At 37.1% G+C, this 72,089-nt stretch overlaps 3 protein-coding genes and 1 pseudogene across 6 annotated transcripts in view; 3 read left to right on the top strand and 1 right to left on the bottom strand.

Annotated features, from left to right (window-relative positions):
• Window positions 1-24,302, top strand: part of LOC121244356 (eukaryotic peptide chain release factor GTP-binding subunit ERF3A) — a 26,004-nt gene extending 1,702 nt beyond the window's left edge. For all 4 annotated transcript variants that reach the window (XM_041142398.1, XM_041142400.1, XM_041142399.1 and 1 more), the window contains 16 exons: window positions 7,417-7,464; window positions 7,599-7,697; window positions 8,698-8,809; window positions 13,312-13,357; window positions 14,037-14,108; window positions 16,413-16,475; window positions 16,619-16,773; window positions 16,866-16,930; window positions 19,640-19,790; window positions 21,097-21,202; window positions 21,318-21,453; window positions 22,065-22,129; window positions 22,273-22,437; window positions 23,301-23,373; window positions 23,454-23,524; window positions 23,885-24,302. In XM_041142398.1, coding sequence (XP_040998332.1) covers window positions 7,417-7,464; window positions 7,599-7,697; window positions 8,698-8,809; window positions 13,312-13,357; window positions 14,037-14,108; window positions 16,413-16,475; window positions 16,619-16,773; window positions 16,866-16,930; window positions 19,640-19,790; window positions 21,097-21,202; window positions 21,318-21,453; window positions 22,065-22,129; window positions 22,273-22,437; window positions 23,301-23,373; window positions 23,454-23,506 — 1,409 coding nt within the window. In that variant the 3' untranslated portion in view covers window positions 23,507-23,524; window positions 23,885-24,302. The remainder of the gene's footprint in view (window positions 1-7,416; window positions 7,465-7,598; window positions 7,698-8,697; window positions 8,810-13,311; window positions 13,358-14,036; window positions 14,109-16,412; window positions 16,476-16,618; window positions 16,774-16,865; window positions 16,931-19,639; window positions 19,791-21,096; window positions 21,203-21,317; window positions 21,454-22,064; window positions 22,130-22,272; window positions 22,438-23,300; window positions 23,374-23,453; window positions 23,525-23,884) is intronic.
• Window positions 24,303-46,305: 22,003 nt separating this feature from the next.
• LOC121244028 (loganic acid O-methyltransferase-like) lies at window positions 46,306-48,293 on the top strand. Its single transcript, XM_041142075.1, has 3 exons — window positions 46,306-46,453; window positions 47,035-47,694; window positions 47,782-48,293. Exons 1-3 carry the CDS (start codon window positions 46,361-46,363, stop codon window positions 48,121-48,123), a joined length of 1,095 nt encoding a protein of 364 aa, XP_040998009.1. The 5' UTR covers window positions 46,306-46,360; the 3' UTR covers window positions 48,124-48,293.
• A 1,723-nt stretch (window positions 48,294-50,016) lies between these two features.
• LOC121244253 lies at window positions 50,017-59,234 on the top strand (annotated as a pseudogene).
• Window positions 59,235-60,095: 861 nt separating this feature from the next.
• LOC121244970 (glutathione transferase GST 23-like) lies at window positions 60,096-61,723 on the bottom strand. The gene is made up of 2 exons (XM_041143228.1): window positions 61,279-61,723; window positions 60,096-60,638 (listed from the first exon to the last, which is right to left on the bottom strand). Exons 1-2 carry the CDS (start codon window positions 61,591-61,593, stop codon window positions 60,270-60,272), a joined length of 684 nt encoding a protein of 227 aa, XP_040999162.1. The 5' UTR covers window positions 61,594-61,723; the 3' UTR covers window positions 60,096-60,269.
• Between the last annotated feature and the right edge of the window lie 10,366 nt (window positions 61,724-72,089).

Raw genomic sequence — 72,089 nt, 5'->3', positions numbered from 1 at the left:
ATTGACTTTGCTCATATGCCAAGGCCTTTAAAGGAAAGGACCACGCCCGGCTCTTGACAATCTGGGTAGGGTTGAATGTGTTGTGCTGAGGGTTGCAAGTGTGTTAGGAGTAGAGCCATTCAAGGTACACAAGGTGACAAAATCTTGGGCAGAGGAATTCAAATATTCTATAGTATTTCTTGAGCCAACAATCATCGAGATTCTAGTGTAGGAGATGGAATTTCATAAACCTACAGGGCTTTGCTTGTGGAGTGGCTTTACGGGAGAAATACTTGGGCCCCAATTATAGGCCTCTTAAGTGATGATGGGTTTTGTCAATAAAATGTGGGTATGTTAATAAAAACTTGGGCTTTAATTGAGCCCTTATCATACCCCCTTTTTTTAAAGCATCAACCAAAAGCCCAATGGTTGGCCAAGTTGTGGATTAGGATGGGGCCTTTGAGCATGAGTAAATGCCTGAGCGGCACCGTGGGCCAGAACCAATACTTAATTAATAAGCAACCATGGCGAACATGTTAGAATTGGGGGCTACGATGATCAATGGTGATTGAGGGAGAATATGAGCTTGTTGTCTAGAAATTCAATATTGGTCCACGGGTTAGGATTCGAAGCAGGTCTAGAGAGTTCAGGACCTAAATGTGCCAATATGTCAAGTGGAGAACGATGACAATCAATGACACCCATGTTTGGTGACAAAAATGAATAGAATATTTCGGGGAGTCCAACGAGGTAGTTTCTAGTGGCTGGGGGTCTGTTGTCTGCAGAGATGGACATCACCTTAGTTTTGTTCTGTTATTGCCTACGATTCTTGAGACCATTACTATGGTGATTGGCAACAAAGCAAGCAATACTACCGATAATTAAAAAACAAATATTGTTTTGCCATTGAGTAGCCTGATTTCAATTTTGGTCAATCGGATGACTCTCAGTGCTATGAATGTTCCTTGATTGGCAAGTGAGGATAGAACCAAATGGGACAGGGGCAAGGAGTTGATTAATTTTGAAATGGTTGAGCTAGGTGGCATTGGTATGAAAAGGTGCGACAATGCATTATCTAGTTTGGCATTTGGAGTTGTATTTAAGGGCGGATGTGTTTCCATTGGATTGTTGTGCTTCAAAATCTAATGTGGTTTCATTCATTTTAATTGACACAAAGTTATTGGATTGGGTTATTCAAAAGGCCAAACGACGCCGTTTGTAAATGGTCCCACTGAAAACCCATTAAACGGTGCCATTTAGTGGGGTTTGGATAGAAATCTGCCAATAATTGATTAAAATGGTGTTGTTTTTAGGGGAGTAGACGGCACCGTTTTAATTAGTTGGGGCTTAGTGTTACCCCCTCCCCATGCAACCCTCTCTTAGTCTCTCATCTTTGCTTAGCCGACAGACCCTCTTCCATTCACTCTCACTCTCAACCCAACTCTCACGCACGCAGCCCTTCCTCATGCCGCCCTTCTCTCACGCTGGCAACAGCCCCTCGTCGTTTAACATAAATTGGTATGTGAATAGAATGGGACTTATGGGAGTTGTTTTGTTTAGGGGTTTTTTTTTATTGAATTTACAGATTTAGGAAAAGATCTCGAAATCTGATTTAGGGTTACTGATTTACATCTCAAAATTTGACTGGGAAGTGAACTTGATATGTGTGAAAAAAGGCTCCCCAGAATTTGGTTGGATCATTTTGATATTCTTCTCGAGTATGGAGATATTCAAGGAGGTAGGAGGTATTTCAAATTTCAGAATATGTGGCTAAAAGCAGAAGGTTTTGTTGATGAGGGTGGACATCCAATCTCAAGGAACTCCCAAGCTTTAGGTTGGCCCGGAAACTGAAGGCCCTGAAGAATGATCTGAGGTTATGGAATGATAGTCTTTTGTAATGTGAAATGTCGAAAGAAGTCTCTCTTCGAGGAGTGGTAGAGTTTGGATGGTATGGAAAAGGAGGGAGCATTATTCCAGGAATAGAAGTTAAAGAAAAACGAAGTGATCATTGATTTAGGAAGGGTTGCTTTAATGGAAAATGTGTCTTGGAGGCAAAAGTCAGGGGCATTAGGGTTAAAAGTGGGTGACAAGCATACAAAGATTTCCATTAGTGGCTAATTGAATAGGAGAAACAATGACATTGAGATGCTTTTGGTTGATGTCTTAGCCTCCTCTGATTAGATTGAGATTAGAAATCATCTTGGTCGATGTTATGAACTTTTATATTTTGAGCAGAGAAATCAATATACAGGTGATTGTGTAGTACCTATAGAAAAAAAAAACTTCTCTCCGTACATCTCCCATGTGATACTCGTAAACCCTAGTACACCCATCTAGTTGTCACCTATTACCCACCGTTGATCGAAGAGTAGTACCTCACCTCAGTCATAGACGTGGCCGACGGACCCTGGCGTCCTTGCCGAGGGCCGCCCGGCATCGGTCCTCTCCGGCGAACAGTCTCTTTTCGCGAGACTACTTCTCGGAGCTTATTTTTGTGAGATCCAACTGCACTTGCCAGCGAGGGCATCCTCACCACCTCCACAGACAAGGCCGACGGGCCCCGACGACCTTGTTGAGGGCCATCCGGCGACGGTCATCCCGCCGGCGACCTGATTTTTCCCTAGGTCTTTTTCTACCGCCTTCCAAAGTGTTCAGTGGCCGTGCTGCTGCCTCATAGGGCTACGGTGAGTCGGCAACCAACAGCCGCATCTTTCCTTGGTTTCTGAAAGATGACGTTTGGTTGCTGACCAGGTTTCTTTCTGGGTGTTGGGGCTGTTTGGGCTCATAATGGTTTCTTCTATGAGGTTGATCATAGAATCTAAATCTTTTACACTCGTGAAGGAGATGAGCATGTTGGGTATTACTGAAAGGTGTCGAAGGGTGATTTCGAAATTGGTTCTGGGTTCAACAACAGTACAATGGTTGGCTAAGGCCATGACTGCGTGTACAAAGGAGAAATAGGATTTTTACTCCACTGCCCGGGAAGACAGACGTACTTTCACAGTGCATCGCTGCTCAAATTCTCGAGGACGTTATATGGCAGTAGAGGAGTATGTTGGTGGTGGGAGGAGGAATTTTATATTCATCCCCGAGGAGGAGGGCAGTGGCTGGAGAAGGATGGGGGAGGTACTGCATGATTTTTCCCACGGCAAGACCAATCCTGTGGAAGGACAAAGAGGTGTTGGAGGAGGGCCAATCCCTCCAACTCAAATGCAGGGGGGATATAGAAAACATGTAGGTGGTGCGGAAGAGATCTTGGAAGGGAAAGACCCTAGTTCATTCTCGGTGTCGAGGTGATCCTATACGACCGCTTTAAAGACGGGTCATGCCTCAGGGTTTTAGAATGAGGGGGGTTTGCAAATCACCACTTAGGACCCGCTTGTAGAGATGCACAATTCTTTAAAGGAGATGGAAACCCAACTGGTCGAGTTGAATGCAGCAATAACTTGCTTGTCTACGAAAATAAACTTAATTTCAGCTGGAGACAACAAAGTTGTAAGAAACAAGACGGGCCCAAACCCTTTAAATTCTAAAGGAAAACGGAAAATCGAATTTGGCCCTGTCCCTATAACCAGATTGAGGAGAGTATGGCAGGTCAAAAGGAAATCTGGAATACTTGAAGCGAGGTCTACATCCAGTATCGGCGTTGAGACATCAGTAATGAAATGCCATTCGTCTCTTGTTACACCCTTGGTCCCTAAAAAAACTATGGCTCCCTCGTTGGAGTTGAATGAAAATTGTGTACTGCCGAGGTCTGAAAGAGATGTAGAATCCGTTACCACCCTAGAGGTGAAGGAACTTGCTGTCACCTCGGAATCTCCAATGGGCCTGAAACCATTGGGGAGAACCGATGGAGTTGCTGGAGAACCAATGAGCTTGGCATTGGTGCCTTGTATAGAGGAATGTCCAGAGGCGGGAGTGCAGTTGGATGCTGTGTCTGGGGATAATGTTGCTCCCTTGGTCTCTCTTCCTCCAATAGCAGATTGGTTTCTGCCTAAAGTTAGCGAGATTCAGCAGTTTGTGGGAATTTCACATGGAGGATGTGAAGACCAATTTAAAGAACTGATCACTGCGATTGAGGCAAGTCACTCGCTTGAAACCAAATCAAGTTTCAAGAAAAGTAGGGAGTTACAACGTCTTCATTGGGCAATCAACTACGACACTAAGAGTTGTAGCTCAACTAGAGGGAAGTCCAAAGGGAGGGCATTGTGAAGTTTTAGTTCTAAAGGAGGAAATAAGAGGTTGGGGTTGGGTTTTCGGGTAGCGTTTTAGTTTTACGGGAAACAAGGGGTTGGGGTTGGGCTTAGTATATTTTGGGTTGTTTTTCACAGGTTTTTTGGGTCAATGGTCAAGGTGTTTTCTTGTATACATCAGTGTACTTGGTTATTCCTTTTTGATATATATAATATTTTTACTTATCAAAAAAAATATTTTGAGCAATTTGTTTAGAGGCCAAGCTTGTTGTCTTAACACTTGATTCCATAGAAGAAGATATGGCCACGTGGCTTGAGAGACTATTTGAAAGAATGGGGGTGCTCAGAGTGGTTAATATTATGTATGATTAGTGATAAAGCATCGTGCTCGGATGGCACTTTTTGGCATTCTTTTAACTTCTTGGGATGTGATTAAACAAGATATTATGAGTATTCCATGATTTTCATCCCAATAGTCTGGAAAAGTATTAATGCCACTTTCATAACCCTTGCTCTTAAAAAACTTGGGACACTGGATGCTAAGGACTACTGCCTCATTAGTCTTGTGAATGGTGTATCCAAGCTAATTGCTAAAGTTTTGCTAATTGGTTAATTAGGGTTGTAAAAAATAATCGACGATCCTCTTGTTAGAGATAGGCAAATGCTAGGCTCGGTTCTTGTTGCTAATGCATGCATGGATAGTAGGCTCAGCTTAGGTTAACCAGGGGTACTTTGCATGCTAGATATTGAGAAGACCCATGATCATGTTAATTGGGAGTTTACGTGTTCTTTTGCTTTCGGTTTTGGGGAGTGATAGCGATCATCAATAGATCCTTTTATCTCGTGTTATTTTGTAGAAGCTTTCAAGAAATTTGATGAGGCGATTATTAGGAACTCTTCCTCAGAAAAAATCTTTAGAGAGAAAAAAAGGGTTTTGGAGATTAGAGAGAGGGCTTTAGAGAAAAAGTCCCTCTTGTGCCGGTGGTAGGGAAAGTAGCTGAGATAGAAAGAGCAGTTCTCCCTTAAAAGTCTTTTGAGACCTTTTTTTAATTTTTTTTTTAATATGTTTGTTGATTGAAAGTGAATTTGACCAAATCAAAGTTGGTCTAGTTGATAGCTTGGCTAGCTTATTGAAGTGTATGAAATACCTTGGCCTACCTTTGGGAGTCTCATTCAAGGCCAAGTCTTTTTTGGATGGTGTAATTGAGAAAATTGAGTGCATATTGGCTTGATGGAAAGGGATGTATTTGTTTAAAGTCGGCAGAATCACTTTAATCAAGAGTACTCTCTCCAATTTGCCCACACATTTTGTGTTTGTGTTTACCTCTTTGCCAATGTAGCCAATTGGATAGAGATGTTGTAGGGGGATTTTTTATGGAGCGGGCTAGGTGAAGAATTCATATTCCACCTTGTTAATTGGGCTGAGTAACTCAATTGGGCCTCACTAGGAAGTAGCTTTAGTGTTTTCAACATGAAAGGGATGCGTTTTGGAAAGCCATGGTGGATTCAAGTTTGGTTCTTGGGTTGTGGAAAAAGCATTAGAAGGGGATGGAGGTCTACTTACACTATGGATTCAAGGTGGGTGATGGGTTTATAATTAAAATATGGCATGCTGTATGTAGAGACATGGCACTCAAGGTAGCTTTTTCTGGAGGTTTATTATCACGCGTCTGCAACATGCTACAATGACCAATTTATTGGAATTTTCCATTGGCTCTCCACAATAGTCTTTTTTCCCTGTGCTGATCATGACTGGGAAGTTGAAGACTATATAAATTTTTTGTATCTCTTGTACTCTATAAGATTAACCCCTGGAGTTGTAACTGTATAGATAAGACCCTTTGGACCTTTTCCAATCAAGAGAATTTTACTATCTGTTCATTCTATCAGGTCCTCGTACTTAGGATAGCAACTCTTCCTTGGATGAGTATTTGGCGGACTAAAGCACCTATAAGAGTTGCCTTTTTTGCTTTGAGAACCTCTTTAGAGAAGTTCCTCACCTTGGATAATCTAGAGGTGTGTCATATCATTGTGGTTGATTGGTGCTGTATGTGCAGAAAGAGCGGGGAATCTCTAGACCACCTTTTACTCTATTGTGAGGTTGCCAAAGCCTTATGGAACAATGTTTTTGGTAGAGTTGGATTGGCTTGGCGTACTTCTAGAAGGATAGTAGACCTATTTGCAAATTGGAGAGGGTTGGTTATATATCAGCCCTCAAATTGCAGCAATTTGGAATATGATTGATGACTCTTATTTGCTGGCTGTGGAGTATTTGGAGGGAAAGGAATGATAGAAATTTTGATTGTGAGAGAACGATGGAAGAGCTTAAGTTGCAAGCTGGAGAGGGTTATGTAGCAGCCCTCAAATTGCGCAATGTGGAATATGGCTCTTATTTGCCTAGTGTGGAGTGTTCAGAGGGAAATGAATGAAAGAAAATTTGAGGATTGCGAAAGGGTGATGGAAGGGCTTAAAATATTCTAATTCAATGCTCCATTTTCAACTTGTACTTAGGCTAAGCCTTTGTTCTCTTCATACATGTTTTGATGACATTTTGATAAGTAACAAGTTTTGATTATTTATCAAAAGATAAAACTCATTAATTAAAAAGTTGATTGTACACTTGTATTCCTTGCAGCAGGAGCTTGTGTCCACTGTGTCATTCTCTAATACTTGTTTTTCTTTATTATAGATCCTGCCTTTTTAGTGCATGAAAATAAGAAGAATGCAGTAATGTGGTTTCCCCTGTAGACATTGACCTTTTAGATCCTTCCCAGTTCACCGATCTTCTTTACTTTGATAAAAAAAATAAAGATCCTTCCCAATGAAGCATAATTAAGTTTTCAGATTTTACTTGCATCCCATGTATCCCATGTATAGAATACATTTGATCGATTGTCAGCTCTATTGGTGCTACTCATGCTCATTTTATGGGTCATTCAAGTATGGTTGATGGAGTAATGTTTTAGATATGTTGACCTTAATATGCTGATAGAGTTGCTAATACATTAATGTACGCAATAGGAGCTGGTTTGGAAAATGGTGGTTTGCCTGTATGGTGTTTTTTTTTATTGATGAGTTCATGACCTCGTCTATTACCCCATTTTCTATGGTGGGAGGAGATGGTGGTTGAGACAAAGTCTATTGGCCACTTTTGCCCAATTTTTGTATGGTTTTTATTATATGTTATATGAATTTGGAATATATAAGTTAATCTGAAGAGCTTTCTGGCTTTGATTGGTTTCAGATTCAAAGGGAGATGTCCATAATGAGGCAGTGCAGGTTGAACATAAAGGTGCTGCAGGAGTATCTTAGCTTTTTATTTTTTACAAAATTATAGTTTTAACTCATTGTTTAATAGCTAGATTATTTTTTAATATTGGCTCCAATCATCATTTCTTGTGTTGACTTCTTGGCTTGGAATCGCAGTGAAAGACAAGAAAGTCTCTGCCTCGGACAATAGAGCAGCAGAGGAGAAGGAATTATCTAAGAAGAGACATTTAAATGTTGTCTTCATTGGCCATGTTGGTAGGTTCATCCATTTCATGGCTGTTCTTAATATAGACTGCTGACTTCCAGGATATATTCTATCTTTTGTGATGTTTATCTTTGAATGGCCATTGATGATGTCATAGGTAATGTGTACTAGTGAGTTATCTGCACTACAGATCAGCAGTGCAGTTGTCTAGATGAGTGATTATGATTGTTGCTTTTTTCTTTTTCTAAAGTTTTCTCCTTTCTAAAGATTTTTGAGATGAGGGGAGGGGAGTTATTATCACATCCTCATCCTATTAGGGATATGATGCTACATATTGTTCATATCGTAGTGCAAAGAATACAAAATTTTGTAAACCAAAAGCCTAAGCAACCTTTATTGATGAACTTTTCACAATGTACCATGTAGTTACAACTCATGAAAAAGAAACTTGAAGATTAAAATTAGTCTTCAATCTACAAAACATCATACTAAACAAAGGCCACTGTTGTGCTACAAACACTTACTAAAAACATCTTCTTGATGAAGACAATTCACATTTATTTTTTTTATTTTTAAAAAAAGAAGACTCCACTCTATATTCGTGAGACTAGTCCTTGATAGTATCTGCGTTGTTAAATGAGTCAAATATCCAGTAATAAACATATTAACGTCATTCATTTTTGAAAGGCATTAATAAATTACAGATATAATAAAAGTAAGGCATTAATAAAACATTTCATACATCATAAAAAAAAAGGCATGGACAACACTTGATAAACGATAGTGTACTGGAGTGGGCAACTTGACAGACCATACAGGATGGTTGTCTTCATCTTTTAGCTCTGTACCATTGCCATGTTCATTTCATTCATAGGCCAAAAACATTAAAACATTTCATGCATATTTCTTTCATTATTTTTTTTTTTTGATAGGTAATTTCTTTCATTATTTTTATTCATTCTTTCCTTTGTTGTAGCATATTTGGACGTGGTTGATCCATTGTTACTTTATGCTTCATAGTTATAATCATGTTTTGTGTCTTGGTTGTAGATGCTGGTAAGTCCACTATTGGAGGCCAGATACTTTTCCTCAGTGGTCAGGTGGATGATCGCACAATCCAAAAATATGAAAGAGAAGCAAAGGAGAAAAGTAGAGAAAGCTGGTGAGTCCTTGCTTCATTTCTTAACTGCTTTAAAATAAAGTTGCTGATGTATGTTAGAACATTCAGGAATGCAGATTGGTTATAATTTTTGTATTAGTTGTGTGCATAGTCCCCTCCGTTAGTTCATGCATTTGTCAGGGGGAGACAAATTCTTAATTCAGTTTTAATTGCTAATGAATGTTTGGAGAGTAGAATCAAATTGGGTGAATCTGGAATTTTAGTTAAATTAGACATGGAAAGGCTTATGACCATGTTAGTTGGGATTTTCTCTTGTATTTATTTGGGAGATATGGTTTTGGTGAGAAATGACGTTCATGGATTAAACATTGTGTTTTGACATCAAGATTCTCCATTTGGTGAACGGTTCTCCGGTTGGGTTCTTTAATAGCTCTCGTGGTTTGAGACAAGGAGATCTTCTATCTCCTTTTCTTTTTGTTCTTGTCATGGATTCTTTTTTTTTTTTATAAGTAATAAATTATTTCATTGATAAAGAAAATAGGCATAGCCCAGGTATACTGGAAGTATACATGTGAATACACCTATTTAAGAACTAGAAACAGTTACAAGGAAATCATGGAAGCTGAGGCCATTCAAATCTAGAGCAATGGCCCACAAAAACAAAGTCTTCCAGAAAAAACTCCTAAACTCCTCCAAGGAGTGCTCATGATCCTCAAAAAGCCTCACGTTTCTTTCACACCAAATACACCAAAAAATACATATGGTAGTCATCTTCCACACGATTGCGATCTGTGGTGTTCCAGTAATCCCTCTCCAGCTTGCTAACAGTTCCACCACCCTACCTAGCATTACCCAAGCTATTCCCATTCTGCTGAAGAAGTAATTCCAAATATCTCAAGTAAAATCACAATGTAAGAGTAGATGGTCTGCCGTTTCACCACTATTTCTGCACAAACAGTACCAATCCATGATGATAAGGCCACGTCGTCTAAGATTATCTATGGTCATAATCTTCCCTAGAGCTGCTGTCCAGACAGAATGCGGCCTTGGTTGGTGCTTTACCCTTCCATATGGTCTTCCACGGAAAGTTATGCCTTTGTTGCATAGTAATAGAGTCATAGAAGGAGCGTACCAGAACTTCCCTTTCCTAGAGGGTCTCCATTCCAGCGAATCTTCAATTGTGGCTGCAATAGGAGTGCTGTACAGCAAGTTTAGAAACTCCACCAAACTAGTCACTTCCCAATCATGCGCATCCCGAGTAATGCTAATATTCCACTCCTGTTATGGATGCTTTGAGTATAATGATTGAAGCAGCAGCGGAAGGAAGATTTTTGTCAGCTTTTGTAGTGGGTGATGAGACTCGGAGATGCTTAAAAGCCTCCCATCTGCTTCTTGCGGATGATACGCTGATTTTTAGTGAGCCTAATCAAGATCATCTTTGAGCTATGAGAGCACTGTTATGTTTTGAAGTTGTTTCGGGGCTTAGAGTCAACTTATCTAAATCTGAAATTGTTCCAGTGGATACCATTTCCAATATTTCAGATCTGGCCAATATTGTGGGATGCAAAGTAGCTTTGTTGCCTATGAGATATCTTGGTCTTCCTTTGAGGGCGTCTCATAAATCTGTCACTATTTGGGATGGGGTGATTGAGAAGATTGAAAGGAGATTAGCTGGATGGAAGAAGCTATATTTGTCTAAAGGGGGAAGAATAACTTTGGTTAAAAGCACGTTGTCTAATCTTCCCACTTATTTTCTCTCTTTTTTTCCTTTGTCGGCGGGGGTAGCGAGGATTGAGAGGAGTTTTTGGAACTTTTTGTGGGGAGGTATAGGAGAGGAAAAAAAGTTCCACTTGGTTAGTGGAATAAGGTTTGTCAACAGGTCTCTTGTGGGGGTGCGAAACTTAAGGCTCTTTAACAAAGCACTCCTTGGGAAATGACTATGGAGATATCACATGGAGAGCGATTCCTTGTGGAAAAATGTTTTTGAAGCTAAATATGGGAGTATGTGGGGGGATTGGTGTTCAAATGAAGTTAGAGGAGCGTAGGGGGTGAGTTTTTGGAAGTCCATTCAAAAGGGTTGGGGGGATTTTTCTAAACATATTAAATTTAAGGTGGGGGATGGGAAAAAAAAAAAAGTTCCACTTGGTTAGTGGAATAAGGTTTGTCAACAGGTCTCTTGTGGGGGTGCGAAACTTAAGGCTCTTTAACAAAGCACTCCTTGGGAAATGACTATGGAGATATCACATGGAGAGCGATTCCTTGTGGAAAAATGTTTTTGAAGCTAAATATGGGAGTATGTGGGGGGATTGGTGTTCAAATGAAGTTAGAGGAGCGTAGGGGGTGAGTTTTTGGAAGTCCATTCAAAAGGGTTGGGGGGATTTTTCTAAACATATTAAATTTAAGGTGGGGGATGGGAAAAAGATTTTGTTTTGGCATGATATTTGGTGTGGGGATTCGGCCCTCAAAATCGATTTTCCTCCTTTGTTTAGGATTGCTAGGGATCAAGATGTTGTGGTCGCTGATTCTTTTTCTTGTTTGTATAGTAACATTCAATGGAATGTTGATTTTGTTAGAGATGTTAATGATTGGGAGGTGAATGTAGTTTCTGATATTTTGGAAAGACTTTATAATTAAAAGGTTGTACAGGGAAGGGAAGATAGTTTATTGTGGGTGCAGGCAGGAAATTCCAGGTTTTCGGTTAGTTCATATTATAAAGTGTTAAACTGTCATAGAGGTTTGGAATTTCCTTGGAAAAGCATATGGAGAGTGAAGGTACCTACGAAGGTGGCGTTCTTCGGTTGGTTGGCATCTCTTGGAAAAATTCTGACCATGGATAATCTAAGAAAGCGTGGCATGTGTATGGTTGATTGGTGCTTCATGTATAAGAAAGATGGTGAATCTATAAATCATATCTTTATTCTTTGTGAGGTGGAAAAAGTCTGTGGAATGATATTTTTGGCTGGAAAGGTATTGTTTGGGTGATGCCGAAGGAAGTGGTTGATCTTCTTGCTTATTGGAATGGTTTTGAGGGGAGAATTAATGTGGCTGCCATATGGAAGATGATTCCTTTGTGCTTGATGCGGTGTCTTTGGTTGGAAAGGAATGGGAGATGCTTTGAACACAAAGAACACTCTTTGAGAGACCTTAGGGATTTTTTCTTTTGTACTTTTGGGTTCGTGGGCCAAGGCTCTTGTACTGAATGATGATAATTTTCAGGATTTGCTTTAGGTTCTTTTTTGTTCTTAGTGTGATGTAGGTATTTCCTTTTTATACGTCCTGTGTACTTGGGTTTTGCCCATTCATGGTAATAAAATTTTCTTATTACCATGAAAAGACAGGACATATTTGGTGATTTGAAGCAATTTAGTAAGCACTGCAAACCATGTAGTGAACTTCTTAGGCTTCTCTTTCATAATTTCTTTAGTTTGTTCTTTCACATGACATTTTTATTGAATTCAATCTTGTCATGAACTTGCCAGTTCCCTAAAAGCCTGTACTTAGGTTATTGCCAATCATTTTCTAAGAAGAATTAAGACTCAAATAATTTATAAGGGTAATTTTCATTTTTGGCTGAGATTTATTTTTGCTTATGTGTACATTCAATTTATGGCTTATTTGGTTATAGTCATCTCCTCTTCCCCCTTCTCATCTTTGACCTCCTTCGCCCCTTTTTCTCTTGATTCATTAATATCTCTATGGACATTGTTGAACAGTGCTGGTAAGAGCATGCTTAAGTGGAAAACACCATGGCTGAAGTGTTTTGCTTACCAAAAGTGAAGAGCTATGTACAAAATCATGCTCTTGCTTAAAGGGTATAAAAGTGTGTTTTTGTAATTTTTTTTTTGAAAAAAATATAAAATAGTAGTTCAAGACCCTGAGAATTATGTAAAAGTTTTTTTTTTTTTTTTATGAAAATGATGTAAACAGATATTTTTTTGGTATTTAGTTGATATTGAAGATCATTGACGTACTGTGGCGCGACGTCATATGTGATGCATATGCCTTTTGAGTTTTGAACCCAATATAACTGTCCAAGTTGGCTTTCTAGATGGATTGATATCTTTGATTGCTTATGTTAGCATAGAAATCAATACAGACAACTCTTGAGCTTTTTTGGTAATGGCCTTTTTGCTCTATTTTGGTTCAGCCTTGTACTTTAATTTGATTATGGCTATTAAATCTTGTAAGCATGTATTTGCTAAAGCACAAGGAAATTATAGAAAATGCTGTTTAAATTTTATGTAATTAGTTGATTACTTCATGTTTTTTCAACCATTTTTTTTTTGTTTTTAATTGAGTTTTTATTATTATTCATAATTTTTTAAATTGTACACTTTATTTAAATCAACATGCGTTTGTGCCCATGCCTTAGATTGGCATTTGCGCTTACTTGTGCCTAGTGCTTTCACCAACATTGTCTATGAAACATGTTAAATGATGCTTTTAGGTGAAATTGCATGAATTATAGTCTGGATCCATAGTTAATGGTAATGATCTATTAATTCATTTTCCTTTTCTGACCACTAATACTATTATTGTGTTAGGTATATGGCATATATTATGGACACTAATGAAGAGGAGAGAACCAAGGTATGATTCACTTAATATGCTAATAGAATTTGCATACTTTCTAGGCAATATATATATATATATATATATATTTTTTTTATGTTGGGGAACTTCTCCAAGGTAGGGCCCTTCAGACCCACCTCTACGAAGTAAACTCCAGTCCTGTGTACTGCACTCTCGGAAGTTTCTCTACACGAAATTGGTTAAATCGCTGGCTTTTCACTAGGGGGTGTGGCCCCAAAAGATTGTTTGCTCCCATGAGGTGTCGAACCTTGGACCTTGAAGGGAGTGATACTCCAAGACCAAGGCCTTCACCACTTGGGCCAACCCCTTGGGCTTTCTAGGCAATATATTACTATGATCGGACCTCTGAAGATAAAGAGCGCTCATTGGAGGAGATTAAATTGTTCTTTGTCAAAACTTTATTCCTATGGGCTAAAGCTGTAGATTTCAATGTCCTAGATTTTCTTGTTTCTATTTACTTATCAAAAAAAGATTTTCTTGTTTCTATTTCTTTCTCCTAACTAGGTGCTACCTGTTGTATACTCCCTATGTACTTAGGCTATACCTATTCTCATTAATATAATGTTTTACTTATCAAAAAAGGGGGGAGAAATATTTTTGTTCAGAATTGTTAGAACTTACAAGCTATAACCTGCATTTACCCTTTAATCTAATAAATTTGTGATGCTGATTGCAGGGTATTACTGTTGAAGTTGGAAGAGCTCATTTTGAAACAGAGACAACAAGATTTACAATTTTGGATGCACCGGTGAGGGAGCCTAATGCCCACAATTCACTTTCCAGACACTAATTTTCCTCTTTACATGGACTTATTAGAATAATTATTACTGGGGGATGAGTTGACAAGCTAGAGAAAGTGCATCACTATTTGTTAGACCACATCGTAGAAACTGATTGGAGACTTTCTTGTTCTGTTTCTAGAAGGATGGATTTTAGGTATCAGTTTGTTCATATAAGATGTTTGCATCACATACTTCGAATTGGTAGTTCTATAGTTTTTATGAAAAGTAATGTATAATTGTTTCAATATGTTTTTAGATTTGAATGGCCTCTGCTTCCATGATTTCCTTGTAACTGTTTCTAGTTCTTAAATAGATGTATTCACATGTATACTTCCAGTGTACCTTGGCTATGCTTATTTTCTTTATCAATGAAATAATTTATTACTTATAAAAAAAAAAATATGTTTTGCATTTAAGATCTTTATTTCTAAAGCTTAGAGATACTATCTAGATTGTATCTCTATTTTATTCTTGTGGATACATCTTGTTGAGCTATCTTCTTGCCACCTTACTCAATTTTATCTATTATTGAAATTTTTGGTCGTGATAATGTTTTAATTATGTGGTGTGCCATTGAAGGACAAATTAACCTAGGATTGATGAACAGATCTAAATTGACTATGACTATGGGAGGCATCCTTAGCTGCGAGTGATAATTGCTTAATAGTAATTGCATGGCTTAGGATTTAAATGATATAAGTTTAATAGTAATTGCATAGCTGAGGATTTAAATGTTATAAGTTGAACTGATTGGACTCAGTGACAAGAGGAAGAGGGAGAGACCTAGGTTAGTATGTGGATTTAGGAGATTTGTTCTTTTTATATATAAGTAGTAAAGAAGATTTTTTTTTTTTTTTTGATAAGTAGTAAAGAAGATATTCTACATAGGAAGATAACCAACTGATATTTTTGATAGGATAAGAACAACGAAAATACATGCGGCCTGCTGAGTTAGTTAATTAGTATCCATAAAGTTGATCTAATCTAATTGGGAATTAGTCTTAATTGAGTTTGCATGGGGTTTGTAAGAGGCTACTATTGAAGGAATCATGTGGTCGTGATGCGATAGCAAAGGGAGAGATTTATCGGCTGAAAAGGTGCCATGGAAGGAGGAGACTAATAGAGAACTAGATCAAACACATCTTATGGAATAGTGAGTTGGAGATAGAAACACCCTGGCTAGGGAGGTGAAATACTGAATTTTCTACCAACTGGCTAATTCAAATTGGAGGAATAATTCTATGAAACCCCCTAGTGAATTGAGACCCACAGCCCTAGCCACTTCACAGTGAAAAAAATGGTCGATAGTTTCTCGGTTCTTGCACATAAAGCATGAATCCAACGTCATTATGTGTCTCCTTCTCAAATTATCAATTGTTAGGGTCTTCTCTAAAGTTGCTGTCGATACAAAGAAAACCATTCTCGAGGTAGACTTGTTCAGTCATATACTTTTCCATTTAAAAGAACATTCGACTGCAGTGCAGGATTTGATGATATGATTTGACCTAAAATTGCTTTCGGCTGGAATGGATCCCCCCATCTCATCCTTATGGTTTCCCTTAAGCTCAAGTGAGTACATGGGGGTTAAGTAGCAAAGAGGCCAATTTCACTTCCTAATCCAGCACTAATATAATGATTGAAATGCTCCACTGTGAATTGCGATTTGTAACTTGGTGAAGTTCAGCCACTGATGCCTCCCTGCTAGAAGAGATTCCGAATAGTTCTCAGTAGACTTCCTCCAAGTCCTAAAATTCACACCACAAATCATACCAAAAAATCTTAATTGTAAAAAAAAGTGGTACCTTTACTTGTAAAAAAAGTGGGATTGAGTATAAGCTGAATGGGCTGGAGGATACTGTGTTCAAATGACCATTATTTAGACCTTGGATTGGGATTTTAATTCTTTTTATTTTGGCTTTTTAATGTTTGTTATCTATCATAGGAATTGAATGAGGAATCATAAAATATCATGATTATCTGGTTTCAAACATTATGATATAAATATATTATTCTGCCTTAGTTCCAGTTTTTCAAAAGAGTAATGCTAGATATAATCATGGGTTGTGCAAGTGCCACCTACTCTTTTTGGAAAAGAGTGGGGTCCACCATTAAAAAATTAGTTTTTTCATGTGGGTTCATATTTACTCACATTTTTCAAAAGGATTGCAAATATCATTTCTTTTCATAATGTCTTCTCTTTTTTTAGTTTAAATTTTAAATTCTCTTCTTGGAGAAATGCTTTTGATATTTTTTTTGTTTCGAATTTTCAGGGTCACAAAAGCTATGTCCCAAATATGATCAGCGGTGCATCTCAAGCTGATGTAGGCGTGTTGGTAAGCTTTGTTAGAAATTTTGTACTTGATATTTGACTATCATGGATTTTGTACACTATTATTTTATGCATTGTTCTTTGATGAGTCATGCATCATGGATATTAATTACTCTCTCTCTCTCTCTCTCTCTCTCTCTTCATTAGGTAATTTCTGCTCGAAAAGGGGAATTTGAAACTGGATATGAGAGAGGTGGACAGACCCGTGAACACGTTCAGCTCGCAAAAACCCTGGGTGTGTCTAAGCTGCTTGTTGTTGTAAATAAAATGGATGACCCAACTGTCAATTGGTCAAAGGAAAGGTGCTTTTCCACTTCCTTTCCCTCTCTGTTTGCGGTTCTGCTTTTCTACTCGTATATTCCCCAGTGATTTCTTCATGTTGCATTTCTTCCAGGTACGATGAAATTGAGTCAAAGATGGTACCATTTTTGAAGCTATCAGGATACAATGTCAAGAAAGGTATTGGAAGAATGTTTTTTATCTTTTTTGTGACTTGTATGGTTTTTGGTTTTCACAAATCTTATTATCATCTTGCATTTTCTGTTGGCCTATAGATATACGTTTGTATGATTTTTTTGCCGATGTAAATGCCGTGGACTCTTAAGTTTTTATTGGAAAGCAGTGACATTGTAATGTGTTTTTGATGACATATTATATTTGTGTTGATTAATAATGGGAGTTCAGTAATCATGAGATTCATTTCTGTATATGATTATTAGATATGACCACTTGACTCCACTTTGCGTCCTTTTGATGCTGTGCTATACTCAGCATTGATGCCTTTGACGGATTGTATGGTTTTTGGATTTGCAAAGGTTCATTGATATCACTTACCACATTGATGATGGTAATTATTCGAAATTACCTGTGCATGAGTGGTATACGATATCTGGGCGAGGTTTCTAATGCTTGCCTCTGAATTATATAGCATTTCGTTTTGGTATTCAACTCAGCTAAGCTTTCTTGATAATTTTTTCCTTAAAAATATGTAATGCAGTTCCTACAAAAATTAATCTGACCTGACTGAACTTAATTATTGGGTCTTCAGAACCAAAGCCTATAACGGGTTTACTTGAAACTTGTTTTTTTATGAGACTTGAGCCATATATGTCAATGCACTTGAATTTACCAACCTGACTTCAACCCATGTAACCTATCTGTTAATAAATTGGTGCTTGGTGTTGTAAAATACTGGTATGTTTTCATTGTTCTTGGTTTATGATCCTGAACAGTAAATTAATGTTTCTGATATAGCACTAGTCATAAATGGGTCTTGAATGTACTGTGCAATTTTGAAGCAAACCTCTCTTCTGGCCATCTGATTTTAGTTTAATTCTTGTGAAAAATATTTGAAAGAGTAGCGTTATGATCTTGAGCAAGACAAGTCCATGTACAAAGCTTTTGACTCGGGTATGTTAATTTGGTAATATATTGTGCCATGTTTTGGCTGTAACAAGAAATGGATGATAGGATTTTAACACTGTGCTAAGGATTTGGCAAACATTTTGGGTTGTAAGATTTCACCCCTTCCCATGAGATATCTAGGCCTCCACTTGGGTGCCCCTTATAAATCTTCGTCGATTAGGGATGAAGTGATTGAGAAAATGGAGAGGAGATTGGCTGGTTGGAAAAGGATTTATTTGTCCAAAGGGGGAAGAATTACTCTGATTAAAAGTATGTTGTCTAATCTTCCAACATATTTTCTTTCCCTCTTTCCTTTGCCCGTTGGGGTGGCTTGTATAATTGAGAGAATCTTCCATAATATTTTGTGGGGTGGCCTTGGGGAAGATAGGAAGTTCCATTTAGTAACTTGGGATAAAGTTTGTTCACTGGTTGCTTGTGGAGGATTGGAGATTCATAATTGAGGTTTTTAATAAAGCCCTTGGGAAATGGCTTTGGAGATATCAATTAGAGAGGAATGCTTTATGGAAAAATATTATCAATGCTAAATATAGGAGGGCCCGGGGGAGTTAGAAGTGTGTATGGTGTGGGTTTGTGGAAATATATTTGGAATGCCTGGGGGGAATTTCTTAATCATGTTTTGTGGTTGGAGGAGGAGATGGGATTTGTTTTTGGCATATGATCTTTGGTGTGGGGACTTGGCTTTTAAGAATGCCTTTCCTTCTCGTTTTAGGATGGCAAGGGCTTACTAGTCTTGATCGTTACAATGGACGAGACAAAGAAGTCACTGTGGCTGATTCTGTAATTTTTTCTAATAATATCCCCCATTGGAATGTGAGATTTATTAGAGACATTCATGATTGGGAAGTGCCTGTTGTTACATTTTTTTTCAGTAGGCTGTATGATTTGAAAATTGTGCAGGGAAGGCAGGACAGATAGTTGTGGCAACATGCTGGAAATTCCATTTTTTTCTGTCAGCTCTTATTATGAAAAGCTGACGTGCCATTATGTCAACCAATTCCCTTGGAAGTGTATTTGGAGATCCAAGGTGCCGAGTAAAGTTGCTTTTTTCTGCTGGTTGGTGTCCCTTGGGAAGATTCTGACAACGGATAATTTGAGAAAGCATGGTATAATTTGCTTAGACTGGTGTTATATGTGCAAGAAAGATGGGGAATCAGTTCATCATTTGTTTCTGTATTGTGGGGTGGCAAAGACTTTTTGGGATGAGATTTTCAGCAGGTTGAGTATTGCTTGGGTGATGCCCAAGAGGGTGGTGGATCTCTTGGCTTGTTGGAAAGGATTTATGGGTGGTCATCGCATTGCTGCTATTTGGAAGATGATTCCTTTATGTTTGATGTGGTGCCTGTGGCTGGAAAGGAATGGGTGGTGTTTTGATGATAGAGAACGCTCGTTGGGAGAATTTAGAGAATTTTTCTTTGGAACTGTCTTTGGGCGAAAGTTCTTGCATTGAATGGGGATGATCTAAATAATTTTCTTTCAGACTTTCCTAGCTCCTAGTCTCTAGCTCGTATTTCGGTGTTTCTACTTGTATACTTCCTGTGTACTTGGGCTATACCTATTTACTTGCATTAATAAAATCTCTTATTACTTATAACAAAAAACATTGTGCTAGAAAATCACTTCATAAATCTAGTTTGAGTGTCTCCAGCAAAAATGTTATTGTGCAGATTTTGAACATATGTAGTGTTGTGGTTGCATGGGGATTTAAAGACTTGCCTGCTGCTCTAATACCTTTCTGGCTTGCAGATGTCCAGTTCCTGCCAATTTCTGGCCTGCTTGGTGCAAACTTGAAAACAAGAATGAATAAAAGCATTTGTCCATGGTGGGATGGTCCCTGCTTCTTTGAAGCCCTTGATGCCGCTGAAATTCCTCAACGAGATCCCAAAGGTCCATTTAGGTGTGATTCAGTCTTTATGTTTCCTTTTTACCCCAGATCTCCCTCTCTCTCACAGCTTAACTACTTCATTCTCAACCCACCCAACCTGTGGTCTCTGTGGAAACCAGTTCTCTAGTTTGACATATATGAATTCTGGCTCATGTTTCAAAATTTATTTCTTTTTCATTAACAAGATGCATAATTAAGTGTGCATGTTTTACATTGGATGAGGGGATGCGTTATTGTGTGAACTGCTTTCATGCCAGCCTGGTTGTTATTATTATCTTGGTTAGAAATTCAGTGGAGCATCATTCTCTTACAACACATTGAATTTAAAAAAGAAAAATTTTCATTTCAAAATTTATTATTCTCTTTTTATAAGTAGAAAAGTTTCATTACAAAGAAAGCAATAAAGATAATGCTAAAAATAATAGAAGTAATAAAGAGCTTTCATGAGGTACATAAAAGTGAGAAAAATTTAAATTCTAAGTTACAAATGTCTAGCAATTCCAAGAAAGACAATGATAAAGTCGCTGGATTGATTGTTTTTATACAATCCAACTTTGACCTATAAAAATTTATTTTCATCTTTTTTTTTTTTGGGATTAAAAAACACAATGAGTGGCTGCTGGGAGAAAATTTATGTTTGAATATTAAGATTGGTAATTCATTTCCTCCACAATAGGCAATTTTGTATTGCATTCCAAAACATCATCTAGCTTTATATTATTAGAGGAATTTGTTCTTTTTCTTCTCAGTTGTTGGGCTTATACTTTTATAGACTCCCTGTTTACTAGAGTTGCGCCCATCTGCGCTTTTGATAAGATCCTATCATTTGTGTCACCCTATCAAGCAGGTCAATGTATTCAAACAATACTATTTCAATCTTTATTATTTTATTTTGATAAGTAAGAAGTAATTGTATTGATAAAGATAGACATAGCCCAAGTACACCGGAGGTATACATATGAGTACACCAAATTAAGAACTAGAAACTGTTACAAGAACGTCATGGAAGCTGAGACCATTTAACTCTAAAGCAATGGCTCACATAAATAAAGTCTTAAAAAAAAAAACTCCTAAATTCCTCCGAGGAGCATTCGTGATCCTCAAAAAATCTATCATTTCTTTCTCTTCAAAAAATCTTCAATCTTTATTATTAGCAGGCTCTTATGTGTTAAGCACTTGGTTGATCACAATTAATTTAGTTTCTGATGGGAATGTGTTGTTACTTAATAAACTTGATTCAGAATTCACATTTTGCTCCTCTCATAATTGCTTTGATCTTGCTGATGTGATCTTGTTTATTACTATGTCAAACTTTTAGGATGCCTATTATAGACAAGTTCAAGGAGATGGGGACTGTTGTTATGGGAAAAGTAGAATCTGGTAGTGTGCGTGAGGGAGATTCATTGCTGGTCATGCCAAATAAGGTATCCTTATGATTTTTGTTCTCTCTCTCCCCCGCCCCCCAGGCCTCCCATAGAACAAAATGGTACCTTCCCAACTTCGTACTGTTGACTGACAACTTTTCTTATTAATGTGCAGGCTCATGTTAAGGTTCTTGAAGTATACTGTGATGAAGATAAGGTTAGACAAGCAGGCCCAGGTGAAAATCTACGGGTTAAACTGTCTGGGATTGAAGAAGACGGCATATTGTCAGGCTTCGTTTTGTCAAGCATTGGTAATTTTCCTTTTTGGATATTAGACAGTTTTCTTTGTAGTTCTTGAAAGAGTATTACTAATTATTTCTTAATATTATCGACTTCAAATTTCACCATGCATTTATGTAATTTTGGTACACTAGCTAATCCTTTAAATTGAAACAGTTACTGTAGTTGATTTTAAGGTGCTCCCCTCCACCCCTACCTGCTGTTATGAAAAATATAATTGTTACGTGGGTGAGCATTTGGATGTTCCATGAAATGCACCACCTTGCTGTTTTACATTTCAATTTATTGAACGAGTTGGTAGTTTTCATTATAAATAAGATCAGATCATGTAATAGAGTAGAATTAACTGAGTCCGGTGGCTAGAATACTTTTCAAATGTAAACACCTTATCAAATTATAAATTCCAACCTTCCTCCTATTTCTTCCTCCCATCCCCCTTTCTCCAAAATCCCAATCCGAATCCCATGTCCGTCCACCGTTGGCATGTTTTATTGTCTGGTCTACTTTTAATGTTGTGCTCTTGAACATTCTTTTTTTTTTTTTTTTTGGGGGGGGGGGGGGGGGGGGGGGGGGGGGGGTGTTGTTGCTTTCTGATGTGCTAAATTTGCTTTCCTCCATGCAGCTAAACCAATACCTGCTGTTACCGAGTTTGTTGCCCAGTTGCAGATCCTTGAGTTGCTAGACAATGTATGCATTTAACTTCAGTTATCTCCCTCTCCCCCTCCTCTGTTTAGTGGTTTGCTATTTTGTTCATCTTATCTTTCTCTTATATTGTTGCTTATAATTAGGTATGTGATTTCTTAAGTACTGTGAATGTTGCTGCTTTCTAGGCAATTTTTACAGCTGGCTATAAGGCTGTCTTGCACATTCATTCTGTTGTGGAAGAATGCGAGATTGTTGAGTTGTTAAAGCAAATTGATCCAAAGACGAAGAAACCTATGAAAAAGAAAGTTCTCTTTGTGAAAAATAATGCTGTCGTCGTATGCCGCATCCAGGTTGGCTTTGTTGCTTATTGGTATTAAAATTCACGCTGCATTTCTTCTGAAAATGTATCATGAATGTCGCAAAAATCTCTCAAATAGAGTTTGCCACCTTTTTCTGCAAGCTCTTGTGACGTTCACAAGTTTTGCTGTCAATTCTAAGTATAGATTTGCCAGTTCTCTGTTAGAATTTTCTGTAGTCATCACCTTGCCTTTCTTCCAGATGATTAAAATTATCTTTATTAATCGTTCTTGATTAAAATCACTGCCAATTAACATTACGATTCGATTTGTACTTTGGTCGAAAACACTTCCAATTAATTTAGGATTCGTTGCCTTATATTTGCCAAAATAAGTGAATCAGTGGATCATATATTACTTCACTGTGAGGGGGATGAGATTCTTACTTTACTGCATGGGTGATGCCATGGAGGGTAGTGGAGCTTTGGCTTGTTGGAGAGGCCTTCAGGGCAACCGTCAAATTGCTCATGTATGGAGAATGGTTCCTTTAAGTCCTCATTAGGTGCATTATGAGGTGCATTATGAGGTGCATTATGGAGTATGGCTCCTGTATCTCTAATGTGGTGTATTTGGCTCTGAAGGAACAACAGGAGCTTTGAGGACTGGGAACGCCCTTCGGATGGAATCAGATGTCTTTTTCTGCACCTTATTTTTATGGGCTTCTGCTATTCTATTTCATGAGGCTAGTTTTAATGGTTTTCTTGCATCTATCTTTAGCTCCCAACTTGTAACTATGTGTTCTCTTTTGTATACTTTTTATGTACTTGGGCCTTGCCTATTTATTTGTTTTAATAAAATTTCATTTTACTTGTCAAAAAAAAAAAAAAATTGATCCCTTGTGGGCTTGTGGTTCTTAGGTGAATAATTTAATATGCATAGAGAAGTTCTCAGATTTTCCTCAACTTGGAAGGTTCACTCTTCGTACTGAAGGTGAGAACTGATACTGCCCACGTATTTGGTGAGTGTTTATGATATTCTTGTATGTTGTCACACGAATTGCTGTCCTACAGGAAAAACAGTTGCAATGGGAAAGGTCATGGAGCTTCCTTCGTCAAGTTCTTAAACAATTTTTGGCATAAAGGTAAGAAACTTTTTAGTGATTCTTGCATCATCCTCCATTCATGTTACATCATTGGTTCTCTCGTTCGCATTCATCATTTATAATAAGCCGGAAAGTTAATTTGGGCATGACTTTTAACGTGGCTGCAATGGAAATATTACTCTTTAAGAATGAACTTCATTTCTTCTCACCGAAATTTGTTTGCAAAACAATCCCAAATGGCGTAGTAGACTCTCTTGTATCCATTTGATGATCACTGGATTTGGTTTATGAACTGAAAGCTTCACATGGTTCTTTTGATTATTTGGTATAGTGGATAAGGTCTCTTTATTTGTTTCCCGGTTATCTGATAACATTTGATTAATGATTATTACTTGACAGGCAAATCGAGACAGAGGGGACATAAATGTTGCATTACATGGCAGCATGATGGGGTCCTAATTAGAACAGCATCAAATGCATGTGTTTTATGAAGAGTTAATTTTTGTGGCTGATGATGCCCTTGTGTTCTGGATGGGGGGCTTTACGAGGCATTGTTGTTTTGGGTTGTTTTATGGGTGATATTTGACCTGATTCACCCATTGCCATCCCTCAACTCCATTTGAGTACGAATAATGGTTTTTGAGTCGGTCTACTCTGATTTTAGTTAAAATGTGGTCTTTCCTTTTTTTTCTTTTTTATTTTTGGAGCTTCGTCTCCCTTGAAGGCTCCTCTAAATTGACTATTGGGCTATGCATTAAGTTGATAAATGAAAACACATTCTCTCGATCAACAAATTTGCTTGCAAGTGGTTTTATTATTGTGGTGTTATTGGTGCCATTTTTTTTTTAGAGTAATGCTAGATACAGTCGTAGAGTGCGTAAGCGCCGTACAGTCTCTTTAAAAAAGAAATGGGTCCACTATTAAAAAATTATTATTATTATTTTTCATATGGGTTTCATATATACTCACTTTTTTCAAAATGATTGCGCGGTACTTGCGTATTAACGATTGCAACTAGTTGCAATCATTTAAAGCGGTTTCACTTCATATAGATGTCTGATCAGTGTGATCATGTTTAGTGGGAAACCAGTAGGCAAAAATAGCAAATGAATTGAAGAAAGAAAACATGCGAGGACTGCACTTACCAGAAACTGCAAGGAACGGAGGAAAAAGAAAAAGGCTTCAGACGGTTTTTCATTTTTTTAACTGAAGGCTTCTGACAGGCTTGGAAATAAGAAATAAAGGATTAATTCGTGTGAAGAGACCATAATAGCAAATACATAAGACCATTAATGGCATTTTTATAATTGGAAATATTTATTCTCGTTTTGAGCAATATTTTTCTTCATTTTGAGCATTTGTCGTCTTTAACTATCCTAGTTGATATAAAGAGGCAAAATAGACACTAAAGCCTCATTTGGAAATACAAATAATCTCATTTCATTTTAAAATTTTTCATAATTTGTTTTTTCAAGTATCGCCTAAACACGTACTTTTAAATTTTGAATTTTTCATATAATCATTATTTAATCATTATAACTTTTTTAAATTAAACAAAATATAAAAAATATTAAATTTAAAAATAAAAATAAAATTTTAATTTAATAAATTATTTAAAATAAATTCATTATTATTTATAAATTTCTCATCTCATTCTTCAAAGGAAGCTAAGAAAAGAGCAAGAGTCACTAACCAATCGTCTTACAAAAGACCTCACTGACAGCCATATTTTTGTCCATCAAACAAAAAACACTTTTTATACGCGGATAGACCCTTCTGTTAGGGAAGATGTCTCAGCCAACCGAGAACGTACAAGTTAATACAGGAAATTAAATACTACATTTCCTTTTCAAACTTTATTCGGAAAAGATTTGGAAAGCCTGTGGCTGTTGAGCATTGTCAATGGTTTAGTCATTACTAAATCTAAAAATTGATTAAAAGTTGAGATTTTGGTTAGGAAATATTAATTCGCGTTAGACTATTCATCTCAAAATCAAAATAATAATATAATATTAAATATTTTAATAATAATTTTAATTTTTTTTATATTTTTCAAATACACTCCATATATTAATTAATTATTTAACTTTTACTTAAAATTATTATTTTTTAACTATTTTTTTTCCTTAGTCTAATTATCCAACAAGCACATTGCCAACTTGGAGAATATTTTTAGAGTAAAATATTGTTTTGAAGATGAACAATAGTTGCCCAAATTTGGAGAATTATTTGATTATACTGTAGCTCAAAAGTGAAGTACTAGAGTTTTGACTACTCCAATACAGACCACTTTAAAGCATCGTCATTGGCTTGGCCAAATGAGGAGGTTGGCTAAAATTTGCATAATTGATGTAAAAAATATCCCACATTGAATTGGGCAAATCTGAAATAATTTAAACTTTTGCTATAGTGATTGGCCAAATATGGAGAACCATAATTGATTCACCAAATATTAAAATATTAATTTCTCATTGCAAACAAATATTAAAATATTAATTTCTCACTCCAAGCAAAAATACTCTTTAGTTTGTAATTAAGAAATTTAGATAGAATTTTAAATGAGTTTAATCAAATATTTTTGTTATTAGCATTAAATGAATTTTGAAAATTTGATTTTTTTAATATTAATTTAATTAGAATATAATTATTATTAACATTTAATTGGTAGAGATACAAAATATGATAAAAATAAATTAAATAAAAAAAATATTAAATTAATAATATTTTATTATTATATAGAGAGTGAATGGATAATCTAATGTGAAGGTTGAATTTAAATGGAATAGAAAAATGTAAAAAAGTGTGATATTGACTAAATTTTAAAGACTTGTAAGAGTTAGCTAAAATCTGACTAGCCAGTGCTCCAACGAACAATTAACAACTAAATGTTAGCAAAGAACCATGGACTTAAATATGGCGACAAAGAGTAGGTACGGTGAGTGAAAACCCAACAAGTATTGTTAATATAAGTACGGCATGCCGCATGCCTTGGTTCCAATTATTTCAATGAATGGAAATGAATCATCACCATCATTATTTGTTTTTGGGTTGTTCTCAATATTTAGATGATTTAATTAATAACATTAATGTCTCTTATCGATCTAATATATACATATATGCATGTGTATATCTACACCACAATGAGAGAGAGAGAGAGAGAGAGAGAGAGGGATGTCAGCAGAGGATATAGGCAAGAGTACTAGGGAAGAATACTCAATAAAAGGTGGAAATGGTGTGTACAGCTACACAAACAACTCCTCCTACCAGGTAAGCATCAATCTTAATCTGATTGTAGTCCTCATCTTCCTGCAACTAATTTTGTTATAGCTGCACAGAAAATAGAAACCCACAACACAAGAATATCTAATAGGGTCCACTCTACTAAAGCTGTTTTTGTTCTCTTTGGGTATACTTCACCTCTAATGATGAAAAGAAATTGCCGAGCAGGTTTGGGGGGTGAGATGAGAATTTTATATTTTGTTTGAGAGTTTAAAATATTGTGTTTTAATATTATTATTATTTTTAAATTTGAAAAAGGTGAATTGAGATTTGAAAAAGTTGAATTGTTTATTATATTTTGTATGAAGATTTGAAAAATTTGTAATGATGAGATGAAAATTTTGTCTCATCTCACCCTCCAAACCTGCTTGCTTGTATAGGCAGCTGGGGCTAGCGCTCCACATTCTATCTAGGTTCGGCTCTTATATACACCCCACCAAGTTCTATCTAGCTTCCGTGATCTATTTCATGTCAATTCTAATTAGTTATCAAAAGGCCTACTTTACAAAGGGAACGTCGTTTCTGAATCAAGCTCAATTACAACTCACTCTGATCCCCACGAAAGTTATAAATAGAAACTTTATAAACTTAGGTGACTTGACAAAGTAATTTGATGCATCACATCAAATAATATTAGTTTGATGTACTATCACATCTACATTATAATAAAAAGATTTTTATTTTATAAGAAAAAATTATACTTTCAAGTTGGCATGGAGGACCCACCCTTTACACCAAAGATTGGTATGTCAGTAGTGTGAAATTAAGTATATGTGCCACACTGGCTTGAAAGTATAAGGTCTAAGTACTTGAAAAAGAAAAAAACTTTGCAAGATCACTTCCTCCCAACATGTTTAATTCCTCAAGCTGTACTTTAGATGATCTACTAGTTGATTCAAGATCTGGGTGATTCACCCCGTTTAACTAGTGCCACAATTAGTCGGGAAACCGAAATGATGGCAGGAGAACAAATGAATTGTACATTCAGACACTACAAGAAATTTGACTTTTAGGAACGAAATTTGTTAGGGACTTTCGTCCCTAAAAGTCATTTTCCAAAATTGCCTGAGCTACTAAATTCGTTCGAACGGAAAAATATCCATTTGAACAAGATATTTTGTGACGAATAAAATCGTCTCAAAAAAGGAAAATCGTTTGAACGGAACAAAATAGATTCGAATATGGAATTAATGTCCGTTCGAACAGTATATAATCTGTTCGAATAATAATATTGATGGGAAATTAATTTATTTTTCCCTGGGTAAGTTAATAACCGTTCGAACTTAAATTTCTTTGTTCGAACGGATAGAGATTCAATTAATTTTTTTATTAGTATGGATTTGTGCATATATTTTTCTATTAAAGTAATAAATATTTTTTCATTAATTTGTTATTATTTTCAAAATATAAAAATGTGTATATATTATATATTATGATTTGCGGTGAGTTAAAATATTTATAAATTCATAAATTACTTTTATGTAATTAATTTCAAAACTTTATAATGATTTCTTTTATGTTAAATTTATATAAATATAACTTTAAAGATAGTATCATTTTTTATATTATCATGAACGGCAAGTAAAATGAAAAAAATAAACAAAGTAGTAAACATGAGAAATAAAAACCATACATTAATTACATCTCAAATATATAATGTTCAATACAACATAAAAAAATAAAATAATAACTAAAACGATCATAATTATTGAATTCTTAGTATATCAACATCCTCTTGCAACATTTTAATAGATCCTTCCAGATCTCTATGCTTCTCCATGATGGGCTCAACAAACTCCACAAACAGAGCTCGTACCTGATCCAAAGTAGCCCCAGGAGGCTGTTTCTCAATAGTGGTAGCACTACTAGAAGTTGGATCTGTTGGAGGATCACTAGGCTGTTTTGGTGCAGTTTTCCGCAAGTGCCCCTTGCTCTTGCTGAATGTGATCTTGTTAAGGGGCCCCATCTGTGGTGACCTCAGCTCAGTTGCCGACACTGTAACCCTTGATCGGAGTAGGAGGTTAGATATCAGCAGTGCAAATGGTAGACTACCTCCACTGGAAAAGAGTGACTCTGATCGAATGCGGAGGAATAAATACAATGCCAGATCAATGGGATCCCTCCGTGCTATCCGCATAAAAAATCTGGCTCGATCGATCCCGAAATCAGTCTTGTGTTTTTTCGGATCGATGTTATAGCCAACAATCAAATTAAGCATTCTAAAAAATCCTATACAATCTGCCTGTCGGATCACCTTGCTCCCATCATATGGAGGAGCCAATTGGTCTCGCACTAGCTGACGCACCTGATCGTCTGTGAAACCATCATCAGGTAGATCTTCATCCTCACTACCATCCGTAGTAGCATCCGAATCTACATTCGGGGCTAGCGTGGAGGATGCGGCCGGTGTGTCGTAATCAGATGGTGCAGCCGTTGGTCCTCGTGTAGCCGCTGCAAGATATGCGTCGGCTATACGGGGAATGTCAAGGAACTTATCAATAATACAGGGAGAGAAATTAATACTCACTCCCCGGACTGATATGGTGTAGAACAGAGCATCAGGGCTAAGTTCTCCCATGGCATTGTAGAACTCACCGACCATCTCTGGATATGCAGTCCCCCGCTGCTCATAGATCGGTATCCATCCCCGCTCGGTGAAGATGGACTGTATGCTCCGTCCCTCCCATGAAAGATCGGAGAAGTCAGACAAAATGACTGGACGCTCGACAAGTGTAGGCCTCGTCTCCGGAGCATGAGCTGCTGATCCACTACTTTGGCTGGGGTGATCTCTCGCACATTTTCTTCCGTTGGATGCCATTGATATACTGTTTAACTGTAATGAAAGTAAGAATATAATTAACCATAATATTTAAATTATATTATTGAAGAATTATAGTATATTGAACTGAATTGAAATAATTTGTTCGAACAGAATATATTCTGTTCGAAGTAGAAAACTCTATTCAAATGGACTGTTCTGTTCATTCGAATAGAGTTTCTTTGTTCATTCGAACGAACTTATTTTGTTCGAACAGAAATAATGCTGTTTGGCAACTAGGAGTTTGAACAGACTAGAGTTTGTCCGAACGGAAGAAGCCAAACAGCCATGGCTGAGTCGACTCAACTCCGAACTGAAAAACTTCCTATGTAGATTTATAATTTGTTTTAATCGGTAGAAATTGTAACACCCCGTATTTTAGTGTATTTTTACTGAAGGAATTATTTTTATGTAATTAAAATTTATTCTCTTATTTTAAATTGGTTGGATTTTTAGTAAGTTTATTTCTATGATTTTAATTTGGTGAAAATTATTTTTATGTGCTTTCTAAATATTTATTTATTGTTATGCATCTAAATTGCTTTTAATATTTAAATTAATTACTGTGGGATTTAATTATTTCAATTTGACTTTACCATTACGTTTAAATTATTTTATTTAACTTGTGGTTTTAAAATCATCTCCGTTGAATCATTTTTGTGACCCAAGTTATGAGGATTGGACCTCATTTCTTTTCCCTCCATTTTTTCTTTCCTTCCTTTTTCTTTTCTTTCTTTTCTTTTTTCTTCTTTATTTTTTTCTTTCCCTCCCGCGCAACTCCCTCTCCCTCTCTCTCTCTCTCCGTCCGTTCTTCCTCACCGCCCAGCCCGCCGCCGTCGCGCCGCCGTGCGCGACACCGCCCGGCCGACCAGCTCCCCCTCCCTCCGGCGACCTCATTCCCCAAATCTCAGCCCCTACCTCGCCGCCGGTAGCCCACACGCACCCCACGAAGCCGAGGGCCACCTTCACGCCAGCGCCGCCGTGAGCAGGCGGTGTCCTTCACCGCCCAGCCCGCTAGCTTCCCCAGCCGCCGGCGACCTCACCCCACCAACCTCACCTCCATCCGTGCCGCCGTTAACCACCAGTAGCCCTTCGAAGCCGCAACACTCTTTCCGCCGTTGCGCCGCCGTCGCACCGCCATTGGCCACCATCTTCCTACCACTTCATCCCCGGCCTCTTGGCAACCCATTGGACCCAACCCCAGCTCCGATCCGTCACCGGTGAAGCCCCACCAAGTCCATCTCCGATTTGCACATTTTTGGCCTAAAACCACCCCTTGCGCCGCCACCCACGGCAAACCACCACCACCACTAGCTTCACCGACCTCCCTAGGCCCCACCCTACCATTTTTGGGTCTTCGTTTGTCCTCGTTGAAAAGTGGGTATCTGTGACCCACGGCCACAGTGTATTTTACACTGATGTGTTGCTCAGACATCACCACTTGCAGCTTCGTGATCCTCCAGAAATTATTATATTGCACTGTAAGTATTTCTCCAAAGAACTTTCGTAATTTAAATGTATTTTTGCACTAACCCATTTAACTGTATTTTTGGCATGCCGGACTGAGTCCGAGGAGTTCGGGGGTCGGATGGATTTGTGATTGGAGTTGTTTGGTTGGATTTGATTGGATTGGTAATTGTTGGTTTGGACATTGTGTTGGTACATGTGCATTTCATTATTTCATGCATGATCATGTTTGTAAAAGAAAACTGGGTTTTCGTGTATTGCATTCATGTTCATGTGATTTGAAAAGTTATGATTTTATGTGATAATATTTTTGGTGCGTGTGTATCACGACCCCAAGCCGAGATGGGGCATTAACTTGGTGGAGCTCCTCTGGTTACTCGGGAGCGGAATATACTGAGTAACGTCCCCTGGATTGTCGCCGGGCGACGATGGGATCGGACGAGATGGTCTCGTGCCGACTCAGTGGTCCTTCTGCTGGCGGGGACTAGAGGATGTCTGGCCACGTACGCGCTGGGCGCGGAACTGGGCATCACTCGTTGCGTAGTGTGGGTGCTTGGCCATGTACGCGCTGGGCGCGAAACTGAGCACGGCTGCGAAGCCAGGACGTGCGGATGGTCCATAGGGGAGGCCATGGTGCATATGGAAATAATGCATGGTGCATTTGGAATTAATGCACTATTTTCTGGGAAAATAGTGCGAGTTGATTTCTGGGTAAATAATTTTCTGGGAAAATGTTTTACGGATAATTTGGGCCAAAATGGGATTTTGGTGTGTGTTGGAAAATTATCATTTTCGGAAAAAATGATGTTTTGTGGAAAATGCATATATTTCATGTGCATGCATGTTAGTTGCATTTAATGCATTTTATATTACGTTGTTGTTTGGGTTATACTTACCTGCGATACCATTTTGTGGTAACGCAGATTTTGATGCTGAGGAGGAGGAGGGCGAGCCTGAGGAGACGGCTCTGCCTGAGGAGTGATCTGGGATCACTCGTTTGTATATCTGGAACTATTGTAAATTATTTTATGGATGACTGTATAACTGCTATTTAAATCTTTACTGATGTTTGATTGTAAATAAATTCTGGTACTTAGTTGACTATCCGCTGCGTTATTTTATTTGTACACTGTTGCATGTACACACACACTGGCACTTCGTTGGGATGTGTGACCGTGTTGTCACCATCCTGGTGTCTCAATCCCTGTGTATTTATATAAGGGAGATTGGGGGTGCCACAGAAATGATTAATGAGTGAAGCCCAATCATTTCTACTGATTATTTTGATGTTATTTTCACGAAATACACCAAAATGGGTGGATTTCGGATTCGAAATCCATACCCCCCAAACACATCCCATTCGTGCAAAAAAAACTAAACAATAGAGGTGGAGAGTTGACCCATACCTTTTAGAAGTTCAAATGTGGGGTTCCTACGGCGGTTGAGTGGCAGTTTTTGCGGTGGAGTTTAGGGGCAAACTCGGAGGCTCTCGGTGGTTGCTGGTTCGAATGAGAGAGTTTTGTTTCATTGTATTCGAATTGGGTCTATAATGACCATGGCGTCTCATTCGAACTGGATAAATATTCGTTTGAACGGTTATTATATTAATATATTTATAATTATATTAATAATAATAATATATAATAAGAATAATATTACAAAGTATGAAAGTATAAAAATGAAACTAATAATAGTATTATAATATTTTTAATTAATATATTTAGTATATTATTTTTAAATATATTGTTTCTATTATACTAAGTACATACTAAGAGCATTAACTATAGTTACTATATAGCTATAGTAGTTATTAACTATAGTAGTTATACGTTATATAGCTACTACAGTGTAAGTATTATATATAGTTACTATATAGCTATAGCTATTATAAGTTATGATAACTATACAAGTTAATATAATTAATATAAATATAGATATAGTGGATATTTGCTATATAGCTACTACAATGTAAGTATTATATAGTTACTATATAGTTATAGCTATTGTAAGTTATGATAACTATACAACTTAATATAATTAATATATATATATAGTAGCGATTAGTTATATAGCTACTACAGTGTAAGTATTATAAGTTATAATAACTATATAAGTTAAAATAATTAATATATATAGTAGTTATTAGTTATATAGCTACTACAGTATAAGTATTATAAGTTTTGATAACTATACAAGTTATCATAAGTACTATAGTTAAAATAGTTACTATAGCTACTTCAGTGCAAGTATTATAAGTTATGATAACTATAGTAACTAGTTACTAGTTACTATTATAAGTTACTATAACTATAGTTATTATATTTTATATCACAAGATAGTAAGTTATATAATATATAGTGCAAAATTAGAAGACCAAAAGTATATATATATATTAATAAGTACTATATATTAACAGTTAGTATATAGTATAAGTATTCTATTAACTATTAGACTTGTAGTACATTATATATTATCAATTATAATATAAAATAGTTGGTAAAATATATAGTTATTATATAGTATATAATATTAAAATATTTTGTGATTGGTTCGAACCCAAAAACGTCCCGTTCGAACGGTGTTATCTCATGGAATGTGTTTGGCGGGAAACTTCACGCTAAATACTCTGAATGTTAGTTTAGTCGAACGTCAAAATTCGTCATTCGAACACTCTGGTCGAACAGTGTTACGAAAATACCCTTTAAGGTGGTCTACATTTGAAGAATATGCCAATGAATATTCTGATTTGTTAGTTCGAACAACAAAATGGCACGTTCGAACGTCAAATAAATAGCGGCAAAATTGGTGCCTATTCGAAATTTTCATGTTCGAATGGGTAAATTTCCAGTTCGAACGGGACTTCACAGATTCATATATCTGAACCTCCAGTTCATTTTCACAGTTGATGAATGTTTAATAGGAGGCAGAGCACGGCTTTGTGATTTTGTGTGTGTGAGAGTGTTGTGGAGAGAGAGATACTCACAGACTTAGTGAGAGAAGGGATTCTTGAGAGAGAGAGAGGAGAGGTTCGAACAAAAGGTATGTTTTTTTTTCTATATTTTTTTGTATTTCAAGTTTCATTAATGTTAGTTTATTGCACATGATTTAGGTTTTCTCATAATGTGTTTTTAGCTTATGTAAGTATTGTGGATTGATACTTTTGTTTGGATTGCTTAAATTCAAGGTAATATTTATAATTTTTAGATTTTTGATAATTTATAGTTTTTAATTAATTATGTTAAGATGCATGCTGTATATCTGTGTTTGTGCAATCCCATTTAAAATGGGCATTCTGGTAATATACATCTTATGAGATTGTGATTGTGAAAATTGTGTTTTGTGGCAAATATTTTCTCTGTTTCGTGTCTGGAATCTGGGTTTGTCCCCTTCGAACGCTATAACGTTAGTTCGAATGGGATCTTGTGGGAGTAGAATATTGTTCGAACAGAATCCAAATATAACAAAAATTATAAATGAATAAAATATAAAAATATAGATTAATATAATATAATTACAACATAGCAATTGTTAATAGCTAAATTAATGTATAAAGCTTATAAAAAATGTAATTACAAAATAATATTGTATAATTACAAAATATTATGCTCTAAAATTAAATTGGAAACTTAAAATATAGATATAACATAGCAATTGTTAATAGTTAAATTAATGTATAAAACTTATAACAAATGTAATTTAAAAATAATATAGTACAATTACAAAATATTATGCACTAAAATTAAATTAGAAATTTAAAATATAGATATAACATAGCAATTGTTAATAGTTAAATTAATGTATAAAACTTATAACAAATTTAATTAAAAAATATATAGTATAATTACAACATATTATGCACTAAAATTAAATTAGAAACTTAAAATATAGATATAACGTAGCAATTGTTAATAGTTAAATTAATGTATAAAGCTTATAAAAAATGTATATAAAAAATAATATAGTATAATTACAAAATATTATGCACTAAAATTAAATTAGAAAGTTAAAATATAGATATAACGTAGCAATTGTTAATAGTTACATTAATGTATAAAACTTAAAATAAATTTAATTAAAAAATAATATAGTATAATTACAAAATATTATGCACTAAAATTAAATTAGAAACTTAATATATATATATATATATATATATATAACATAGCAATTGTTATTAGTTAAATTAATGTATAAAACTTATAACAAATTTAATTAAAAAATAATATAGTTTAATTACAACATATTATGCACTAAAATTAAATTAGAATGTAGCAATTGGTGATTAATTAGGAATGTAAAGTTGCAATGTATTTGTGATTTGGAATGTGATTTCATTGTATAATTGTATTATGAGTTAGATAGTTTTGAATTTTAGGGTTATTTTTGGGATTCTATTATCTATATGGTAGATATATTCAGTTTAAACTCTTGTATTAGTCAATTAAAATTTTGGTTTAGCGATTCCTTACATTCTTCGAGTATGTGGTCTGTAAATTTCTTGGCCAATTAATAGGGTTGATGACTTATCATGACTAGCATACTTGGAGAATAGTAGGAAAATGCTGCCGAAATTTGGACTAACATTAGAGTTTAGGACTGAGTATATATGCAATATAGATAATAGTCTCTCGAATGAGATAGGATCAACTATATAAAAGTTGAATTTTTTTGATAGTGTTAATCCCATAAATTTTGTGTTTTTTGATAGACATCCGATAAGTAACGAAAATACAATGGATAAAAGTTGGATGCTACTGGGAGATAGACTTGGGCGAGACTATAAGGAGTATGCACAATGGGTGAAGTTTTTTATAGAGTTTGCTCGCATAAGTGTTGACAGTCGAGGATTTATAATATGTCCGTGCAAGAAGTGCAAAAATCTTAGTTCTTATAACTTGGTGGTAGTGGAGGATCATTTATTTGTAAATGGAATTGATCCTAAATACTCACTTTGGGTCTTACATGTCGAACCATTTCCCAAATGAGTTAGATTTAGCAGTCAGACCAATCAAATGGAGGAGGGTAACAACATCGACTTAGACGACATTAATGTGAATGATCGTGATGATAATGGAGAGAATATGACTGAGATGTTAGGCGATCTGGGGGCAGAAATATTTGGGATGAGAGATGGAGAAGGAACATCTGCACAATCATTTGAGAGTAATGATAATTTAGCAAGACTGTGGGAGGATGCACAAAGAGAGTTGTACGAGGGGTGCACTCGTCATAGCAAGTTGTCTTTTACGGTGAGGTTGCTTCATATTAAGTATATTTGTCGTATTTCTGCCAAGGCCATCGACATGTTGCTAGAATTATTTAAAGAGGCTCTTCCTCAGGATAACGTAGTACTCTGTAATTTTTATGAAGCGAAGCAATTGAAGCGAGGGCTAGGATTTGATTATAATATCATCCACGCTTGTAAAAATGATTGTGTTCTCTACTGGCAGCAATATGCAGAATTAGACTCATGCCTAGTGTGTCATGAGTCAAGATGAACATCCGATAAACGTAATATACCCCATAAAGTGTTAAGACATTTTCCGTTGATTCCTCAACTTCAAAGATTGTTTACGTCCCGGTTAACTGCCAAAGATATGTCTTGGCATCAAACAGAAAGAGTCCAAGATGAAAACATTCTCTCGCATCCTGCAGATTCCTTATAATGGAAGAAATTTGACATTGAGTATCCATGGTTTGCTGAAGAACCTCACAATGTACGTCTTGGTTTAACAACGGATGGTTTTAATCCATTTGACAACATGAGCACTTCTCATAGTACTTGGCCTGTCATATTAATGCCCTATAACTTGCCACCATGGAAGTGTATGAATGATCCATATTTTATGATGACTTTACTGATACCAGGGCCAAGGTCACCAGAGAATGAATTAGATGTATATTTGCAACCACTGATTGCAGAGTTGAGTTGTGGGATCAGAGTGTCAGTACATAGATGCAGCCTCGTCAGGGGAGTTCAAGATGCATGCTGCAGTGATGTGGACAATAAATGATTTTCTTGCTTATGGAAATCTGTCTAGGTGGAGCACAAAAGGTAAAATAGTTTGTCCTGTTTGCAATAAAGATACACAGTCTCAATGGTTGAGTTATGGTAGGAAATTATGTTTTATGGGACATCGTCGTTATTTACCACATGATCATATATGGCGTATAAATAGAGCGATGTTTGATGGAAGGGTTGAGCGCAGGGCATCACTGCCAGAGTTGACTGGGAATGATATTATCGCCCAGTTGGGGATGTTTCAGAAAACAGATTTGGAAAAGATTCAAGGGTTCGAAAGAGAAAACGACAAGTAGTGGAGTTGAATTGGACAAAAAAAAGTATTTTCTTTGAATTACTATACTGGTATATCTTGACACTACGCCACAATTTAAATGTTATGCACATCGAGAAAAATATATGTGAGAATATATTAAGCACTCTAATGTCAATAGAAGGGAAGATAAAAGATACAACTAACTCTCATAAACACTTAAAGGAGATGGGGATCAGACCGGAGTTGCATTTGCAAGATAATGGATTATCAGCTTATATGCCTATCGGATGGTATACACTTTCAAATGATGAGAGAAAAAAAATTTTGTGATTGGTTCATGAAAATCAAATTACCCGATGGCTATGCTTCAAACATGACAAGATCTGTTCGAACATATGATTGAAAGATAACTGGTCTTAAAAGTCACAACTGTTATGTATTTCTGCAGTGTCTATAGCTGGTTGGTGTGCATGGAAAGCTTACTCGAGATGTAATACAGCTCTCACAAAATTAGGGAGATTTTTCAGAGATATTTGTAGTAGAACGTTGAAAGTTGATGCATTGTTAAAAATGGAAGCTGACATTGCAGTAATATTGTGCAAATTGGAGAGTTTGTACCCGCCTTCATTCTTTGATATAATGGTTCATTTGGCTGTGCACCTACCTCGTGAGGCTTTACTCGCTGACCCGGTTCAGTATAGATGGATGTATCCTATTGAACGATTTTTGGAAAAACTCAAGCGATCTATAGAGAATAAAGCTCGCCTAGAAGGTTCGATTGCAGAGTCATATATTGATAATGAGTGGCATACCTTTTGTTCAATGTATTTTCGTGGGGCTGATACTAGATTTACAAGACCGGACCGAAATTATGAAGGTGGGCGAGAGATGGGAGTCTCATCGACATTTACTGTATTTTTCCAGACTGTGCGTCCCATAGGCGCACAAGGGGGCTACGATCTATGTTCGCAAGAGTTTGAAAGAGTTCGATGGTATGTCTTGAATAACTGCGCATAGATTGATCAGTACTTAAGGTTAGTGATGATTCTCTAAATCACTATTATCTTTAAGTTTATGTATAATAATATAGTATAACTTCATACAAATTAAACATGAATATGAACATGCACAACGAACATATACAACTACTTCGCTGGAATGGTGTAACTAACGAAAAAAAGACGCACGAAGAGGAATTTGCCTCGTGGTTTGAACATACGGTATTACTGTTAAGCCCCATTTTATAATACGAATTTCATACCACTAAACTCTAATTTTTTTTGTGTATAATAATATTTATTGAGCTAGGTTGCATTGAAATATGGTGAAAATTCATCTGAAATCTCACTAGAACTGTATGCTCTAGCATGTGGTCCATCCAGACGGGCTTTCCAGTACTCAGGATGTTTGGTGCGTGGATTTAGATTTCACATAACTGATAGAAAAAGATATAGGAAAACTCAAAATTATAGGGTCATAGTCGAAGGAAGCCATGGGGATGATAACATTGTCTTCTACGGAATTGTGAAAAATATCATAGCGTTAAAATATGTGGGAGGATATATGGTCTGGTTGTTTAAATGTAATTGGTGGGATGTCTCAAATCCTAAGTTGGAAGTACGTAACGATGATTATTTTGTGAGTGTCAATACATCTCGCACATGATATGAGGACGATCCTTTCATTTTCGATTGCCAAGCGAATCAAGTTTTTTAGTTAGATGATTCGGAGTACGGAAACCCATGGTGGGTAGTGGAGAAGTTTGCATCAAGAAATGTATATGATTACATTCCAGAGGCAGACGAATCACATGAAGAAGTTGATAGTCCAGCAAATGAAGAAGCATATCAAGAAAGTGAAGTAGACATCAATCTATTTGTTGATTTAAGCCAATATGATATGGTTCCATTGCGAAGAGAAGATGTTCAACCCGAAGTAATTGAGGGTGAAATATCGGAAGAAGATGTATCAATTGAAGTGTCTAGTGAGGATGAGGGCGACTGGTCCAGCAAAACGGATAGTGAATGAATTTCAAACATGAATTTCTGTAAGTAATATTAACATATAAATATCTTTAACATTTGTTTGAATAATAATTTGTTACAATTTTAAATAGATATGCCTCCCAAACGCAAAACAACACGTGTGCCATCCCCATCTATTATTGACACTCCGTGTGGTTCACCTATCATTAATAGTGAACCAACATCACCAAGCCCAGAACAAGGTATTTTATCAAATTAGATATCAAAGGTCGATGCCATGCACATTATAAGAAGTTCAGTACTACAATAGAGGCGTGCCAAAATCCATTCCAAAATATTCCACCAAACGAATGGGAGAAAGTTCATAATATGTTTGAAGACCCTGCTTATCAAGAAATATTACTACTGTCTTTTTTTAATAATATATCACAGATGTATTAAACATGTAGACTAATATTTTTTCTTTTAGCAACGGAGTACTGTGAACAAAACAAATAGATCAATTTAAAGATAAATCATTATGCAGGTTCTCGATATTTTCATCGTTTGTAACAAAATGGTAAGTTATTTTAGTGCCCGTTAAATATTAACATATAATACACATTTTCTGATTTAAGTTCTAATATAGATTTTCCTTTAACAGAAAGAAGAAAGTCCTGCTGACTATGATTTGACCTAATTGTATGCTAAAACACATAAAAATCGTAATGGTGTTTGGGCCAGTCCCGAAGCAGAGGCAAATTATGTAAGTTTAAGTTTTTTTAATTTCATTGTCACATAATATTTTTGCTACTTATACTAACTTTAATATTTTTATTTTTGTAGGACAAGATGATATCTCTTAAGGAAACTGCTGTGGATCTATCTGATGCATCATCTGTCAACAATGCTCAGATCTTTTCTCAAGTTCTTGGATCAAGTTTTGGATATTTGAGGGGTTTAGAACGTTGCGTAAAACCATTCTCATCATCATCATCATCATCATCCTATTCTTGAGCCAAATCGAATGACGACAAGACTAAGGAATTGGAGGAAGCAGCACTTGAGATAGAACGATTGAGGTCTAAGGAAAAAGAGCTGCTGACCCAATTAGATCAAGCAGCAGATTTGGAGGTGAGATTAGAAGAGAAGATGCATTTGAATAACCAAAAAATATTTGAACAATTCCAGTTAATGATTGTGACGCCCCGACTCCCACGTACAAAAATAAGGAAATCGTGACGTCAGGATGACAACACGGTCACGCATCCCAACGAAATGTGCTCAAGTGTGTGTGCAACATGCAAAGGTGCACAATAAAAGTCGCAGCGGATAATATAAATAAGTCAACTAAATACCAGAATTTTAAATACAAATATTCAACACAATTTATCTTTAAAGAGTTATACAATCATCCCAAATATATTACAAAGGCAATATATAAATTGATAAAAACATAACTCGCTAAACAGGAGCAATCTCAGATCACTCCACCAACGGAGCCAAGCTAAGGCTCGTCATCATCATCTGCATCAAAATCTGCGATACCATAAAATGGTACCACAGGTAAGTATAAACCAAACAACTCTCGGGATAAAAATACATTAATGCAACCAACAATATGACAAAATACATTTAGTCATAAAATGATTATTTCCCAGAAAAATGATTATTTCCAACACACGCCAAAAATTCCATTTTGGCCCAAAAAATATAGTTTGTCATTTTCTCAGAAAATGATTCACACAAACAACCCATTTATCGGACACTGTAGGCGGGAATCGCAGGCGGGACTCTACCACCGTCCCTGCTTACCACCATCCCTACCGCGTGCACCGTGGGCGGGAATCACATGCGGGACACAACCACCATCCCTGCTTACCACCATCCCTATCGCGTGCATCGCAGGCGGGAATCGCAGGCGGGACTCTACCACCATCCCTGCTTACCACCATCCCTACAGTTCCTTTACACACAATGAATACTTAACAGAGCATTGTAGGCGGGAATCACAGGCGGGACTCTACCACTGTCCCTGCTTACCACCATCCCTACCGTGTGCACCGTAGGCGGGAATCGCAGGCGGGACACAACTACCATCCCTGCTTACCACCATCCCTACCGCGTGCACCGTAGGCGGGAATCGCAGGCGGGACTCTACCACCGTCCCTGCTTACCACCATCACTACAGTCTCTTTTCCTTTTACTCACATGAGAATCCCATTTTCAATAAACACATGAACATGTATGCAATCATGCGAAAACTCAGTTTTCTTTACAAACATGATCATGCGTGCAATATGCGATGTACATGAACAAGCCATAACCAACAACCAACAACCACAATTCACAATGCAAACAAACACACAACAACTCCGTCCACAATCCATCCGACCCCTGAAACTCCTCGGACTCAGTCCGGCAAAACAAACCAATTCACAGATAATATGTGTTAGTGCAAAAATATATTTAAATCACGAAAGTTCTTTAAGGAAAATACTTACAGTGCAATATAACAATTTCCGAAGGATCACGAAGTTGAAAAAGGCGACGTTTGAGCAACACCACAGTGTAAACTACACTGTGGCCGTGGGTCACAAATACCAACTTTCAAACGGAGGCAAACGAAGACCCAAGATTGATAGGGTAGGGCCTAGGGAGGTCGGTGAAGCCAATGGTGGTGGTGGTTTGCCGTGGGTGGCGGCGGAATGGGCGGTAGAAGACCAAAATACCCAAATCGGAAATGTAGATGGTGGAGCTTCACCAGTGGCGGATCGGAGCTGGGGTTGGGTCCAATGGGTTGCCAAGAGGTCGAGGATGATGTGGTGTGAAGATGGTGGCCGGAGGTGGCGCGACGGTGGCACTGGAATGAAAGTGACGCCGCGGCTTGAAGGGCTACTGGTGGTTAACGGCGGCGCGAATGGAGGTGAGGTTGGTGGGGTAAGGTCGCCAGCGGCAGGGGAACACGATGGGGTGGGCAGTGAAGGCCACCGTTGGCTCACGGCGGCGCTGGCGTTGAAGTCGACGGACGCACGGGAGAGAGGGAGAGGTTGGGTCGTGCGCGGGAGAGAAGGAAAATAAGGAAGAAAAAAGAAAAGAAAGAAAAGAAAAGGAGAGGAAAGAAAAATGGAGGGAAAAGAAATGAGGTCCAATCCTCATAACTTGGGTCACAAAATTGATCCAACGGAGATGATTTTAAAACCATAAGTTCAATAAAATAATTCAAACGCAATGGTAAAGTCAAATTGAAATAATTAAATCCCACAGTAATTAATTTAAATATTAAAAGCAATTTAAATGCATAACAATAAATAAATATTTGGAAAGCACATAAAAATAATTTTCACCAAATTAAAATCATAGAAATAAACTTACTAAAAATCCAACCAATTTTAAAATAAGAGGATAAATTTTTGAACAATAAAAAATAATCCTTCAGTAAAAATACACTAAAATACGGGGTATTACAATGATGTCCCAAAACTCTATGCCACCACCATAGTCTTCAAATTTATCTTCTCTTTAATTGCTATTATGATGTTCTAAAATATTTGAACAATTGATCTTTGAATTACAAATTGTGTAATATTAATATGATATTTTTAATTAAATTCTGATCTGTATGATTAATACAGTTCAAACGGTAAATAACCAGTTCGAACAGTAAATTACCATTTGTAATATCATTCGAACCAAAACAGACCCATTCGAACGAAAACTACCCCATTCGAACAACAAAAGAGAAATACGGACGTTCGAACAATAAATTATTTGTTCGAACAACACAGTTATGTGCAAAATCCCTTTTGAACCGATATAATTTCAGAAAATAAAATTTTTGTTCGTACAGACATAATTTTTGTTCGAACACAAGTCGTTTGAAAAATTTATTAGTTCGAACGCATAAAATCTGTTCGAACACTCCGTTCGTTCGAACATGATCAAATATGGACATTAGTTCGAATGAATATTTCATATTGTTCGAATGGACATCTTAGTTCGGACAGAGAAATATTCCATTCGAACAATATATTGAGACGAAATTGGTTCGTCTAAAAAAAAATTATCCGTTCGAACAGTTTCGACTGGATCCGCCCAATTTCGTCTCTAAAAATGATTTTTTGAGATGAATTTTGATTTTCGCCTCCAAAAAATTTTTGAGATGGTCTTTTCGAGACAAATTTGAAACAAAATTTTTTCATCTCCAAATATAATTTGGGACGAAAATTGTGTTTTTTGAGATAAAATTTTTTGTTTCAAAAAACACAATCTCTTGTAGTGAAAGTTGTGTAACAAACAAAAGACAAATATATAGTCCTATGAATAGGTCAAGAGGTCGAGTAAAGTCTTGATGTTTTATCTGTCTTTCCTTCGTATCCAAGTAGCAGGATGTGTATTGTTAATGGGTGTGATAATGAAAGAACTGTTGAACAGAACACTCATTTGAACAACGACTTTCAATCAAATTAAGGACTTCGGTCATCTCAGATACTTTTTGGGTATTGAGGTAGCTCAGTCCAAGGGAGTGAGTTTATGGGCAACTCGCATGTTGTCAATTCGAATGTTTTATAATTTGCTTTCTTTCCATCTCTCTCCAAATCTAACGTGGGAGTTTTCAGTTGGCAAGTTATGTTTCATTAAAATAATGGAATACTAATTTATGGTAGCAGCAATGATAATCTTATTTGGTTTCTGTAGTTTTGTAGTCAGAATGGTCAAACATGGTGAATTTTTTTTTTGGTATTTTCCGAGTATAAGAAAGCACTGCAGAAAAATACCTCAAGTTCAGATTATAAAATTGCTCCACAAATTCTTTCAGATTGACAAATCTCCAACGTTTCTTCTTAGTGGTGAAGTGTATTACGTAGTATAAAACTAGAGTATAATTTAATAAATCTACAACTTAAATATCTTATCAAGAAAGAACAAAAAAGATAGAGTTTTTTGTGTATTTTAGATGGTTCTAAAAATCAATTGAGGAGGATTATATATAGTCCACCTACACATGACTGACCTTCAAGACCAGTCATTACACTACAATCAATTTTGCAGATGTTGCAAACTGTAACGGTATGTAATGCTCTACAAGTCAAGTAATGTATGGCTTAATGCCATAAACCATACGTTACTACAAGCTGAAGGGAGGGGGCCAGCCCACGTGGGCGCCGTGGGCGCCCTCCTGCCCTCCTGCTAACACAGAGAGATGTCACTGGTACTGCAAAAGAGCTAATCACTGATGCAGTCGTAGAAAAGCTTGATTTCAACAACATTGTTCTGTCAAACACGTTTCGAATTGCAGATTTAGGTTGCTCTGTTGGGCCTAACACGTTTTTTATAGCCAGGCGTCACTAAAGACCTTGCTATAAGCGAATTAATTGCAACTAACTTTCGAGCTGTGTCAGAGGGATTGATCAAGGCGCATTTTGGAGAAATGATCTTAGACGAGCTCTTTGAGTTATTCAGAATGAAAGTTGAAGAAGAACTACCCCTCATCAAGTCATTGAGAAGCACTGATTTCTTTGCTCTTCTCCAACGCAACGCAAAGCAAAGGACTAAGAACTACTATTTTATTATTTTTTTTTTTTGTGGGTTTTCATTTTGCTGGTCTTCTTGTGCTATTGATGCTACTTCCTCGTTCGCTTCTTCTTCTTCTGCTGCTGCTGCTGCAGCTTCTTCTTCTTCGCTCACTACTTCTTCTTGGTTATAATTTATATAATAATTAACGTGACAAGATTTGATTTGCTAAACTCAAAATTTTAAATTGATCTTATAAATTATATCATGCCATATAAATATTTTGTAAAGTGAACTTATAAATAGAATCTCTTTTGAAATAGACACTTAATCTAATGGATTGGTTAAGGCTTTTTAAATCACATGTAATTGTTTGGAAATTAACTTATTCTTAAAGTTTTTTTTAGTTGTATAGGCTAGTTGGGCCTTGTGGTTGGACCAGCACTTGAGCACTAGCATTAGTTTCTCTATATGCATATACAAAATCACATATTTTAGAGATTGATTTTGCATATTAAGAAAAACTCTTACATTGGATTATGCATTTTAAAACCAAATAATAATAAAAAATTATTTTTAAAATTATTTTTCCTATTTTTTTTTCTTAATATGCTTCAAATAAATAATTATCAAATTATTTTTTGTTGGATTACCAGCTGGTAAATTGTGAAAATTTGAGAGGATACAATCAATTCTGCAATCATCTTGATTCTTTGATAATGCAGCATGTCCAACGTCAAGCGAATCACCTTAAAAATAATGAATGCAGCCCAAGTTTTCTTGGGCACCCCTATGATTGAATGCCTCAAAACTAACATTTTTTCAACATTTAAATTTCAAAAATTCTCCATTCTAATGCAAAAAACCATGCTCTTCCAAAAATCATAAGGCTCTTGAGAAAGTAATTCCACAATAATTTATTTAAAAATAGTAACTTCACAGGCCACTTTCTAAAACAGGGATGGTGCTAGCAGGTTGTCCAATTTTTGTCGTTGGGTGTACTGTTAATTAGTACTATAAATTTGTTGTTTTTTTTTTTTAATTTTTTAAAAATATTTTTTAACATCTTTAACTATTAAAAAAATAAAAAAATATATAACTTCATTAATAGTCACTTCTTTAATCTCTAAGTAAGAAATAAAATAAACTAAAATACTGGATGATAACTTTGATAAGTAACATTGAAGGGAATAAGTAGCATTTTCCCTAAAACAATCTACAACGGTTACTTGAACCAAAAGAAAAGAAACTTCAACAGTCATCGTTTGCCAAAAAGTCTCCCTATGTCGTGTCTTTTTTTTTTTTTTTATTCTAATCTCACTATGTCGTGCCTTGGTAGCAATGAAAAGGACGTTTCCATTTCAATGCATGAGACCGAGCAGCACAATGTAAAATAAATGTAACGTCCTCATTATATATTTATTTCTTGGTTGATGATGATCTCATTATTTATGACTTAAAAAATAACGTCTTTTGAATCTATATGTATGTATGCCTACACTACAATGAGAGAGAGAGAGAGAGAGAGAGAGAGAGAGAGAGAGAGAGAGAGATTATGGCAGCAGAGCATATAAGCAAAACTTCTGAAGCATACCCAATGAAAGGTGGAGATGGTGTTCATAGCTATGCCAACAACTCCAACTACCAGGTAATCTTTTCAACATGATCACGTACGGATCGACATCTGATTATGGTCGTCTTCGTGCATGGTAGACATTGAAGTTAGAACTACAGCAACTATAGTTGCACTGAAAATATTCATATTCATATTCAATACCAAGTACAGAAACCCACAATTTAAAAAAAAAAAAAATCGATAGGTTTTGGTAGTAGGAGTTGGAGTAAGGGGAAGGAGGGGAGGAGGGTCTGTTGGGCATAAACTTTGTCTCTAAAATGACTTTGGCTCCACCAAGCTAGCTGTTTTTATCTTCTCTTGGTACAATTTCCCTTTAATTATAATCTTTTTTTTTTTCATGATTTACACCTTTTTCGTTTATAAAATATGAAATATTCTAGATGATCACTTTCCTCCCAACACGTTTAATTCTTCAAGTTGTACTTTAGATGATCAGCTGGCATATCCTCACATGTTTCATTAAAAAGATGGAATACTAATTTCCATTAGTAGCAATGGTTATGCTATTTGGTTTGTGTAGTTTTGTAGTGTGATGATGACAAGAACAAAGATTATTCAAATGATAACACTGGACAAGATTCTCTATATTTCAGAGAGGAGTCATTGATACTGCGAAAAAGCTAATCACTGATGAAATTGCAGACAAACTTGATCTCAAGAACATAGTTCTATCAAACACGTTTCGGATTGCAGACTTAGGTTGCTCTTTTGGGCCTAATACATTTTTTGCAGTACAAAACATAATCGAGGCAGTGCAGTGTAAGCGTCAATGCGAAGGATTCGATCCTCAACTGCTTGAATTTCAAGTTTTCTTCAATGATCACGCCTCCAATGATTTCAATACACTCTTCACATCTGCCCCACCTGACAGGCAATATTATGCTGCGGGTGTGGCAGGTTCTTTTTACTGTCGCTTGTTTCCCAACGACTCTCTGCACTTTGTTCATTCCTCTTATGCCATCCATTGGCTTTCAAGAGTCCCGAAATCGATGGTTGACAAAAGCTCCCCAGCTTGGAATAAAGGGGGAATCCACATCTCTGATTTAGAAGATGAAGTTGTTAAGGCCTATGAAGCTCAATATGCTGTAGATATGGATTGCTTTCTGCATGCAAGGGCTCAAGAGGTTGTACATGGAGGGTTGATTGTCCTTATCTTTCCTGGCCGTCCTAACGGAACCACCCATTCTCAAACTCCACTAACTTTTTTTTTTAATCTTCTGGGATATTCTTGCCTCATGGACATGGCCAGAAAGGTAGGAAATGATCAACCTCGTCCAGATTTTATTATCCTAGTAAAAAGATCCTTACCATTTAAATCTCTTACTTTCTCTTTGGTTCAGGGTATAGTTAGTGAGAAAAAAGTGGACTCCTTTAATATACCAATGTATTGGATGTCTCCTCAAGAGTTTGAAGCTGCTGTGAATCGAAATGGAGAATTTAGATTAGAGAAAGTGGAGAAATTGCCAGGCGTCACTAATGCTAGAGACCTTCCTATAAGCGAATTAATTGCAACTAACATTCGAGCTGTGTCAGAGGGATTGATCAAGGCGCATTTTGGGAATATGATCTTAGACGAGCTCTTTGAGTTACTCAGAATGAAAGTTGAAGAAGAACTACCCCTTGTCAAGTCATTGAGAAGCACTAATTTCTTTGCTCTTCTCCAACGCAAAGCAAAGGAATAAGAATTTTTTTTTTTTTTTTTTTTTTTTTTTTTTTTTTTTTTTTTTTTTTTTTTTGCGTTTTCATTTTGCTGCTCTTCGTGTGCTATTGATGCTACTTCCTCGTTCGCTTCTTCTTCTTCTTCTGCTGCTGCTGCTGCTGCTGCTGCAGCTTCTTCTTCTTCGCTCAGTACTTCTTCTTGGTTATAATTTATATAATTGATGTGGCAAGATTTGATTTGTTAAAACTCAAAATTTTAAATTGATCTTATAAATTATATCATGCCGTATAAATATTGTGTAAAGTGAACTTATAAATAGAATCTCTTTTGAAATAGACACTTATGTCTATAGTTTGGATATCGAAAATATGTCACTACTATTTATTATTTTATTATTATTTTTTTACATGCTTTTTACTATTATTTAATATTTTATCATTAATTTTTCCGTATTTTTTTTCTGATATTCATAGAATACCTTGGAGTACCCAACGCAACCTTAATCTAATGGATTGGTTAAGACTTTATAAATCACATGTAATTGTTTGGAAATTAACTTATTCTTAAAGTTTTTTTAGTTGTATAGGTGGGTCGGGTCGGGTCGGGTCTTGTGGTTGGACCAGCAATTAAAAGTGGGTTGTCCCTTTCCAAACCCCACCTCGGTTTTTTTTTGAAACTGAAATGACTTCATGATATTAAATACAAAGTTGGCCCTCGACCATAATAAGGGAAGAAATATAAGGAGCAACATGCAGATCCACATCTATAACTTCAGAATTAAGAAGCAGAGCTTCTCTAGCAAGTTTATGTGCTATACCATTAAGCTCCCTTTAAACATGTTGAATTCTCCAGCAAGAACCAGCCAGTAAATTGTGAAAATTTGAGAGGATACTGCCAATTCTGCAATCATCTTGATCCTTTGATAATGCAGCATGTACAACCTGTAGTGAAATCACCTTAAAAAAATAATGAATGCAGCCCAAGATTTCTTGGGCACCAATGGCTCAAAACTAACATTTTTTCAACATTTGAAATTTCGAAATCCTTCATTCTAAATGCCAACAACCATGCTCTTACAAAAACCATAAGGCTCTTGAGAGAGTAATTCCACAATAATTTATTTGAAAATAGTAACTTCACCAGGCCACTTTCTAAAACAAGGATGGTGCTAGCAGGTCGTCCAGTTTTTGTTAGTACAAATTTGTTGTTCTTTTATTATTATTATTATTATTATTTTATTTTAAATATTTTTTAATATCCTTAACCATTAAAAAAATATACAATTTTATTAATAGTCAATTCCTTAAGTACTAAGAAAAAAAAAGATTAAAATTATCAAGCGGTAGCTTTGAGCGGTAACATTGATGGGGTTTATAAGTAGCATTTTCTCTAAAAAAATTTACAATGGTTACTTGAACAGAAAGAAAAGAAACTTCAAGAGAGGGTCATCGTTCGCCAAAAGAATAATACTACTATACTCTTCCATTTTGCCACCTTATTTTGACCATTGATGCATTTATTTTTTTTAATTTTTTTCTTTTATTTATTGATTAAGTAAGTGACGATTAATGTACCGATATTTTTTTTTATATTTTTTTAAAAATATTTAAAAATATTAAAAAAATATAAATAAAAAGAAATTAACAAAATGAATTTTGCTTAGGTGGCCTAGCAGCACTCTTGCCAAAAAGTCTCACCATGTCGTGTCTATCTTGGTAGCAATGAAAGGGACCTTTCCATTTCAATGAAAGGGCCCCATTTGCCGAGCAGCACAATGAAAGAACAGATTTAAATAAATGTATCGCCCGCGATCATTATATATTTATTTCTTTGTTGTTGATCTCATTATTTATATAACTTAAAAAATAACGTCTTTTGAATCTATATGTATGCATGCCTACACTATAATGAGAGAGAGAGAGAGAGAGAGAGAGAGAGATTATGGCAGCAGAGCATATAAGCGAAACTTCTGAAGCATACCCAATGAAAGGTGGAGATGGTGTTCATAGCTATGCCAACAACTCCTACTACCAGGTAATCTTTTCAACATGATCATGTACGGATCGACATCTGATTATGGTCCTCTTCGTGCATGGTAGACATATAACTACTGAAACTATTGTTGCTCTGAAAATATTCATATTCATATTCAATACCAACTACAGAAACTGTTGAGATACTTTACCTTAATCTAAGACTTGCCATATGTAAAATAATTGACCCCTAATTTTAGGAGATTCTTTTATATATACTTTCCATTTATTTGTCCTCCAATTGAGATGTAATTATTTCATGCAATTTGTAATTTAATATAAACCGAAAATACTCACCACTTTACAAGTGTGGTGGTTTTTATCAAACTCTCTTATGGTATCACGAGCCGAACTGGATTAGCATCCCTTGTTCGATCCTTTCATCCTCCCACCTGATGGCTATCGAATCCTCCCCCACCCTTCTCCCTTTCAACACCTTGATTCACATGGTCACTATCAAGCTTTCTTCCAACAACTATCTCCTACGGAAGAGCCAACTCCTTCCCCTTCTTGAGAGCAAAGCATTATTGGCTATGTTGATAGAACCATTGTGCCGCCACCTCGGCTTGAACTAGCCGACTCTCACACGCCAAATGAAAAACACTTGGCTTGGAAAGCTGCTGACCATCACCTCCTTAGCCTACTAGTTTCCTTTCTCACCGAGGAGGCCATGGCTGAGGTTGTTGGCCTCTCCACCGCACGTGAGGTCTAGCTTGTCTTGGAGAACACGTTCAACCACCGTTCGAAGGCCCCGAATTCCACCTCAAAGATGATCTCCAGTTGATGAAGCACGACACCCGTTCTGTTGTTGCCTATGCCCAAGCCTTCAAGGCCCTCTGTGACCAACTCCATGCGATTGGTTGGCCTGTTGACTACATCGATAAGGTGCATTGGTTTCTCTGCGGCCTCGGCTCCGATTTCTTGAGCTTTTCCACATCACAAATTGCCCTTATGCCTTTCCCCTGTTTTTCCAATTTGGTCTCTAAAGTTGAGAACTTTGAGATTTTTTAGAAGTCCATTGAGACTTCTGCTCCTCCTACTGCGGTGTTCACCACCACAAATCGCGGTCTCGAGCCATCGAACTAGAGGAACTTCTCCTACAACTCGCATGGCCGAACCAATGGCAATGACCGAACTTCTTCAAACAGAGGCTGCTCCCACTCTGGTCAAGGGCGCCGCCCTCACCGCTGCCAAATTTGTCAAATGGATGGTCACTTCGTCGATCGGTGCAACCAGCAGTATGCACACAATGAGTCTAGTGCTCATCTTGCCGAGGCCTTCACTGGTTCATGTTCTCTAGGTGAACATGAGGCCTTTGATTGGTTTTTGGATACTGGGGCTTCAGCCCATATGTCCACTGACCCATCCATTTTGGATCGGTCTAGTCAATATATGCGTAAGGACTCGATAATTGTGGGGAATGGTGCCTCACTACCCATTACACATACTGATATCCTCTCTCTTACCCCAAATATTCATTTATTAGATATCTTGGTTGTTCCTCACCTCATAAAAAATCTTCTTTCAATTAGTAAATTAATGTTTGATTTTTCTTTATCTGTTACATTTGCTAATAACATTCTCATTATTCAAAATCGTCAAACAGGAAGGGTGGCAGCAACCCGTAAGAGAGATAGAGGCTTATATGTGCTAGAGCGTGGCAACTCCGCTTTTATCTCTATCCTTAAGAATAAATCTCTACATACTTCATATGATTTACGGCATGTTCCTCTTGGACATGTGAATTATTATGTTATTTCTTATTTAAATAAAAAGGACATCTTTATCTTACATCTTTATTGCACTCTTGAGCATTGTGTAGTATATGTCAACTTGCAAAAATCATTGTTTGCCTTATTCAAGTAATGAACATAGGTTGTCTCATGTGTTAGATCTTATTTATTGCGACATATGGGGCCCTTCTCCCATCAGATCAAATTTGGGACTCACCTATTACGTTCTCCTCATTAATGATTATTCACGGTTCACTTGGCTTTATCTTTTGAAATTCATATCTAACTTTTATTATGTTTTCACTCAATTTTAAAAATTTGTGAAAAATCAATAATCTGCTCGTATCAAGATTTTTCAAAGTGATGGCAGGGCTGAATTTACTAGCAATTGCTTCAAAGCTCATTTTCGTACCTCCGACATTCATCATCAACTTTTCTGTCCATATACACCTACCCAAAATGGTCACGTTGAATGAAAACACCGCCATGTGACTGAGATCGGCTTGACCTCTCTTTTCCACTCACCATTCCACTACACACCATTATGCTATGCTTAGTTGATCCTCACTTCCTTAATCATGTCTGTCAGTTGAAGAAAGCTCTCTATGGTCTCAAGTAAGCTCATCGTGCCTGGTTTCAGCGCTTCAGCTCTTTTCTCATTCAACTTGATTTCTCTTGCAGATGTGCTAACACTTCTCTATTTGTCTTTCATAAGCAATCTGACATTATCTATTTGCTAATTCTTTATATTGATGACATTATTGTTACTTGCAACAACTTATCTCTTCTTAACAGCTTTACTTGTGAGCTCAATTCTGAGTTCGCCACTAAGAATTTGGGTCCTCTTAGTTACTTTCTTGGCTTTGAAGCTTCGCCAACTGCAGATGGTCTTTTTATCAGTCAATTGAAATATGCACGGGATATTCTTACTCGAGCTCAGTTACTTGATAGCTAACCTGTTCATACTCCCATGGTTGTTTCCCAGCACTTGCCTGCTGATGGTCCTTTGTTTTCAGATCCCACTCTTTATAGGTCTCTCATTGGTGCACTCTAATACTTGACCATCACGTGCCTCGACATTGCTCATATTGTCAACTTTGTCAGCCAATTTCTGCATGCTCCAATTAAAGATCATTTTCTTGCTGTTAAGCGTATTCTTCGCTATGCCAAAGGTACCCTCCATTTTGGCCTTACATTTTGCCCATTTGCTACTCATGGTGCTCTTGTTGCTTACTCTGATGTTGACTGGGTAGGTTGTACCGACACTCGTCGTTCTACTTCTGGCTACTATATTTATCTTGGCAATAATTTGGTTTTTTAGAGTGCTAAGAAGCAACCTATTGTATCTTGTTCCAGCTGTGAATCTGAGTATCGTGCTCTTGCGCACACTGCAGCCAAACTTTTTTGGCTTATGCATCTCCTTTGTGACCTCCAGGTAGGGGTGCTACCCACCCTCGTAGGGGGCGGGTAGCACCCACCCCGCCCCCGCATGGGCGGGGGGTCAATTTGTTAATCCGCCCCCACCCTCGGAGTGTGGGGGCGGGGGACCCCGTCCTGGATGACGGGGTGCGGGTGGAGGGGGTCCTCCGTCCGCCCCCCAGCACCCTACTGGGCCAAAGGCCCAGAAGCGATTTATGGGCCATTTTTGGCCCAGAAACCGCTGAAATGGGCCTAAATGGCCCAGAAACAGCTTCTGGGCCATTTTGGGCCCATAAAAATAGAAATTTTTCTTTTTTTTTTTTTGAAAAAAAAGAGTTTAAAAAAAAAGTTACATGAACCATGAATGAAAATAATATATACATACACACTTTTATATAATTAAGACTAATGAAGTACTACTTTAGACTACAAGTCTACTACCTAATAAACTAATAAATAATAATAATAACTAAGCTATTACAAAAATAAAATGGAAAGTCTAAATAATTACAAAATTACAAAGAAAAAAGTGTTCAAGGGACATTGTATCAACATTACAAAATTACAAATCAAATACATAATACATACATTTGATTCAAAATTCAATATTCTAAGAAATTAATAATCTAAAAAAAAGAGGCGAGCTGTTTGGGTCTTTGACTGTGACATTGGGGCGGCCGGATGGGTAGTCTTTGACTCTTTTGAGGCTTGAGCACATATTCATATTACAGTAGAGGTAGACATCGTCTGAGTCGTCTCATGTGTTGCTACAACAATCAATACTAAAATTAATACTGATGAAATTGAAATGAATATAAATAAATCAAAATAATAAAATAAAAAAAATAATTACCAGATGGTCCAGATCCAGACTGATCACCACCCTCTTTGTCTGTCTCTTTAAAATCTAAAACATCCGGAACATAAATATCATTTCCCATCGTCCAACTCTGTGGCCTCCACAGTTGTAGGAGACAATGAACTACGGAAATAATCTAATATGCGCCCTCCGGTACTAAAGGTAGACTCTGAGGCAACGGTGCTAATAGGGATGACCAACATACAACGGGCAATCTCAGAAAGGATGAGATATTTCTTTGATGCTGCCTTCCACCATCCTAATATGTCAAAATCATCATCATCTTGAATAAGACCCATTGACAAATAATTGTCTAACTCTGAAACCACTTCCGTAGATTGATGGACTAGTGTGGGATTATGTGCGAGGGTCTTAGTCCATGCCAATCTATGCTTCTTTGTTGCCCCGGTGTTTGGAGGAGGTGTTGGAATATGTGTAGGTGTAGTAGATGCAGTACCACCCTTAATTGCATTAAACTCATCATAAAATCTATAAAGGGTATCTCGGGCCATCTCACCAATAAGATCAGTCCATGCCTGATCATACGCAAGTCCCAAACCATATAACATGCCCGAAATTTTTAGACGGGGATAAAAAATAGTAGCCACATATAACAAAATATTTAGTCTAGTCAAATCTCCCCAATACTTGTCAAATTTGACCCTCATGGTCAATGTCATCCCCCTCATCCTTAGATTGAAACCCCTACACATGTCGTATAATTCTTCTTTCACCCTACATATTTGTTGACAAAATTCATAGGATGTAGGGTGCAAAGAAGCAGATAACTTTAACGTGACATCATAAAAAAGCCCAAGAAAATCAACAAATGTAGCAACTACCTCCCAATCATCATCATTAGGCAATCCTAAACCCCCATGCTCATCAAAGTATTTGACATATTGAATGTCTTCATCACCCAATAATTGAAAGGCTTTTTTATATTCTTGGGCCGCCTCCAACATCAAGAAGGTTGAGTTCCATCTAGTAGGAACATCAGTACAAAGACCCTTATTTGATGTTATGCCCACATTCTTCTAAGCAATCTTGAATTTCTCCAATCTAGAAGGAGAAGACCTCACAAATTTCACAGCCAGTCTAACTCGTGCAACCGAGTTATCAACATATTTTAACCCCTCAGTCACAATTAGATTCAAGATATGTGCAGAACATCTAACATGCAAATATTCACCACCCAAGAATGTCTTATTTGCCTCTCTAAGATAAGTCTTCAGATATCCCAAGGCGACATCATTAGATGAGGTATTGTCAACCGAAACTGTCAAAACCCGTGTCAACCCCCACTCCTTTATTTAGGCCTCTGAAGCCTTCCCAACTGTCTCACCCTTGTGATAAGTTATTTGACAAAAATTAATAATCTTTTTATGAAGAATCCAATCAGAATCAATGAAATAGACAGTCAAAGATATATAATTAAAATTTTGGATAGAAGTCCAAGTATCGGTAGTGAGGCAAACTACCAAACCCGCCAATTGGCCCCTCAAAACATCTTTATCTTTCCAGTACATCTTTTTAATATTTTTTGCCACAGTGTGGCAAGAAGGAAGCGTAAATCTAGGTTCCAATTCTTGCACAAATTCTTGGAACCCTCTCCCATCCACAAACTGAAAAGGTAGCTCGTCTATGATAACCATACGAGCTAACTTCCTTCTACACTCATCAGCATTATATTTTGTAAACCCCTTAAACGTTGGACCCCTACTACTCCCATCCGCTATTTTCTTCAGTCCAATTTCTAGTCTTGATTGACTCTTCTCCAGTAAGGATCTTAATATTGGACTCTTCTTGCATTGTTCCTCTAAATGGACCTTTAACTGAGATGTACCAGGTTTCCTATAGTGACATCCATATATTTTCTCACAATAATTACATTTAGCTTGGGGGTTATTGGGGTCACCACCCTCTAGTTTGGTAAAATGAGACCAAACTACGGAAACAGTTTTCTTGCTTTGTGTGGGCTTAGGGGCGGGGCAATGTGTATTCCCACTCCCGGGGGTTGGAGTAGGATTAGGTTCTGGGGCAGGAGTACTGGTAGGGGCAGGGGTACTGGTAGGGGGTGGGAGAGCTATCAGTAAAATCCCTTTGAGAAGACATTCCTGATTCCACAACACAATAAAAAATAATAAAATCAATCAACACACGACATAATTCCAAACATGCACTTATCAATCACATTATTATTTCCATTAACATTGGTTTCTAAATAAACTTAATAGTTAATAGACTTATCTTTCTTCACATAAACAAGCCATATTCATATATAACTGTTTTATAAACAAGCCATGATAAAATGGCGCCGTTTCACTTTACTTATGGATTTTTATATATATATATATTATATAATTTTAATTTATATATATATATATATATATATAAAGCGGGGTGGGGGAAAAGCGGAGCGGGGCTTCTCCCCCTCCGTCCCCCACCTCCGCAGCTTCCCTCGGCCGAAATCCCTGCCCCGCATGGACGGGGGCGGGGCGAACGGGGCAGGTCAGCGGGGTACGGGGCCCCGCTGCCCACCCCTACCTCCAGGTTCCCATTCCACAACGGCCTCTTCTCTTATGCGACAACAAAAGTGCCATTTTTTTGAGCTCCAATCCACTTTCTCACAAGCGGGCCAAACATGTTGAATTAGACTATCATTTTTTTTGGGAACTTGTTGTCGCTGGCAAACTTCACACGCAGTGTGCCCTCTCGCCTACAGATTACCAACATCTTCACAAAAGTGTTCCTTGATCTCTTTTTGAATTTTTTCGATCCAAGCTTCACGTTCATTCCAATCTGATGCTCAGCTTCCCCGGGTGGGAGGGTGTTGAGGATACTTTGCCTTAATATATGGTTGCCATATGTGACATAACTGACCCCTAATTCTAGGAGATTCTTTTGTATATACTTTCCATTTATTTGTCGTCCAATTGATATGTAATCATTTCATGTAATTTGAAATTCAATATAAATGGAAAATACTCACCACTATACAAGTGTGGTGGTTTTCATCATACTCTCAAAACCCACAAAAACAAAAAAAAAAAAAAAAAAAAAAAAAAAAAAAAAGAAAAGAAAAAAAACAATAGGTTTTTGTAGTAGGAGTTGGAGTAAGGGGAAGGGGGGAGGAGCGTCAGTTGGGGCATAAACTTGGTCTCGAAAATGGCTTGGGCTCCACTAAGCTGTTTTTATCTTCTTTTGGTGCAATTTCCCTTTAAATATTATCTTTTTCTTTAATTGATTTACACTTTTTTCGTTTGTAAAACATGACATGTTCTAGATGATCACTTTCCTCCCAACAAGTTTAATTCTTCAAGGTGTGCTTTAGATGACCAGTTGGCATATCCTGGCATGTTTCATTAATAAGATAGAATACTAATTTACATTAGTGGCAATGGCTATGTTATATGGTTTATGTAGTTTTGTAGTGATGAACACTGATGATGACAAGAAAAAAGATTATTCAAATGATAACATTGGACAAGATTTTCTATATTTCAGAGAGGAGTCATTGATACTGCGAAAAAGCTAGTCACTGATGAAATTGCAGACAAACTTGATCTCAAGAACATAGTTCTATCAAACACGTTTCGGATTGCAGACTTAGGTTGCTCTGTTGGGCCTAATACATTTTTTGCAGTACAAAACATAATCGAGGCAGTGCAGTGTAAGCGTCAATGCGAAGGATTCGATCCTCAACTGCTTGAATTTCAAGTTTTCTTCAATGATCACGCCTCCAATGATTTCAATACACTCTTCACATCTGCCCCACCTGACAGGCAATATTATGCTGCGGGTGTGGCAGGTTCTTTTTACTGTGGCTTGTTTCCCAATGACTCTGCACTTTGTTCTTTCCTCTTATGCCATCCATTGGCTTTCAAGAGTCCCGAAATCGATCGTTGACAAAAGTTCCCCAGCTTGGAATAAAGGGGGAATCCACATCTCTAATACAGAAGATGAAGTTGTGAAGGCCTATGAAGCTCAATATGCCGAAGATATGGACTGCTTTCTGCATGCAAGGGCTCAAGAGGTTGTGTGGAGGGTTGATTGCCCTTATCGTTCATGGCCGCCCTAATGATGCCCTACATTCTCAAACTCATGTGAATATCCTATATGATCTCTTGGGGTCTTGCCTCATGGACATGGCAAGAAAGGTAGGAAATGAAATGCTTGCCTTTAGTTCTTATCATTCATGCCTCTTTTGATTATGATCGAATTCTTTTGTTTCCTTCTCTTAATTAATTAATCCGCTCATAGGAAGGAATGATAACCCTCTTGATTGATAGAATTATATGGATACCCTCTTTCAATCCGTCCTATTCGGATTCCAACTAGAGACCTAAAGATGTCTATTAGGAATCATCGCACTACAGTATCCTTTTTCCTCAGTTTAAGGAAAGTGCTAATTTTTTTTTTTATTTCCATTTTGAGCTGACTGTAATTCTAAATACAATCGTGAAATGGGTAAATGCCGCGTAATTCTCATGTTTTATTCACTTTTTTTAAAGTGATTACGTGGTGATTGCACAATTCACAGTTGCAAATATCTTTTCTCGATAATAATAATAGCATAACATCGAATTATATAAAGATGATTGGTTTTTGTTGTGCAGCCACTGGATTTAAACTTGTTGCTGCATTTGGAATGCACAAACATGGTTTGTTCTTACATCTGCATTTGCTATTTTATTTGGTTCAGGGGATGATTAGTGAGGAAAAAGTGGACTCCTTCAATGTACCAACTTATTCCATGTCTCCTCAAGAGCTGGTTGTAGCTGTGAATCGAAATGGGGAATTTAGTGTAGAGAGAATTGAGAAGTTGGCTCGTTTTACAGAAACTAGCAACCTCCCTAAAAGCCAAATATTTGCATCTCACTTTCGAGCTGCATTGGATGGACTGATCAAGGAGCATTTTGGGGATGTGATCTTAGACGAGCTCTTTGAATCATTTAGAAAGAAACTTGAACAAGAGTTCCCCCTCATCAAGTCAGGGAGATCCATTAATTTCTTTGCTCTTTTGAAACGCAAAGCAAAACACCAGAACTTGAAGGTTTATGAAAAAGGACTCCAGTATGAACATTGAAAGCCAATAATACCGTATAACGTATGTCTGGTGCACTGATTGGAATCTATCTCTCTATTGAGTAGTGCTAATCTTCACCCTGAATTCATTCTTCATTCACACCAGTTGAGGTGACACAGTTTAAGTTCATATGCTGACAACTTATATTGAAAGTCAGTCATATTAATAGGTGGGATTCGGAATGACAAAATTTAAAATGAAAGAATAAACTTTTTCCAACCTACTCTGTTGCAATAGAGATGAGCAAGTATCGCATGGCATGTACAGTTTGTTGGGAACTTTACATTCTCTGAATTTGTTGAATATTTCATTCTCTAAGGTCATCCATGGTGACATCTTCACCAACTCCCTTCAATCACATGAAGCTACTCCATTGTGAATTTGCCATGTTCATGATCACCCTTGACTCTAGCCTTTGTACTTAGTCGGAGTGAGATTCAACTTTTTCGACTCGACTTCGATTAAGTTGGAGTCCAATCTCGATCTTCAACTCCCCCTCCGAAACTTGCAAAATCCGCCCTGTGTCGATTGTGATGAAAATGTCTCCGCCTCCATGATCTCTACCACCATTTGTGAGGAAGAAAAAGATCTCCGCCTCCATGATCTGATCTATCACTACATCACGGTGCATGCGTTGCATTCTTATTTGGTGGCACTAGGTTTTGAGGACACTGTCATTAGTTTATTTGACAGAATGTGGGCTAAAAGATAAACCTTACAAACTTTTGGACCCACTATTCGACAAGCAAGTGGGTCGACAGCATACTGCCAGAAAAAAAGAAACACAATTACTACTTGATCAAGCTTTTGGGTTAATGGTATATCAAGTCTTTGCACAATGAAACAAAGAAATCACATATGTTTAATTCATAACAGGTTCTTATATCCATTTCTCAACAAAGTGACCTTCAATTAAAAAGCTATCAAATCTCTGTTTTTTTTTTCCGCTTTTTTAGTACTTGGGAACAATACAAATAAGCTGCAACATGACCATCTAACATTTCCATCAAACCATGGCCAATATCAACATGAATTTCATGGTATATTGGCTGCTAAGGAACGCATGTAGCTTATACCAACATTAAAATAGTCGACAACCTTTTCTCTGGGAGGAATGGATTCTTTGATCAGTGGAATTTCCAAGAAGTTCTGACCCCATTCATGGAGTAATGGAAACCTTCCAGCATCGAGTACCTTCATTTCTCCCACTTCTTCCAGAGCCTTAAGCCAATGAGGAATCCAACCCACTGCTAGATCCAGAAATCCTATCTGTTCTCCCTCAAAATACTTCTTCCCCTGAATCTGCTTCTCAAGAAACGCCAGTGATTCTTGTGCAGACTCTATGGCCTTGTTCTTTTCCTCTCCTTCAGTTAGCCAAGCTGCCCCAAATGCTCCAACAACACACTGGGTTCAAGTAAAGCGAAAGAGAATGGTCATGATCAGGCGCTAATTGTCTGCTTACACGTAATATACTGGGCCAAAAATTTCAACTTTTCTTTAATATTTCTACATGGTTTACCTCTAGAAACGGCCACCACTTGCATGTTTCTATACACATGGTTATGTTTGGTAAGTGGAGACTACTTTATTACTATTCACAAACTATTCACTACTTTATTATTATTCGTAGATTATCTGATGAGAAATTCTATTTGCAGTCCTCATTTGGAGACTGCATGTGCAAATCCTTCATTAAATGAAAAAAAATACCATTCTGAGAAGGATATTATTGTAATTTTAACTGAGATGATGAGACTATTGCAACAAGCAAATTAATCTGATTGCCCCCCTTAGCTCATCTATCCCAAGATCGAATTTGGCTGCCATCCCATGTAAAAATAATAACAAAATATATTGAATTACACTTACAAGTTTGGAACTTTATAAGGAGATCTAGACTTGTTTATAAAGCCCAAAGCAATTATACAAGCCTATCTAATCAACGTGAGACTATTAATCTTACCTTAATTGTGATCAAGGACTCGAGACCCAAAAAACTAAAATATCCATAATGATAATTGGTTGAGATACCCTTTTCACGTACCTTCTCATCGCCAAATTTAGCCCAAAACCTAGCCATGGCCCTCTCATGTGGATCCTCACTATGCAAAGGGTACTTGTCCTTCCATGTCTCCTCAATATATTCGAGGATGACGAGTGACTCGACGATCGGTTTTCCGGCATGCAACAGCACCGGGACCTTCTTATGAATAGGGTTGGAGTCAAGTAGCAAGGGACTCTTGTTTCTCAAATCTTCTTCTATGTACTCATAATCCACTCCTTTAAGCTTCAAAGCCCATTCAACCCTGCAGCAGGGAAGGCTTTGAGGAGTGGCAATCAGCTTCACCTGATCCCCCATTAATTCTAATGGCAGAACTGAGCAAAAACCATACAGAATATTGAAACTATGAGCTTTTCTATTCAGATACACGAATTATGTTGTTTTATATTGTGTAGTGCAGGTGCTGCCGGCTTCATATAATTGGAGTTTTCTTCTGGGTGGAGGGGCCCCTGCAAACACCTTCGACAGGTAATTCTCGTTCAAAACACGGATACGAACTTTGACTCGGTATGTTTAAAGATAGTAATTAGAAATCGACGATATGGAATCGTCCCTATCTTTTTATTTTTTATAAAGTACAAAAGAAAGAAGAAGATGAGTAAAATAAGAAAAGAAAAGAAAGAAAGAAGAGGACGGGCGAGGGAGGGATTTGGCTTAGCTAGATTACTCTTATTTTAAGGTATTTAGTTCTGGTATTCTCAGAATATTTTACTACTATTTATTATTATTATTTTTCACATACTTTTTACTATTATTTAATATTTTATCATTATTTTTTCATTACTATTCATAGAATATTTGAAAATGCCCCACTATCCAAACATAACAACGACGTGATACTGCTTATGTGGCATCACTTGATTTGGAAGATAGATTTAAAGTTTGAATCTTACAAATCAAATATTACAATTTGAGTGATATGGATTGTGTACTTTGCATACCGACTTGAAAATAAAATAATCCATTGACCTATGATCCCAGACATAATCCCTTAAAGTTTCTTGAAATAATTTTTAATAGAATTTATATCTTTATTTTTTTGACAAAAAGTTTGAACTTCATAGCAAAAATTAGGTACTAAAGACCTCAAATCTGAATACAAGATAATTGATCGACATAAATAACATGTTGAATAAAAGTAGGAACAAAATGCCACCATATCTGCATTTGTGAATTAGTCCATACATGTCTGGCCAAATGATGTGCCGCAACAATATTAGAGAGTTGACCACAATGCTGAATCTTGCAAGACCCGAAGCCCTGTATTATATTTTTTAAATTGCTACAAAACTTTAATTTTCCTTAATCTTTAATTTTTTATTTTATCTTAATATTTTATTTTATTTTATTTTTCCTGAACAGCTTTTCTTTGAAACGTTGATGGGATGAGGGGCCAGGGGAAGGCGCAGCCAGAGTAGAGTAGTTGAAGAAAAAACGTATATAGTCATTTTCAATTAATTTGTAATTGATTAATTATTTCAAAATTTATAATTTTCGGGTAAAAAAGAAGGCAAAGTCAATTAATTAATAAATAAGTGAAAAAGAAGGCTAGAATAGAGCCTGGTCACCTAAAACAATTAGAATTGCAAACTGGGTTCCCTTTGTAATTGATTATTTCAGTGACGTCGTTTCGTTGCTTTTAAAAACGTACAGAGATGTATCAAAATAAAAAAAGAAAAAAGAAAATTAGAGATGTAAAAGAACATAGCCTAACGGCTCAAGCCTAGTTTGTATATATATTCTGTTCAAATTGATTTTTTATTTTTTATTTTTATAACAAACAAACTTTATTAGAAACATCAACCGGTTTGATCTTTTAACATCGGACCATAAGCTAATGTCATACATCGGACGAAATGTTCAAACAAACCACTATATATAGATGATCTTCTACGTTTGAACTCGGATTTGACAAGTTTTTGATCTAAAAATTCCAACCAAGTGAAGCCTTATTTATCTATATTTTAAAGCTCCTATGATTGAATATGTATGAGTTTCTAAGATCATTCGAAGAAAAAAAATGATGGAAAAGATGTCTTAGGTAGACTCTTTTAGATACTCCTTAGTGTAAAAGCCATACCATACCAATTGATATGAAGATATTTGTTGTATGTAGTCATGTGTGTGTTTATGTTGATTGGCACTAGTATATTGTCATGGATCACATATATAGTTTTCAAGGAGTATTGATTTTGACTAAGGATTCAAGAGGCAATCTAGAAAGACGAGTAATTGATAGTTTTGGGAGACAAGTCTATCATCCTATCCAAGTGTGTTAAGAGTTTTCTCAGTAGGTATTGAGCTGGTTTAGACTTGCGGGTGATATTTTTAAGAGGTTTTAACTCTAGGCATTTTGGTGAAGTTATTAGAGTGACGCATCATAAGCGTGATACATAGTAATGGGAGTCAATTTTTGTGATGATCTTTGAGGAATTAGTTGTGACTTGAGATCACATATGGATTTAAATTTGAGACTATATAGTTTATGGTAGGATGATTATGTTGCAATGCAAATTTTTGGTTATTAATGATTGAGTTTAGAAGGAAATGGCAGGTGACCAAGTGAGTGCAATAGAGACATCACTAGGATCCATGAATGTTATAGGATATGCCTTTGTGAATCCAGAGATTTTGGATAACATGGCCTTCCTTGGGATTTTAGACACAAGGTGCTAACGGGATAAATAGTTTTGGTCATAATGGAGGGGGACTCTTAAGGAAAAAGAGGTAGACAATATTGACTCTTTAAGAGTATTAACATTAGTTTCATCAAATTCATTTTTAAAATTTGATGAAAAGTAGATGTTTTTCATAAATCCAAAACCTCCTTATCCATAACCCCACATTGGATTAGCCATTAGATTCATAAAAATAATAATATAATATTATTTTTTTAATAATAATATTTTTAATTTTTTTTTTCATATTTTACAATTACACTAATCATATATACATTAATAATTTAATTTGATACTTAAATTATTGATACTAACCAGAGGGTCATTCATATTGTTAAGGCCAGAAAATGCATCAACACCCAACATGCAGTAGTGTTAGTAAAAAAGGCACTCAAAATAAAAGATGAAAGAATTACATTGCACGAATTATAGGAAATGTAAGAAATATATTTTGTAATAAAATATTAGGAATAGAGAATGAATAGTGGGTCTTCAAATATAGAGATGAAAGTGAAGATACTGTAACTCAAAGTTTGAGCTTTGATGGTATACCGAATTCAATGCTAGTGTTTTAACCCACAAATCATCAAATTTTGATTAAACCTCCCTTTTGATGTGACCGATACTGGTGCTCTAAGTCCTTGGGAATTAGTTATAGCAAATTTTTTAGGATGAAATTTTTGTAAAGAAGGGAGGATGTGAAGCCCAGTTCTAAGAACCCAAGCCTAGCCCAGGCCACAACTAGGCCCAAAACCTTAAGAAGAACCCAACCCATCCCCTAAAACAACGTCATTTTGGCACCAAACTCACAACCCTGCAATCACTTCTTCCTCTCTTGTCCTTTCTTTTTCTCTTCCTCTCTTTCTCCTTCTCTCTCCCTCTACGCTATCCCCTCTTCCTCTTCCCGTCCCACACCCCTCTGTCCCTGTTATGTGTGAAAGTTCCAAACCCGTAGTATTCGATGTTTGCCTAAATGGCGCTAATGCTGTGTCGTTTTACTTTGATTTTAATTGCTTTTTATTTTCGTTGACTAAGTCCTTGTAAGTGGGCAGAATGGCTTGTGGGTAGTTATTGAGTCCCTGTAGTCCGTTTGAGTCATCTGTTTTCATTCCGTATTTACTGGGCAATGCCCACGTCGTGTAGTGGTCAGTTCAGTTATTACCTGGCCTATTTATGTTTGCTATTATTCAATCAAAAGGCACCAAAGAATTTATTCAATTACAGAGTATCTAAAGGAGGCCTGGTAATATCGAATTACCATAAACAATTCAGTCACTTTGATTGCATAACTTCACAACTATAATGGTGGTATTCAGAGCCTTGGCTCTGCGACAATGGATGAGGGTACTAGGCATGCGTAGATGACTGAAGCTTTGGCAACACTAAAAGGAGAGAACACCCACTTGCATGAAGAATAGGAGCGACAGAAGGAGATGTTAGCCACAATACTTAAACAAATCAATAATTTGGTGTCTAGCTATGAGGCTTTAGCATATCACAATTCTTGGGAAGGTTCTTCCAACTCTAAGGTCAGTAACAATCCTTTATTTTAGGGAAATGGGGGAATTCAAGCTAGGTCCTTAAGGTTGGATTTTCATAAATTTGATGGTACTAATCCGGATGAATGGATTAAATAGGCACAACAATTTTTTGAGTATTACAAAACACCCAATGACTAAAGGCTTCAAATAGCCTTTTTCCATATGGAAGGAAATGCCTTATCATGGTATAGTTGGTTAAAGGAGTCCAACCCAGTCCAATCTTGGGATGAGTTTATTACAGCCTTAGAAGTGAGATTTGGGCCCTCAACCTATTAGGATCCTGTAGGGGAATTTACTAAACTAAGGCAAACTGGGACTGTAGAAGCATATCAAACGCAATTTAAAATACTATCTAATAAAATAACTGGATTATCCAAAGAGTCTCGAATTAGTACCTTTCTCAGTGGCCTTAGAGATGATTTAAGAATCATTGTCACCATGTTTAAGCCATCTACACTCTCAGCAACCTTCGGTCTGGCTAGGTTACAGGAGGTAGAAGTGCTTAGGCGTGTAAGGTCAAATCCAAACAAATTCCAAAACTACCAAAACAACTAGCCTAGATTGCTTGCACCAGCCCCTATTTTGAGACTTCTAGTCCCTCCAAATGGACTCAACCTGAGACCTCAAACCTTCAATAACCCCCGAAAAACCAGCTTTGCCTTCAAAAGAGTCTCTCCTACCCTAATGCAAGAAAGGAAGGAAAAATGTCTATGTTGGTTTTGTGATGAGAAGTACCATCTCGGACATAAATGTACCAAACCCAAGATTTACCTTTTAGAAGGAATGGAGGGAGAGGTACAGGAACTCGAGGAACCAGAAAATGACGGAGGTACTTTGGCAGTGATAGAAACCAATGACGAGGAAATGGGTGAGTTATTCGAAATCACCCAACATGCTATTGCTGGATCTTTTGCCCCTAAAACTATGAGATTGTTTGCAGAACTTAATCACCACAGAGTATTGGTCTTGATTGACACATGAAGTACGCATAGTTTTATAGATCCAAATGTATCAAGGAAGGCCAATTTGTCAAGGGAAGAGAGCCACTTAACAATTCAGGTGGCTAACGGCGCCACCCTTCTTTGCCTTGGTTACTGTAAGGCGGTTTTTTCGAAGCTACATGATTACACATGTAAGGCTAATTTATATGTGTTGACTCTTGGGGGTTGTGACTTAGTTTCGGGTGTTGATTGGCTAAGAGGATTGAGATCAGTTTTATGGAATTTTTCTGATCTAATTATGTGGTTCCAATGTGATGAAAATGATGTAGAGTTGTAGGGAATCAAGAGACCAACAATAAATGTGACTAAGGAAGACGACATTGGCGACCTCAGAAAGGGAACAACAAAAGGAATATGGCTGCAAATTATGGAAGGAAATGCTACAAGTCTCACTCCTAGCATCTCGGGAGTAGTACAACAACTTCTGGATAGATTGAAAGGGGCATTTGCTGAACCAAAAGAGCTGCCACCTCCCAAGATTTCTGATCATAAAATTAAACTAGAGGAGGGCTGTAAACCCAAATGTGTAAGACCCTACAGGTATCCATATTACCAAAAGGAGGAGATAGAGAAACTAGTGGCTGATTTGATCAAGAATGGTAGCATACGGAGCAGCCAAAGTCCCTATTCTTCACCCATGCTACTAGTAAGGAAGGCTAATGGAAGTTAGAGGATGTGCGTGGACTACCGTGCTCTCAATAAGGATACCATCAACGATAAGTACTCTATCCCTAATATTGATGAGTCACTTGATGAATTAGGGAGTGCTGAAATTTTTTTAAAGCTGGATTTGAGGTCAGGATATCATCATATAAGAATGCATCATCATGACATCCCTAAAACTGCCTTTCGCACACATGAGGGTCATTATGAGTTTTTAGTAATGCCTTTTGGGCTTACTTGTACTCTATCGACTTTCCAAGGGGTGATGAATGAAATGTTTAGGCCTTATTTGAGAAAGTTCATGCTGATATTCTTTGACGACATTTTAATATACAACAAGTAAATACAGAACCATATAGAACATCTCACATGGGTTTTAGAGGTACTAGAAGGATTTTTTTTTTTTTTTTTTTGCCAAGTTGTCCAAGTCTTTTTTTGCAACAAGGAAGTCAATTATTTGGGGCATCTTATTTCTAAGAAACGGGTCAAAGTTGATCCCCAAAAACTGGTTGCTATGCAAGAATGACCAGCTCCTAAAAATCTCAAAGCTTTAAGAGGTTTTTTAGGTCTAACGGGATACTACAGGAAATTTATCAAAGGATATGGAGCAATGGTAGCCCCTCTTACCTGCCTTCTAAGAAAAAATACTTTTTCTTAGAAAGAGAAGGCACAAGCAGCGTTTGGAAAATTGAAAGAGGCTATGGTAAGTCCCCCTGTACTCAGATTACCAAATTTTACTAAAATGTTTGTGGTGGAATGTGATGCTTCAGGAGAAGCATTGGGAGCAGTGCTGATGCAAGAAGGGCAGCCCCTAGCCTATTTCAGTCAGGCTTTAAAAGGGAGGAATCTGATTTTATCCACCTATTAGAAGAAACTACTAGCCTTGGTGACGACAGTGAGGAAATGGAGGCACTACCTATTGGGACAGTCCTACAAAGTACGCACTGATCAGCAAGCACTCAAATATTTGCTGGAATAAACGGTGGGAACTCCCTCACAATAGAAGTGGATCTCTAAACTTCTGGATTATGACTTTACAATCGAGTATAAGAGTGGAAAAAATAATGTAGTGGCTGATGCACTCTCCAGGGTACATTACCCTGAGAGCACAAACCCAAACAGTACCCAAACACCATCCATAAACACAGACCAACAGAAATTACCAACTCCAAACCAACTTCCAAAAATCTCAGCACAAACCCATCCTCCACAGCGATGTCCAACCAGAAATCCAAACAGCACCAAATCCAAATCCAAGCAATCAGCATAGCCCAAGCACAATGGATGCAAAAGTTAAAGAAAGCTTACCAATAGGACCCCATGTTGCAGCAGTTGATTAGCCACTACCATCATGGAGACCTGGACCAATCTCGTTACCGACTTAGGAATGAACTACTTTTTTACAAGGGTAGACTACATCTTGGGTCATTGGTGCCATTTCAGCAGCAGATCCTGTATCAATTCTATAACAGTCCATTAGGGGGCCACACGGGAGTACAAAAAAAACACAAGGAAGAATAAAAAAGGAGTTTTACTAGCCTAGCCTAAGAAATGATGTTCGTACACACATTAGAGAGTGTGATGTATGCCAAAGGAGCAAAGTTGAAGCCCTCCTCCCATCGGGGTTGCTCCAGCCTTTGCCCATTCCTACCAAGAACTGGGAAGACATCAACATGGACTTTATTAAAAGATTACCTCCTTCAGGAGGCAAAACAATAATCTTTGTGGTGGTGGACATGTTAAGTAAATATTCTCACTTTATGCATATTACTCACCCATACACAGCTTTAACTGTGGCCAGGGTGTTCATGGACAATGTTTTTAAGTTATATGGTTTACCACTAACCAAAGTAAGTGATCGAGATCCTATGTTCACAAGCAATTTTTGGAGAGAAATGTTTAGGTTATGTAGAACAGATCCGTTACTCAGCACAGCCTATCATCCTCAAATGGATGGACAAACAGAATCCATGAACAAAGTGCTCGAGTGTTACCTCAAGTACTTCTCAAGTGACAGACCAAAAGACTGGGTTAAGTGGTTACCATTAACTGAGTATTCTTACAATACCTAAGTCTATACATCAACAAAGGTATCCCCTTTTTAAGCGATCTGTGGTCAGCCTCCCCCTCGAATATTACCATACGAGTCGGGAGCTACCAAAGTTCAAGTAGTTGATGAAGAACTATGAAGCCGTGAGTTTATAGCCAAGCTCATCAAGGAAAACCTATAGGAAGCACAAGCTAAAATGAAACATTTTGCTGATAAGAAAAGAAGGAGCCAAGAGTTTAAAATCGGCGATTTTGTTTACCTCCGGTTAAGGCCGTACCGGCAAATGACAGTCTCGATGCGAAGGAACTTGAAGATCGCATTGAGGTATTATGGGTCGTTTAAAGTAGTTCGAAAGGTGGGTCAAGTGGCGTATGAACTAGATCTACCCTCCGAAGCCAAGATCTATCCCGTATTTCATATTTCATGCCTTGAAAGAAAGTTAGGAGAAGGAAGACAAGTATGTGCAAACTGACCAAGTATCACTCCTGAAGGATCCATGGAACCTGAGCCCGAGAAGATCTTGCAACAGAGACTTAAAAGGAAGGAAAATGTGGCCGGAGTCGAAGTCATGGTGCAGTGGAGTGGCACCAACGAGGAGGATGCTACTTGGGAAGACTTAGAAACCCTAAGTAGGTGTTATTGTAACCATGAGGACAACGTATTCTAACAAAGGGCATCTGTTATGTGTGAAAGTTCCAGGCCAATATTATTCGATGTTTGTCTAAATGGTGCTAATGTTGTGTCGTTTTACTTTGATTTTAATTGCTTTTTATTTTCGTTGACTAAGTCCTTGTAAGTGGGCCGAAAGGCTTGTGGGTAGTTATTGAGTCCCTGTACTCCGTTTGAGTCATCTGTTTTCATTCCGTATTTACTGGGCAATGCCCACGTCATGTAATGATCAGTTATTACCTGGCCTATTTATGTTTGCTATTATTCAATCAAAAGGCATTGAAGAATTTTTTCAATTACAGAGTATCTAAAGGAGGCCTGGTAACCTCGAATTACCATAAACAATTCAGTCACTTTGATTACATAACTTCACAGCTATAACAGTCCCTCAATCTCTCTCTCTCTCTCTCTCTCTTTGTCCGATTCTCTCCTCTATCTATTCTCTCTCTGACTTACTGCCCTGACGCTTAACAGCAACCACCTTTGCTAGGTCCTTGTCATTGCTGCCATCGCCAGGTCCGTCGGTAAGCCTTCTCGATCCTAAATCTCGCTCTCCATCTCCTAGATCTCTCTCTCTCTCATTACCCTTCAACCTTCACGTCCCTTGCACCAACACTCTCACCCACCCGTAGACCTTTTGTCCACACCCCCACCTCCCTTAGATCTCTCTCGATCTCTATATTGCATTTAGGGTTCTGCCATCATTGTCGTTCCACCGTGCCTCATCATCCTAGTAATAGCCCCGCCAAGTCCAGCCTCCCCTCGCTGTCCCACTACCTCCCTCTTTACCCCTCTTGCTCACGGCTCCTCGGCCACAACAGTACTCATAGAACCTCCCCATCTCTCTCTTTGCCCTTCTATCTCACCTTTTTCTCAGCCACAAGCACACTGACTGCCACCAGCCGTAGTTAAGAAGGAAGCAACATCTAGCAGTAGTGGAGCAACCCCCAACCCATGTACAAACAATCAACCACCGAGAGGAACAACAGAGCACTGTGAAGCTTGACCCCAAGTTCATCTCACCAGACTGTAAAGCAACTCCTTTCCATCGTCAACCATCGCAATGAGGTAAGTAGCACTAGGACTAATCTAGAAATATATATTGCTGGATTTGTGAAATTGTGACTTGTAGCATTGTGGTTGTGATCGGCCAAGGGCCACGTGAAGTGTTGGGATTGACTTGTTGCTTATTGTCGTGATCTGTGTAGTGGCCGAGGGATCATGCAGTGTAGGAAAAATCTGTGTTGTTTGTGATGTGGCCTTGTGTTGTGCGAAGTGTTCGGATAAATTGTGTGGTTTATGATGTGGCTGTGTGCGGTTTAAAGTGTTTGGATAATTTAATCTATTTATTCATTTTGTTGTTATTTAAAGTGTTCACATATTAACTATTGTGGATGTCAAGTCACATTAAGGGAATTTTTCCTTCATTCATACCGTTGTTCAGTAGTAAGGCAGAGTTGGAACTTTTCCACTTTTGCACTGGTTTATAGCTTGTGAAAGTGTGTTGGAAATTCCCTCCCTTACCCGAGTTACAACTTGTGAGTGCTTGATGGAATTTTCCGCTTGTGCATTGTTCGTTAACATGTAATTATTTGTTGAATAAGTATTGTGGGCATGTTATTTGTTTTATACTTGTTTGCTGGAATCTCCTATTATTGCACTATGAGCCTATGTTGGTAAATTTCCTTTAACTGACTATGAACAAACCAGCGCAATTGGTTCCTAAGGGTATAAATTCCTCGGACCAACGTAAAACCATCGGACTCTAAGGGAAAAAATATCTCAGGTCCAGCTTGTGATCATTGAAATGGTTCCATAGGGTATAAATTTCTCGGGCCATATAAAATGATTGGACTCAGAGGGTATAAATGTCTCGGGTCTAGCGTATGATCCTTGAAATTGTTCCAAAGGGTATAAATGTCTCAGGCCATGTGAAACGATCAAATCCAGAGGGCATAAATGTCTTGGGTCAAGTGTGTGTTTCTTGAAATGATTCCAGAGGGTATAAATGTCTCGAAAAATTTAATTGATTGGACTTAGAGGGTGCAAATATCTTGGGTCTAATGTGTGCTTCTTGAAATGGTTCCAAAGGGTATAAATGTCTCGGATCCAGTGTGTGATTCTTAAAATGGTTCCAAAGGGTATAGATGTCTTGGATCTCGTGTGTGCTTCTTGAAATGGTACGAGAGGA

Source organism: Juglans microcarpa x Juglans regia, chromosome 8S, assembly GCF_004785595.1.
Source record: "Juglans microcarpa x Juglans regia isolate MS1-56 chromosome 8S, Jm3101_v1.0, whole genome shotgun sequence".
Classification (NCBI taxonomy): Eukaryota; Viridiplantae; Streptophyta; class Magnoliopsida; order Fagales; family Juglandaceae; genus Juglans; species Juglans microcarpa x Juglans regia.
Note: the sequence above shows the minus strand (reverse complement) of the source record. Positions and strands in the feature narration are given on the sequence as shown.

What these genes read in the sequence shown, in the direction of transcription:
- LOC121244970 (XM_041143228.1), bottom strand. Translation starts at nt 61,593, where the DNA reads ATGGGGGATCAGGTGAAGCTGATTGCCACTCCTCAAAGCCTTCCCTGC. An exon ending in CTAAATTTGGCGATGAGAAG is followed by an intron (nt 60,639 to 61,278) that starts GTACGTGAAAAG and finishes ACTTGAACCCAG; the next exon opens with TGTGTTGTTGGAGCATTTGG.
- LOC121244028 (XM_041142075.1), top strand. Translation starts at nt 46,361, where the DNA reads ATGGCAGCAGAGCATATAAGCAAAACTTCTGAAGCATACCCAATGAAA. An exon ending in CCAACAACTCCAACTACCAG is followed by an intron (nt 46,454 to 47,034) that starts GTAATCTTTTCA and finishes TCTATATTTCAG; the next exon opens with AGAGGAGTCATTGATACTGC. An exon ending in TCATGGACATGGCCAGAAAG is followed by an intron (nt 47,695 to 47,781) that starts GTAGGAAATGAT and finishes TCTTTGGTTCAG; the next exon opens with GGTATAGTTAGTGAGAAAAA.